This window comes from Chiloscyllium punctatum, chromosome 45 (assembly GCF_047496795.1).
Source record: "Chiloscyllium punctatum isolate Juve2018m chromosome 45, sChiPun1.3, whole genome shotgun sequence".
Taxonomy (NCBI): Eukaryota; Metazoa; Chordata; class Chondrichthyes; order Orectolobiformes; family Hemiscylliidae; genus Chiloscyllium; species Chiloscyllium punctatum.
Window position 1 is genome coordinate 7,278,144 of NC_092783.1, and position 72,089 is coordinate 7,350,232.

Sequence of the window (72,089 nt, forward strand, 5' to 3'; positions counted from 1 at the left end):
CCAAAACTATACAATTCACCATTACTTTGGCCACTCAGTCAGTTTTACATAGATGTTGCTGCAGTCCCTTTTACTCCATGAGCTCTACCTTTGCTCACACATCTCTTGTATGACACTTTAACAAATTTATTTTTTTGAAGACCATGTATGTTGCACCAACAACATTACTCTTATGAAATGTCTGTGTTCCCTCATCAGAAAAAGAATCAAGCAGGTGAGTGAATGTGATTTGCCCTTAACAATTCTATGCCTTCAAACGTTTCTCAATATAGAGTCATAGAGTCAATAGACAATAGACAATAGGTGCAGGAGTAGGCCATTCTGCCCTTTGAGCCAGCACCAACATTCATTATGATCATGGCTGATCATCCTCAATCCTGTTCCTGCCTTATGCCCATAACCCTTGATTCCACTATCCTTAAGAGGTCTATCCAACTCTTTCTTGAAAGTATCCAGAGACTTGGCCTCCACAGCCTTCTGGGGCAGAGCATTCCATACACCCACCACTCTCTGGGTGAAGAAGTTTCTCCCCAACTCTGTTCTAAGTGGCCTACCCCTTATGTTTAAACAGTGTCCTCTGGTTCGGGACTCACCCATCAGCGGAAACATGCTTCCTGCCTCCAGAGTGTCCAATCCTTTAATAATCTTATGTGTCTCAATCAGACCCCCTCTCAACCTTCTAAACTCAAGCATATACAAGCCCAGTCACTCCAATCTTTCAGCGTAAGATAGTCCCGCCATTCTGGGAATTGACCTACGCTGCACTCCCTCAATAGCCAGAATATCTTTCCTCAAATTTGGAGACCAGAACTGCACACAATATTCCAGGTGCAGTCTCACCAGGGCCCTGTACAGCTGCAGAAGAACCTCTTTACTTCTATACTCAATTCCTCTTGTTATGAAGGCCAGCATACTATTAGCTTTCTTTACTGCCTGCTGTACCTGCATGCTGGCTTTCATTGACTGATGTACAAGAACACCTAGATCTCGTTGTACTGCCCCTCTACCTAACTTGACTCTATTTAGGTAGTAATCTGTCTTCCTGTCCTTGCCACTAAAGTGGATAACCACACATTTATGCACATTAAACTGCATCTGTCCACTCACCTAGCCTGTCCAGGTCACCCTGTAATCTCCTAACATCCTCCTCACATTTCACCCTGCCACCCAGCTTTGTGTCATCAGCAAATTTGCTAATATTACTTTTAATACCTTCATCTATATCATAATGTACATTGTAAAAAGCTGCGGTCCCAGCACTGATCCCTGCGGCACACCACTGGTCACCGCCTGCCATTCCAAAAGGGAGCTGTTTATCACTACTCTTTGTTTCCTGTCAGCCAACCAATTTTCAATCCGAGTCAGTATTTTACCCCTAATATCATGTGCCCTAATTTTGCTCACTAATCTTCTATGTGGGACTTTATCAAAGGCTTTCTGAAAGTCCAGGTACACTACATCCACTGGATCTCCCTTGTCCAGCTTCAGAGTTACATCCTCAAAACATTCCAGAAGATTAGTCAAGCATGATTTCCCCTTCATAAATCCATGCTGATTTTGACCTATCCTGTTACTGCTATCCAGATGTGTCGTAATTTTGTCCTTTATAATTGACTCCAGCACTTTTCCCACCACTGAGGTCAGACTAACTGGTCTATAATTCTCTGTTTTCTCTCTCCCTCCTTTCTTAAAAAGTAGGACAACATTAGCCATCCTCCAATCAACAGGAACTGATCCTGAATCTATAGGACATTGGAAGATGATCACCAACGCATCCATGATTTTTAGAGCCACCTCCTTCAGTACCCTGGGATGTAGACCATCAGTCCCGGGGACTTATCAGCCTTCAGACCTAACAGTCTCTCCAACACCATTTCCTGCCGAATATAAATTCCCTTCAGTTCATGTCCTTCAGCCACTATTACATCTGGGAGTTTGCTCGTGTCTTCCCCAGTGAAGACAGATCTAAAGTACCAATTCAACTCTTCTGCCATTTCTTTGTTCCCGTAATAAATTCACCCATTTCTGTCTTCAAGGGCCCAATTTTAGTCTTAACCTTTTTTTTATTTTCACATACCTGAAAAAACCTTTACTATCCTCCTTTATATTTTTGGCCAGTTTACCTTCGTACCTTACTTTTTCTTTGTGTTTTTCCTTTTTAGTTATCCTCTGTTGATCTTTAAAAGCTTCCCAGTCCTCCGATTTCCCACTCATCTTTGCTATGTTATACTTTTGTCTTTATATGGTCCTTAACTTCCCTCGTCAGCCACGGCCACCCCTTAGGATCTTTCTTCCTTTTTGAAATGAACTGATCCTGCATCTTCTGCATTATACCCAGAAATACCTGCCATTGTTGTTTCACTGCCCTCCCTGCTAGGGTATTGCACCATTGAACTTTGGCCAGCTCCTCCCTCATAGCTCCATAGTTCCTCTTATTCAACTGAAATACTGTCACTTCCGATTCTACCCTCTCCCTTTCAAACTGCAGATTAAAGCTTATTGTATTGTGGTCACTACCTCCTAATGGCTCCTCTACTTCGAGGTCCCTGATCAAATCCGGTTCGTTGCACAACACCAGATCCAGAATTGTTTTCTCCCTAGTAGGCTCCAGCACAAGCTGTTCTAAGAATTTATCTCGGAGGCACTCCACAAACTCCCTTTCTTGGGGTCCAGTACCATTCTGATTCTCCCAGTCTACCTGCATGTTGAAATCCCCCATAACAACTGTAGTAATATCCTTGCGACAGGCCAATTTCAGCTCCTTATTCAACTTACACACTACATCCAGGCTACTGTTTGGGGGCCTGTAGATAACTCCCATTAGGGTCTTTCTACCCTTAGGATTTCTCAGCTCGATCCATACTGACTCTACATCCCCTGATTCTAGGTCCTCCTGTGCAAGGCACTGAATATTATCTCCCTTACCAACATGGCCACCCCACCCCTTTGCCAGTCAGTCTGTCCTTACGATAGCACGTATAGCCTTGAATATTCATTTCCCGGGCCCTGTCCACTTGAAGCCACGTCTCAGTTATCCCCACAACATCGTAACTGCCAATTTCCAAATGAGCCTCAAGCTCATCCACCTTATTTCTGATGCTTCGTGCATTCATATATAATACTTTTAATTTGTTAATCCCTTCACCCTTCCTATCAATCCCTATTTCACTTGACCTTACGGCATGATCCTTTTTTGAGTTTTCTGCTCCATTGATTCCATTGTCTTTCTTGACTTCTCTTGTTCTAACTTTCCCTTTAACTTCTTTCTTAAACTTCCAATTTGTCCCCTCCCCACCGCTATTTAGTTTAAACGCAGCTGTGTTGCAGTAGCAAACCTGCCTGCCAGAATGCTGGTCCCCCACCTATTAAGGTGCAACCCATCCCTCTTGTATAATTTATCCTTACCACAAAACATACCCCAGTGATCCAAGAATTTAAATCCTTGTTTCCTGCACCAGTTCCCCAGCCACACATTCAAGCCCGAGGAACTGGAAGCAAACCAGAGATAACCACCCTATATGTCCTGCTTTTCAGCCTTCTTCCGAGTTCTCTGAAGTCCCGCTGTAGAATGCCCCTCCTCTTCTTCCCGATGTCATTTGTGCCAAAATGCACCACCACGTCTGGTTCTTCACCTTTGCCCTTGAGGATTTCCTGCACTCTGCGATGTCCTTAATCCTGGCACTAGGAAGGCAACACACCATCCTCAAATCCTGCCTGTTGCCGCAGAAACCCCTTTCAGTCCCTCTCACTATGGAGTCCCCTATTACCACGGCTCGCCTCCACGCCAACTTCTGATCGGCAGACCTGACCGCCTCTCAGACTGGCAGTGACGTTAGTCTCTACGGTTTCCAAGAGACTCAACCTGTTCCTGACAGGTACTTCCCCGGGGTCTCTTGCACTTGTCTCATCTCTGCCTTCCTCATCGTCTTCTCCCTTCTACTCTCTTCTGGTATGCTCAGTGTAATAACCTCACTGAAGGTCCTGTCCAGAAAGATCTCATTCTCTCGGATGAGCCTGAGGTCATCTAGTTCTTTCATCAGTGCTGCAATATGCTCTGTCAGAAGTTGAACGTGTACACACTTTCCATAGTTATACGAGCCAGCTACACCAGAGTCCCTGACCTCCCACATCATGCACGCAGTACACTGAATCAGCTTGGCAGTCATGTCTTCACCCTCTTCAACTGTGGCGTAATCGCTTCTCTCAACTTCTTTGTCAAAGAATCCCGAGCCAAAGACTCGCTCTTTTCACAACAGAAACTTCCCTCGACCCCCGTGTTTTGTTGCACTTCCTCAGGCTGGAGAGGACAGGAACAGGGAGATAATGGACTTAAATGTGTGGCTGGGGAACTGGTGCAGAAAGCAAGGATTTAAATTCTTGGATCACTGGGGTATGTTTAGCGGTAAGGATAAATTATACAAGAGGGATGGGTTGCACTTTAGTAGGTGGGGGACCAGCAGTTCTGGCAGGTAGGTTTGCCAATGCAACACAGCTGCGTTTAAACTAAATAGTGGGGGGGGGCGGGGGAGGGGACTTTTAATTTAGGTTAGAGGAGGCCTTACTGTGTAGGACCTGGGGCCTAGAACACACCTACTTAAATAACACTCTGAGACATCCTTGATCCTGGCACCAGGGAAGCAACCCACCATTCTGTTTTATCGCTACTAGTCACAGGAACATCTGTCTGTACCTCGGACTAGAGAGTCCCTAACACAATCGATCTTTTGGAACCCGACATACCCCTCATTGCATTAGAGCCAATTTTAATACCAGAAATGTGGCTATTTGTGTTACATTCCCTTGTTTTTCCCTCTTGCTGGTTCCCTTATCACCTACCACAAATTTGGTGAAGTAATTATGTCTTTTGGAACCTGACCAGTTCGATCAGTAGTGCTGCTGCCGAGCCACTCTTGGTGGTGGATATTGAAAGACCCCCCCCCCCCCCCCGCCCCAGAGTATATTTTGTGACCATGCCATCCTCAATACTTCCTCCAACTGTTGTTCAACACGGAGGAGTATTGATTCATCAGCCAAGGAAGGATGGTACGTGGTAATCAGCAGGAGGAATTCCCTACTCATGTTTAACCTGTTGCTATGAGACTTCATGGGGTCCAGAGTCCATGTTGAGGACTCCCAGGCCATTTAGCCCCTGTCTGTATACTACTGTGCTACCACCTCTGCTGGGTCTGTCTTGCTGGTGGGACAGGACATATCCAGGAATGGTGATGGTGGTGTCAGGAACATTGTAATGTAAGATTCCATAAGTATGACTGTGTCTGTTGCTTGACGAGTCTGTTTGAAAGCTCTCCCAATGTTGGCACTAGCCCCCAGATGTTAGTGAGGAGGACTTTGCAAGGTCGACAGGGGTGTTTCTGCCATTGTCTTTTCTGGTGCCATGTTGACACTAGGTGATTATCTGATTTCATTTCTTTGTTGAGACTTTGTAGTGATTGATACAACTGTGTGGCTTGCACCGCCTTTCAAAGGGCAATTGAGAATCAATCACATTGCTGTGCCTTTAGACTCACATGTACGTCAGGTGAACATGGCAGATTTCCTTCCCTGATGAACATTAGTGAACCAGATAGATTTTTCCTGACAATCGATAATGGTTTCATTATCAACAGTAGATTCTTAATTCCATATTTTTCATTTATTGAATTCAAATTCCACCATCTGCCATGGTGGGATTTGAATCCGGGTCCCCAGAATATTTGTTAAATTTCTGCATTAATCGTCTAACGAAAGAAACCATTAGAAACCTTAAAAATAGAATGTTTCATTAATTTGTATGTCAGTTTCGTGGCATCTTACTAGTCTGGCATTGCAACGTCAGTGAGAGACTGCAGTACTGATGAGGAAATGGAAATTCTTCTCATCACTCAGGTGCCTGACCAAACCTCCAGAACCAATGGGTATCACTATGCAGCAGACACCCTCAACCCCATTCGTGAAGCAGAGGAGGGATTGTGAAAAAGAGGAAGAGAAAATTCCTCTTGTGGGCAATGGATGGAAATCTCATGTAAATAGTCTGTTCACTTTAAGATGTGGCGCAAGTAGTTTGTTTGGTTTCTAATGTCATGTTGGAAGCATAGTTTTCAATCAATGTTATATCAATACTCCTTACATTTCATAAAACCGTGTGCTTCCCATTTATGTGGTTGATTCCCTGCAGTGACAGTGATAGGGAAGTGTAATTGAGACAGTCATGCTGCAGGATAGTGACCCAACATGTTATCAAGTTATCATGTTTTTCAGGACAATAGTGTTTCCTTGTGAATTCCCAGCCACTGGTTGCAGTGTAGCTCCCTCCCTCATAATTGTGAATCCTTTCACAGCCAGTCTCAATATTACATCTGACTGTAGCCAAAGCCCAGAACTGGTGTAGGACTCTGCTTTTGAGCAACTGTGCTAGACCCTACTGACTGAGAGGAACACCCATGGACTTTACTGTTCACCACTGCTCTAAGCCTTTCAGACATGCTGTACTGCTGTTTCAGATGCCATTGGTGTTCAGCGTGCATGTAACCTCCATCTGCTACTAATGTTGGACTGAAATGACACACTGATATGAGTCAAGATGCACCTGCCTTTGACATGGGACTGTCCTCTGGTTGTCTGACTGCACCAATTGCCAATGCAAGGTATGGCAGGGCAAGGCATGCACTCTGTGGGCATGCCAATAGGAACGAGGTCATTGTGTCTGAGAGAACATGGGAGAAGCCTGGTAGACATCCTGACCCATGCTGAGGAACGAGTTCCTGTCCCTGCACAGTACCTGTACTACAGCCATACTCTGCTGGTGGTCTTGGTGCCCTAGACCAGTCTGCCCTGCAGGAGGCAGTGTATTGGCAGACGCTAGGGTACTAACAATGTCTCTCTGAAAATAAAATGCCAATGCCCATCATGGATGACTAAGCATGGTGGGGCTGGTCAATTATGATAACACTTCGACCAATCAGAATCTACCAGCCTGGCCTGAGAATTAAACCGGATGGATATCTGATCTTGCTCCTGCCAATGGTGGCTCAACTAATCAGTATCCTCATTTCATTCAGTATTTCATGTCTATTTCTTGTATCCTAGTTCTGATGATTGCAAACTGAAAAGCTTCAACTTCTAATCTCCTTTTAGCAATAATTAAAATCATCTCAGACCCAGGAAATCAGTGCAGGAGTTCCTGAGGACACTGTCCAGAGCCCAAAGATCTTCAGGTGCTTCATCAGTGAACTTCCTCCTATTATGAGGTGAGAAGTGGGGCTATTCATTAGTTTTTACACAATGCTCTCAGCACCATTCCATACTTCAGATACTGAAGCAACTCGTGTTCATGTGAAGCAAGGCTCAGGCAACACCAGGCTTGGACTGACAAGTGGCAAATAACATCTGCAACCAACAACTCTTGAAAATAACCATCTCTAACAAAAAAGAATATAGCCATCTTTGGTTAACATTCAGTGGCTTTAACTTCACTGATATTCACATTTTCAACATTCTGAAGTCTACTATTGTTAAGAACCTGAACTGAACCACCCATATAAATACCATCTCAGAAGCTAGCTTTTGTAGCACAGCTTCTCCCTAAAGTTAGTCCACAATCTACAAGGTAGATGTCAATAACGTGCTGGAATTCTCTGCACCTGCCAAGGTAGGTAAAAGCACTCAAGAAGCTTAACACCATCCATGACAAAGCAACCTAGTTTTTGCTCCCACCTTCAACACTCACCTTCATCATCAATGTGCAGTGAAAGCAGTGTGCACCATTTACAAGATGCACTGCAGGAACTCACCAAGTCTCCTTCAATGTCACCTTCCAAACCCACAATCTCTCCCACTGAGAAGGCAAGGGGTGTGGGAGTCCAGAATTAGAGAGCATAGGTTTAGGGTGAGAAGGGAAAGATACAAAAGAGATCTGAGGGGCAACATTTTCACACAGAGGGTGGCATGTGTATAGAATGACCTGCCAGAGGAAGTGGTGGAGGCTAGTACAATTGCAACATTTAAAAGGTGTCTGGATGGGTATATGAATAGGAAGGGTTTCGAGGGATATTGGCTGGGTGCTGGCAGATGGGACTAGATTGGGTTGAGATATCTGGTTGGCATGGACAAGTTGGACCGAAGGGTCTGTTTCCGTGCTGTACATCTCTATGACTCTATGACACCAAGGACAGCAGATACATGAGAAAACCATCATTTGCAAGTTCCCCTCCAATCCTGCCTAGAACTCTTCTGCCGATGCCTCCATGTCACTTGGGCAAAATCCCGGAACTCCCTTCTTGATAATATCACAAGGGGTGCAAATGTACCATGGGGGGGAATGCACATTTAAGAAGGCATCTCACCCACTACCTTCTCCGGAGCAATGAGGGATGGGCAATAAATGCTGCCCCCTCACTAGTGACCTTCACATCCCATAAAAGAAGAGAAAAAAAGATTGTGTAAGGCACGAGTTAAAATAGAGCATACAGAACACTGCATACAGTTCTGGAAACTGTAATACAGTTGCAATATTTGCAATGCTATGACCATATTAAAGGGAGTCAAGAGAAGATTATGAGCACGTTGCCAGGATTGGAGAACTTTACCGATAAAGAAAATTGGACAGGCTGAGGCTGAGCTTGTTTTGTTTGAAGGGGAAGAGGTTGAGGGAGATTTATAAAATGACAAAGGGTCCCTATCAAATTGTAGGAGGAACCTTTCTTCTATGAACTGAGAAATCAATAACCACAAGCATACATTTGAAGAAAATGGTACAAAGGCAGACAGGAATTGAAGAGTTATTTTAACCACAGATGATGATGTGGGTCTGGAATACACTCCCTGATAGTGTGACAGAAACAAAAACCTTCAAAACATTTAATATTCATTTGGACATGCTCATAAAGTGCCATAACTTCTTGAATTAAAAGCTGGAACATTAATTAGACTGAATAACTCTTTTTTAAGAGGTGACAAAAGAATGGGGCACAGGACCTTTTTTTTGTCATATATGTTTCTATGGAGAACAGCCACAAGCATGATTCCAGCAGGAAAAGTTCAGATTTACTATGTTGCTTTCCACAACAACAAATCACTTTTGCCATCTGTTCATTTTAAAAAAAAATTCATTCACGAGATGTGTGTATCGCTGGCTGGGCCAGCATTTATTGCCTTTGAGAAGGTGATGGTGACTTTTAGCTGTTGCTAAACAATTTGCTGTAATGCTGTCTGCTCACAGTAACATTGAAACTCTCCCCATTATCATACGTGAATTCTTACCAGAGCATTTTTTGAAGGTTCAGGCTGAGCTTGTGTCCCCTCTGTTCAGCACTTCTGCTGCTCTTCATTAAATGTTGCTACACACACCACCAAACGTTGTCAAACTTATTTTCCCTTTCATGAAATACCAGTAGACTAAACAAGTTTTAATGACAGATTCAAAGTAAATGCCTGGGATTTACATCGTCCTCCGGGGTTTCATTTCATTTTATTTTATCTCAATTTACATCAAATGCAGAAAACCGGAGCACTCTATTAGTTAGCTCATTTCCTTATTTTGTCTGCCTTAAAATAATACTCCTCAATCTTCTTTCTGTGCAAAGCATATTTTCTTCAAGCAATTCTGGACATCCTCAAATGCAGAGAAATGCACATCAATAAGGCAGTGAAAGGTAGCAATTTCTTGAATTCCTTGAAGCGAACTCACCTGGAAGTTATGTATAATTAAGATGTGTGAGAACAAGGAAAACTTACTGCATAATTTCTAGAGAATATTATTGTCACAACGTTCAATGTTTAGGAATAGATTTTGTGTCGGCCCACTTTTGATTTCAGTTTTGAAGTTATGGAGGCAGCCCTCACCCTAACCTAGAGAACTCAGGATCATTAAATATTGGTTTTTGGACCTCCACTGTCAGCTCACTCTGCTGGGAGAATAATCTTTTTGCTGCCTTCATATGCTGGAGCTGCAATAGTGGGGGACATGATGTGAGTCTGATTATCAGGACTGTGGAGGCACTGGTGAGGGGGTGGGGATGCAGAGGATGGCAGGTGGGTGGAAGGGGTGGTGGAGGTCCAGCAGTGCAGTCATAGGACCTTCTGTCTCCATAGAAAGTTCAAATGCAAGATATTACCTGTGATTGGACCACCTGAAGGGTCAAGCCGATAATTCCCCACCCCCCCATCTGTAACTCATTTTAAGGACCCATCATCATGAGGCTGAATGCCTATAAAATGGAGACTTACAAATACAGCAGTACTTGACATATGACAACAGATTTTACAGTTTTACTGATATTTCATTTTGACATGAAAAGGGAGCAAAGGGAAAAGTAAAACATGTAACATAAAAAATCTTGCAATTTTAGTTGAAATGGTGCACAGCAGGGAATCATAAAATTTCTCTCACAGTTATTTCCAGCTACAATTTGCATATTTATTTTGAATTGCTGCAAATAACCATCCATACAGTGCCTGGATAATGAACAAGGGCATTGTTGCACTGCTGCAATATTTTGACAGGAATTTCGAATGAAATGAAAATTATGTGGAAGAACTAACTTTCTGGGAAAATGTCTGGTTTTAGTATTCATAGTCCTGTCAACGAATAATATATATTGCTGAAGGATAAAGCAAAGCTCTTCTCATACTTACTGGCCAGAACCAGTTTTAGCAGCATCAAACATTTTCTTTCTGCCTTCCATTCCAGACATTGCCTCCACATTTTTACGCCAGTCACTAACTCCAACAGGGCGTTCCTAAGAGTTAGAGACAATACAAGACAATACAGTGCTTTATCAATCTGTGCAACCTGAAGAAATATCATTCATAAAGTCAAGCTACAGCAGAGTTCAATTTTTGTTTTTTATAGCCCCATTTTAAAAAGACAGCTCAGAGAAGGTACTTCTGTGCTACTTCTATGGAGTATCAGGCTTAAAGGTTGGTGAAATCATTGGCTACCTTTAAAAAGGAATGACTTGCATTTATACAGCTCCTTTTAGAATCTCCGGTTGTGCTAAAATGCTTTACAGTCAATTAAGTACTTCTAAAGTGCAACCATTGTTGTAGTGTAGGGAAGGGGGTAGCCAATTTGCAGATAGCAAATTCTCACACAAAAAAAACCAAATCTTTTTTGGAATGATGTTGATTGAGAATAAGTATTGAAGATATTTCAGAAGACTGAAGCTTTTCTGAATCTTCATTTTTGACTGTCTTTAAGCTCTGGAGGCTGTATGTTTGTATTTTTATTTGTAATATATATTATGATCTTGGCCATTTGATGCTGATCAATGCATTGTTGAGTACAGAAAGGACAGCTAACCGATTCAAACATTAAATTTAAACCACCTGACATTATAACATGCTGTATTTTTGTAAGTAACACTCAGGAACATTTTTCTGTATGTCTCTTATATAATCATTACTTATTTCAAAATTCATCATCAATGGCTGCCTGTGTACTAAGATTCAATTCTCTCCAGAATTAAGACTCTGGATTTAAAACCAAAGAGCTTTGAGTTTAACTCCCAAAATTGGCCAAGATTCATACTCTAGGTTTCTCCTTTCTTTGCCCACAAAGCATCTCGTTTACAGAAGAAAATATGTCATTGAGGTATTCTATCAGCAACATTCAACCCTGGCCAGTAGTAAAAGGGTAAGAAAATGGACATATGTTAAACTGATGGGCTGCTTTGAAGCTGAGACCTACTATGTCCTTGCGTAGCAAGAGAATGGAATTTTCTATGGCTGCTGTACACTTTCATACCTTTTCTGAATCTTCTTTTTTGACTGACTTCAGGTTAGCTCTCAAATCCATGGATACTTTGTGTTTAGATCCCAGCAAGGCCCTTAGCATAGCATCAGCAGACACACGAACCCGACGAAGGGTTGGGCGCTTGAACTTCCCTCTGAGATCAAAAACTTTCAGATTCAAGTCCTTAATCTTAAAGATCAGAGATAAAAAAGATCAGTAAAATCCATTGAAAATGCAAGACATATTAACCAATAGTAGTCATACAATAATGGCCGTGTTTTTTGTTTTAAGACCAGCATTAGTCACAATGTTGTGGCCAAGCATGATTTAACTTTGATAATAAGTGGCACTCAAAATTTGGAAACTGGAAGGTCCTGGTCAGATAGAATGGCCAACCCACCTTCCCATAAAATTGGGAATTGTACCCATGCACACATATGTAATGAGCTAAGAAGAGGACATGAGAAACACAATGCAACTGCGTAGAAATACCTCCTGCTTTAGACCTAATGCCATACTTAGTCTCAACAAAACAAAACTCTACCTATCAAATAAGGTTAAATATCTCTCCAAAGGTTTTCTTTAGTTTTAACAAATTTTTATTCATAGAACAGATTTTGACAAAGATTCACACACAGTCACAGCTCTAGTCTTTCTCAGGAATGCAGATTGGCGATTCAAGATGGTTATGCCGTAGAAATGGATGCCACTGTCTGTCAGTCATCTCTAGACAGGAAGCCTAGCTGCATTGACACTGTCCATTGGAGAGAAGGAGAAGCTAACAGGCCACTGATTACATACCTCTCTTGTATTGTGTATCACCTTGGCTTCAATATCATATCGCTCCTCATCCACTACATGTACCTTCTCATGGAGTTCCTGGCAGAGATCCTTTAGTTTTGAAGGTAACAAATTTGTTTTTGTTATAGAATGTAATAAATAAATGTATTAAAAGTTTAAAACTATTTAACAAATCAATATTTCAAATTTGCTATACATAAATAATATCTCTTTCCAGATTCACTACTCACGCCAGAATAGTCAATGTCATTAAATAACTTTTAACCTTCAACAATTGGACACCCTAAATAGATTGATTTCCTTTACATTCAGGAAAAGATGTCCTTCAGAGTAATAGCCACATTACCAGACAATAAAGGAACTAAATGTAGCAGTTGGACAGAGTTTTTCCTCACAAAGATCAGTTGGGACTTTGGCCTTATGGGCAGATTGGTTTCAGAGAGATACCACCCTTTTCTACCACTTCAGAGCTTAATTGCTGCTGAGAATGCCCATAGTTGACCATCTCAACCGACAGCCAACTAAGGCCCTTAGGTTGTTAATTGAAAGTTGCCATATACCCATACGCCAATTGCAGTGATTGTAATGGGGCCAGCCATCTGGACTTCATAGAATATGAGTTCTCTGAATGGCACTATACATCTGGCTCAATCAGGGAGCCCTGGTTGACATACAGAAAGGGGAGTTTCAGAGATGCTGATACTCTGATACCTGAATCTGAATGAAGCAGCACTAAAGCCAAGGACCATTCATGTCAAAATAAAGGGTAACTTGGTGACTTTGTGGAGGTATCTCACCAATCTTATTAGGGAGAGACAACTTGTTTAACCAAACAGTCACCATACCTCAGGTGAGTTGTAAGGATGAGAATGCAGGATGTACATGTGACAGCAGGAATTGAACCTTTGTTGTTAGTGATACTCTGCATCGCAAACCAGCCATTCAACCAACTAATCATATTAACAACCTTTGATGGGCCTCGTCTCACATGAGCTGCAATTACTTCAACACCAGGCAGGATGAGAAAGAGCCAGCTTCCCTAATTGATAAACCAGAACAAGCAAGTTGGTGAAGGTTGATAGGGATGAGGATCCTTTGATTTGCACAAGATTAAGGGAACCGGCTGAGGGAAGAGGTTGTAACATCAGGGTTGCAGGGGCAGGGGGCTTTACTAACAGCCCGGCGCTCCTCTCTATCTGAGGGTCAGGTGGTGGTATCTTATTAGCAACCACAACCTCCATCTCACTGCCAAATTCTGGAGGTGCTAGCCTCCAGTTGGCTGGCATCTCCAGGTCTGATCTGGCTTTGGAAATCCAGCAGAAAGGCCATGAACAACTCCTTGGATCCCTGACATTTGATTTGGCAGGCCTTCTGACCAAGGTAGGTCACAAGTTCCCCCTCATGAAGCCTCCTGCTGTTGTGGATATCACTTTTATATTTAACATCCTCTTTTAAATACCAATGTCAAGATAACTAGGAAGACTGTGGACTCTCAAATAGCTGCCATTTCTAATAACACACAAATGCAGAACGAACAATAATGGATTATCCCCTGCCACACTGAGCATTATATTTGATTTGACTTTCACTCAAAAATGGAGTTGAATGTTCATCCTGACATTCAAGCAGTATTAAATTATTTTATTCCTGATCTCTATGGAACTATTTAGTCAGGAATCTCATACATATTAATGAAATAAAGCTCCATCTTATTTGTTTGTTTGATTTCTTCAAAATGACTAGCTCTTCTCCTCTCAATAACATAAGGCAGTGAGAATTATCCCTGATGATTATAATTAGTTTATATGAAGTCACTCCCTTAATAATGAATAACAAATGATGTCTTGCTTTAATGAACAATGAAACTTAGCTCAATGTAAAACCCAATCTACAATCATTGCGACAGCAAAATTGAATTTAAATAAATATTGTTCCAACCCACACCAATTCCAATTTGATGGCACCAACTAATCACATATGCTAATCATCTTCTAGTCCAGGATTAAATGTCTTGCGATGTTTGTTGCAGAAACTGTTCTGAATTTTAGGTTTAATCATATTGCCTTAAGGAAGATAGCTTCTATTTGTATAATGTATATAACAGCCTTGTGCCACACAGATAATGAAAAACTGCAGAAGCACAGTCACTACTATAATGGAGAAAAATGCAACAACTATCTTACAGATAGTAAAGTCCCATAGTTACAATGTTTAAAAGCCATTTCAATAAGTACGTGAAAAAGAAATGTTTAGAGAGATATAGTCAAGCGCAGGCAGGTGGAACTAGCTTAGTATGGGATTATGGTCAGTGTGGATTGTTTAGATAGAAGCGCCTGTTTCCATGCTATATAACTGTATGATGGCGTAGATCTAGAAACTCACTTAATTGTCTAGAGATGAAAACATTTTGAAAGTCAGCCACAGAGGATGGCAGTATGGCTGTTTGCTATCACACCCAAAAGACTGCTTAGCATACCCTCACTACTGCACTGAAATGTCAGCTGAGACTATGATCACACTGACTAGCTTTGAGACATCAGTCAAGGCTTTCTATTCAAGGAACTGAAAAGTGTCTCTTGCATATTTAGATTAAAGATAAAACATTCTGTTGAAAAGGTGCTATACTTTCAGAGGGTTGTTCTCGCAACAGAAGGAAAAAAGAGCGAGAGAGAAAGAGAGAGTTGTCTGTGGGTCACCACACCTCAGAAAGGGGCAAGGATGAGAAGACAGGATCTTCATGGGAATTAAACCCAGATTGTAGACATCATTCCACATCACAAACAACTATCCAGATAACTGAGATATCCCCTGTTCCCAAGTATTGCAGATCACATAAAGGCTTTGCTGCTGTGGTTGCTCACAGAAAAGGGAGAACATCAAATTAGCACTGACAATCCGATAGAAAGAAACATTCACTTTAGTCTGCACCCATTATTTGCTAAGCTAATAATTTCTATTGGAGCTGCTCCGATGATGCAACCTTCCATACCAATGCTTTGGTCGTATCTTTCATTTACTTTTGTTGAGGACTCAAACAAACTCTGTTTGATAGGGCCCTCAGTTCGATCTACCCCAGTTCACAGACTTCTGACTCAGTACCTTTGTCCCTGCTTGATCTGTGAGAGTGTTGCCCTTGTCCTCAGCTTCCATTCCATCAGCGTCTATAGTCAATGGAGCACCTGCCAAGCATTTCTGCCCCCTCCAACATACCACTACTATTTCCTGAAGGAAGCATTGCTTCAATGATAGCATTGTCCATTCCATAATCACCCCCAACAGTCCATCCCCTTCTGATGACACTTGCTCATAGATAGGAGCATAGCAGATGCAACATTTGTGCTTTTAACTCCTGCCCTCTCTCTGTTGAAGGCCTTAAAGAGTCCTTCCAGATGAAACAGTGATTCATGGTCACAACCTGGTTCCTTCCACATTGTAGAGACCAAACACAGACTGGAGGATTGCAGAACCATAAGATCATAAATGTAGGAGTAGTATTAGGCCATTTGGCCCATCGACTCTGCCCTGTGATGTAATCATGGTTGATACATTTCTCAAGGAGAAACTGAGGACTGCAGATGCTGGAGATCAGAGCTGAAAATGTGTTGCTGGAAAAGCGCAGCAGGTCAGGCAGCATCCAAGGAGCAGGAGAATCGACGTTTCGGGCATAAGCCCTTCTTCAGGAATGAGGAAAGTGTGTCCAGCAGGCTAAGATAAAAGGTAGGGAGGAGGGACTTGGGGGAGGGGCATTGGAAATACGATAGGTGGAAGGAGGTTAAGGTGAGGGTGATAGGCTGAGTGGGGGTGGGGGCGGAGAGGTCAGGAAGAAGATTACAGGTTAGGAAGGCAGTGATGAGTTCGAGGGATTTGACTGAGACAAGGTGGGGGGAGGGGAAATGAGGAAACTGGAGCAATCTGAGTTCATCCCTTTTGGTTGGAAGGTTCAGAGGCGGAAGATGAGGCGCTCTTCCTCCAGCCGTCATGTTGCTATGGTCTGGTGATGGAGGAGTCCAAGGACCTGCGTGTCCTTGGTGGAGTGGGAAGGGGAGTTGAAGTGTTGAGCCACGGGGTGGTTGGGTTGGTTGGTCCAAGTGTCCCAGAGATGTTCTCTGAAACGTTCCGCAAGTAGGTGGCCTGTCTCCCCAATATAGAGGAGGCCACATTGGGTACAGCGGATGCAATAAATAATGTGTGTGGAGGTGCAGGTGAATTTGTGGTGGATATGGAAGGATCCTTTGGGGCCTTGGAGGGAAGTAAGAGGGGAGGTGTGGGCGCATGTTTTGCATTTCTTGCGGTTGCAGGGGAAGGTGCCAGGAGTGGAGGTTGGGTTGGTGGGGGGTGTGGACCTGAGAGGGAGTGGTCTTTTCGGAATGCTGATAGGGGAGGGGAGGGAAATATATCCCTGGTGGTGGGGTCCGTTTGGAGGTGGCGGAAATGATGGCGGATGATAGGATGTATCTGGAGGTTGGTGGGGTGGTAGGTGAGGACCAGTGGGGTTCTGTCCTGGTGGCGATTGGAGGGGCGGGGCTCAAGGGTGGAGGAGCGGGAAGTGAAGGAGACGCAGTGGAGGGCATCGTCGATCACGTCTGGGGGGAAGTTGTGGTCTTTGAAGAAGGAGGACATCTGGGTTTTATGGTATTGGACATGATCCTCCTGGGAGCAGATGCGAATTGCGGTCTTTGAAGAAGGAGGCCATCTGGGTTGTACAGTATTGAATTGCGGTCTTTGAATTGCATCTGCTCCCAGGAGGACCAGTTCCAATACCGTACAACCCAGATGGCCTCCTTCTTCAAAGACTGCAATTTCCCCCCAGACGTGATCGACGATGCCCTCCACCGCATCTCCTCCACTTCCCGCTCCTCCGCCCTTGAGCCCCGCCCCTCCAATTGCCACCAGGACAGAACCCCACTGGTCCTCACCTACCACCCCACCAAACTCCATATACATCGTATCATCCGTCGTCATTTCCGCCACCTCCAAACGGACCCCACCACCAGGGATATATTTCCCTCCCCTCCCCTATTAGCGTTCTGAAAAGACCACTCCCTCCGTGACTCCCTCGTCAGGTCCACACCCCCCCACCAACCCAACCTCCACTCCCGGCACCTTCCCCTGCAACTGCAAGAAATGCAATCCTTGCGCCCACACCTCCCCCCTTACTTCCCTCCAAGGCCCCAAGGGATACTTCCATATCCACCACAAATTCACCTGCACCTCCACACACATCATCTATTGCATCCGCTGCACCCGATGTGGCCTCCTCTATATTGGGGAGACAGGCCGCCTACTTGCGGAAAGTTTCAGAGAACATCTCTGGGACACCTGGACCAACCAACCCAACCACCCCGTGGCTCAACACTTCAACTCTCCATCACCAGACCATAGCAACACAATGGCTGGAGGAAGAGCACCTCAACTTCCGCCTGGGAACCCTCCAACCACAAGGGATGAACTCAGATTTCTCCAGTTTCTTCATTTCCCCTCCCCCCACCTTGTCTCAGTCAAATCCCTCGAACTCATCACTGCCTTCCTAACCTGTAATCTTCTTCCTGACCTCTCCGCCCCCACCCCCACTCAGCCTATCACCCTCACCTTAACCTCCTTCCACCTATCACATTTCCAACGCTTCTCCCCCAAGTCCCTCCTCCCTACCTTTTATCTTAGCCTGCTGGACACACTTTCCTCATTCCTGAAGAAGGGCTGATGCCCGAAACGTCGATTCCCCTGCTCTTTGGATGCTGCCTGACCTGCTGCGCTTTTCCAGCAACACATTTTCAGCTCTGATACATTTCTCAACCCCATTCTCCCTTCTTCTCCTCATTGCCCTTGATCCCCTTACCAATCAAGGACCCATCTATCGCCAACACACTTAATGACTTGGCCTCTGCAGCTTTCTGGGGCAATGAGTTCCACAGATTCATCATTCTCTAGCTGAAGAAATTCCTCCTCATCTCAGTTTTAAAGGGTTCAGTCTGAGGTTATGCACTGAAGGACTCGAAGGAGTCTCGAAGGACTTAATGGTCTAATTCTGCACCTATATTGATGGTCTTATGCTTCCACAGTCCTCCAGTCTGTATTTGGAATCTGTAATGTAGAACCAACTAGGCAGTGAGCTTAAATCACTGTTTCATCTGGAAGGACACCTTAAGGTCTCAATAGAGGGAGGGCAGAAAATAAAGGTACAGATGTTACATTTTCTGTGCTTGTATGAGCCAGTGTCATCAGAAGGATGGTTGGGGAAGTGGGGCTGGGCGGAGGGTGCTCAGACAGGGGCAGGTCGATGAGGACGGTGCTGGAAGACTTGCAGCAGTCTGTGTATCTTGAATGTGAAATGAGGTACAGCACTCCCACCATGTTCATATGACGTAGGAACAGGAGGAGGCCTCTCGGTCCCCTGCACTATTTCAGCCATGGTTAAACCGATCACTCCAAACACCCCCTCCTGATTCCTGATGAAGGGCTTATGCCCGAAACGTCGATTCTCCTGCTCCTCAGACACTGCCTGACCTGCTGTGCCTTTCCAGCGCTACACTCTCAACTCCCCCCTCCTCCGGACAACCTTTCACCTTGTGCTTATAAAGAATTTATCTACCTCTGAATTGAAAATATTCAAAGACTGTGATTCCTCTGCCTTTTGAGGAAGGGAGTTCCAAATACCCATGCACATCTGTGAGAGACAAAAACAATTCAGCTCCTCCTGATCAGAATCCTGATTTTTCTTACAAAATACAATCAATCATACTTTAAAACCTGCAGTTGCAATCTAATATGTAGACCGTTTAGGCCTTGTGACCAGCTACCTCAGTGCAAATCAATCTTAGAATGGAGTGAGGGTCATATTCCAACCATGGGCTCTGCGCACCAATTATTTTATTTCTCTAAAGCAATATGGCAGGAGCAAAATTTTTGGGGTTTTTAAAGAATGTGCCCTTCTGCTATACTGGAGTCAGGAGGTCTGAAAGCCCCTGAGAAGGTGAACGTTTCATGCTGGAGATTCTAGGGAAATGTGCCAAAGCATAGAATGAAGCCAAACTATGGGGACATCTCTGGGGACATAGTGGAGGAATACACTTTTAGCTCGTGAGAATAGGAAGTTTGTAAAGTTCAAAGTTTAAGTTATTTTCATGCAGAAAAATAATCATCTGTAGTAATTGGTGTGACATCCCTCATTGAATTCAGTTTCAAATTGAACTAATGACCTTTGGTCAGGCTGCTCTAGTTACAATTAGAAGACAAACAGGATTGTAGAATCATAGATCCCCTACAGTGTGTAACCAGGCCATTCGGCCCAACAGGTCCATACTGACCTGCCAAAGAGTAACCCACCCACACCCATTCCCCTACCCTATTACTTTACATTTCCCCTGACTCATGCACCTACCTTCAAATCCTGGAAGCACTATGGGCAATTTGGCATGGCCAATTTACCTAACTTGCACATCTTTGCTATCAGGATATGTTCTTGCAATGTGCAATGTGGGTATTAGAGCTATATTCACCTTTATAATTTCTGGAGTTAGACATAGGCTGTCATTTGTTCTTTTCTAGTGATGGCAACACTTCCTTGCACTGTGTAACGAGCAACAACCTTTGGCATTTGCATTTTCTTAATTAAACATGAAAAGCTAGAGAGAGCTGGTTGTGATTTTCCACTCTACAGGAAGAATATCAGTTAGAAATCAATGAATAGAAATGAATTTTCTCTGCCTAAACCATTTTCTAGTTTGAAAATATTACACCTTATTGAGAAGTCTATAATTTTTCTCTGTTCTCATTTACATTTTTCTCTGTAAACAGAGAGCACCTTTAAACTTTTTTGAAGCAGTGGGTTCCTTGACTGCTGCTGGAATATCACCTCCTGACTGGCTGCTTCCTGCAAGAACCTGGAGGCTGGCAAAAAAAAATTCCAGTTGACAACCCTTAATTGGCCTTGAGTGGTTCTTAATAAAACTGCTACCAGCCTGCTACTTACTACATCCCCAGTATACCTCCATGAAAATGGTGCTAGGGAGTCAGCACACATTGTCAGTGTCCGTTAATTCTAGTGGCATCGGGGGTGAGTCAATTCCTCAGACACAGGCTCAGACAGCTATGCTTCCAGGAGTGTCTGAAAGGGGGAGAGGAAGCTGGAGGGAATAAAGGAATGAATGCTGACTTTATAGCCAAGGCTGCAGAAGGTATAAATATCAATGTTGTGATGATGGAATCTGGAGATGCAGGAGAGGTTAGAATAGGAGGAAGACAGAGCTTTCTCTCAAACAAAGACTATTCTCTAAACTCATGACAACTCAGCAGCGCCTTTACCCAACCAGAAGGTGTACTGTTTCTGTACCTGAGCACAAGGCCCTACAATTTTCAATTTTGTGCATTTAAATGAAAACCATGATACAAGATTAAAATTATGATTTACAATAAAAAGAAGAAATTGGATGCCTTCTTTTGTAAAGGTTTACCTGCAGCTGAGTAGAAGACAGGCCAACTAATCTTATCGGTGGGACTCGTTCGCCAAGAAATCTTTCTTTTTCTTCATTTTTTTCTGCTGTTTCTTGAGCTAATTCTTCTGTTGCTTTAGCCAGCAGCAAGCTCTAGAGAGCATATAGTAGATTTGTTAAACTTTTGCCACACCTTAAATGTTTCTTATTTCGATAATTGATCATATTGACATAGCTTTTACATAGAGATTGCCCAACAGGAAGGCTGTTATCTAGAAGTATGTGCACTCAAAGAGTTGGCTTGTTTAATGGTGCAAAGGATCGTAGTTCCAATGTAACAGAATGGAATTTATGATGTATCCTCTGGGATATATGAGAATGTCTCTTACTCTAAAATACATGCTGAATTCCAATAGATTGGCTGCTGGTTGAATAGGCACCCAGTGGTAAAGTGGGGCAGATATGCAGGTGTTAAGGACAGTGAGGGTCAAAGCTCATTTCATGGTGAATCCATGTTTTGCAACTGTGACTATGGGAAAAGGAGATCAAATGAGATCCAAACAAAAAGAACTGACCCTGGAATGGGGCGGCACGGTGGCCCAGTGGTTAGCACTGCTGCCTCACAGCACCAGGGACCTAGGTTCAATTCCAGCCTCAGGCGACTGTCTGTTTGGAGTTTGCACATTCTCCCTGTGTCTGCGTGGGTTCCCTCCCACAGTCCAAAGATGTGCAGGTCAGGGTGAATTGGCCATGCTAAATTGCCCATAGTGTTAGGTGCATTAGTCAGAGGGAAATGGTTCTGGGTGGGTTACTCTTTGGAGGGTCGGTGTGGACTTGTTGGGCCGAAGGGTCTGTTTCCACACTGTAGGGAATTCAATCATGCTCCATTGATATAATTGACTTTCCCATCAAATCCCCATTAGTTTCCACACTGAGGCCAGCTTCCCTTCACTACTGGGGTAAAGTCATTAATAGTTGTTTGCATAACAAAGGAGTGCTCGGATTCAAGGGAGTGACATTCGCTGCCACAAAAACTCTCTACACTAGCTCAGTGCCACATTCCAGGTGTTGTGTGTGTACAGCCCCCAACCTCCCTTCAGATCTGTATCTCCAAAGTGATGACTTACAGATCTTGAGATTTGCTGCTCAATCCTTTAAAGTGGTTGCCATCTTCATCACCAAAGCCATTTTCCTTCAGTGCTGCCATTGCCTTTAACTCGGACCAGGTTTTACAATCTGTCACTTCTCTACCTTTCTTCTAGGTGCTTTCCAGATCCTCTAGTGCTCCTCCCATCCCCAGAACCACCCTGAACCTTGACATTCCAGTCTGCTGCCTCTCCCACATTGTCTCTGCCCACTTTCATTGAATTCTTCCTTCTGCAGCTTAACCATCTCTGCATTATTTTGTGCTCTCTCCTCTCAAATTATTGGAGGTATTTAAGGCTGTATGGTAGATTGGTCACCCCAGCAGGGGTCAATAGCAATACCTGAAGACAAGCACATGCCCTACTGTACCTTTAGCTCAAAGGCGTAATGGTGCTGCCAGGGTTTAAGGCTCAGGTTTGGGAGCAACCTGAAATTCAAATCCTTTATAATGCTCCTGACCTACATCAGTTCTCAGGATGAACACTAGATGGAGCATTTGAGTTATTAAAGCATTTCCCAGGGTGATGTGGGAAGCTTTCAGTGAGAGATCTGCAACACATCTCCTTCTCATTCCACCAGCCTTGGCCTATCAAAGGCATGGAAAGAAATGTCACTGTGGAAAATTTCATTTTCTGCATGGTAACAATAGTCGTACTGCTGGAACTTAACTGGAAGCAAGCAGCCATTGAAAATTGCTGAAGTACAGTAGAAGTTGATTAAAATTGATAAATTATAAATTCCAAAAGTTTACCTTAAGCAGGAGCTTACGAGATGCTGTGATCTTTGACTTTCTCTAAAAGAAACATAAATAAGTAGGTTAATTTATTGCTGTACATCATGTTCTTTGCCAGCTACTTCCACATTCTGATGCCTGATACTCTGTCATAATGTTGTCTTGAAATTTGTATGTGTCAAAATAAATCTGCAATATTTGTTTCAAGCTTGTTCGCCATGATGTGGAGATGCCAGTGTTGGGCTGAGATGGACAAGGTCAGAAGTCACACAACATCAGGTTATAGTTCAATAGGCTTATTTAAAAATCACAATCTTTGGAAGCGCTGCTGCTTCATCAGACAAAGGATCAGCACTTCCAAAGCTTGCGATTTTAAATAAACCTCTTGGACTATAACCTAATGTTGTGTGACATCTGACTTTCTTTTTGCATTCTTTTTGAAAATTATTTAGTCTTACAGTTCTGTTTTGTTTCTCACTCATTCTCTTCTCTTTCATCCAGTGTTCCTCCCTCTAACTTTCCTTCTGGCTGTGTGGCCTTCCAAGGAACACGTGTGACAGTGACTTCCAGACCTATCGAACAATGTTGCACTGTTTGGGCAGTACGCAGAACCCTGGAGCAACCGTACAGTTCAGAGGAAATGGTACTTACAATAGTTTCTCTTCATTTCGATTAGTTTGGTATATTTTTCACTTGTTTGATGAGCTCTTGGTGAACCTCTTCAAATTGGTGAAGAGACACTGCTTGCAGAATGGCACATTGCAGGAGTGGTGACACATCAAACATTTCATACACAAAGTGCAATAAAGTGCAAAAGGGTGATGGCCAGTATTGACCCACACCTCTAGATGGCGATGTTTCAGAAGTTTGAAGCTGCTCTTCACTATTTTATTCAACCTGTCTGGACAATGTTGTGAAGGTCAGAGGTTACATGACACCAGGTTCTCGTCCTATAGGTTTGTTTAAAATCACAAAGCTTTTGGAGCGCCACTCCTTCATCAGGTGGAGTGAAGAGAAACACACAGGCACAAAACTTATAGGCAGAGAGATCAAATGATAACACAAATGGTGTGAGTGGAGTGTCGAGAGGCTAAATAAGAAGTCTCTGCAGGTGGTCAGTCGTGTCAGACCAAGTGAGTAAAGTGTCAACAGCTGAATAGCAAGTGAAGGGATGACCTATAATCCAATTTATTGAGGCAGAGAGATAATTACAAAAAAAAATTAAAAATAAGATGGGGCTGGAGACAAATCAAATAAGCTGGAATAACATGATAGATATAAGGGTTGCATGCCAAGGATCTAACCAAAGTAACAAGTAATCAAAAACTGTACAAACTAATTAAGGTAGAGAGATCAAAACAAGTTATCAAGGTGATGGTGTCCAACAGGATAGTAAGGAAACTTTTACAGAATAGTATGTTGGGGTTACATGTATCACACATGAACCCAAGGTCACGGTTGAGATCATCTTCATGGGTACAGATTGTGTATATCAATTTATGCTGGATGATTCTGCATTGTTGTGTATCTCAAACACCATCTTGGAGGATGCTTATCCATAGATCGGAGGCTGAATGTCCTTGACCGCTGAAGTGTTCCCCAAATGGGAGGGAACATTCCCATTTGGCGATTATTGTGCTGTGTCCATTCCTCCATTGTCGTAGCATCTGCATGGACTCCCCATGCCTCAGGGCATCCTTGCCTTCAATGTATGAGGTAGACAACATTGGCCAAGTCACATGAGTGTCTGCCATGTACGTAGTGGGTGGTGTTCCCACATGTGATGGTAGTATCCATGTCGATGATCTGACATGTCTTGCAAGTGATTGCGGTGGCAGGGTTATGTGGTGTTGTGCTGAAGGCTGAGAAGTTTGTTGCGACCAATGGTCTGTTTAAGGTTTGATGATTGTTTGAAGGCAAAAAGTGGAGGGGCGAGATGTTCGTTGTCGATGACATGTTGAAGGCTGCGAAGAACATGTTGTAGTTTCACTACTCCAGGGAGTACTTGATGATGAAGAGGGCTCGGTTGTGTCTTGTGTCTGTCTTCTGAGGAGGTTTTGTGGCTTTTCGCTGTCACATGTCGGAACTGGTGATCAATGAATTGAGCATCATGTCCTATTCTTCTGAGGGCACCTTTCAGCATTTTTAGATGTCTGTCACATTTCTCTTCCTCTCAGCAGATCCTGTGTATATGCAGTGATTGTCTGTAGGGGGTGGCTTCTTTCACATGCTTATGGTGGAAGCTGGGTGAAGCAGCTCTCGGGCAGATTGGACTTAGGTCCTTTGGCCCAGAGGTAGCTCTACAGGATCCTTCTAGAAGGCAAATTTGTGATTCAGACCTGCATTTATAGACATTTTTAATAAATCTATTCAGATTTATGATGACACCCATCTGGAGTAGGTGGGATTTAAACTCAGACCACATCACTCAGAGTCAGGGACACTACCACTGCATTACAAGAGCCCTTTGTAGCTCCTTTTTATTCTGGTGCTGTCTTTGTTCCAATTGTGGAAGACTGGCACAAATGAGTAAGCTCTCAGCCATTACATCATTAAATTCATTTATCATAATCCAGCAAAATTATATCTCATGGGTCTGCTTCTGGGATAGAAATTGGATTTAGAAGCAGAATCCTCCAGAATCTATGCTAAAACAGAATCAATATAAAACTGGCTTCAGTTTAAAGGGACGTACACTTAAATTTATCTTCCTAGTACACAGTAAGCCAGAAATTCTTGACTATCTTTTATATTGCTGTCTATATCCTTAGGATCAGTGCACTTCAATGAGACCTCTTTGGGGAACATATGCCCTTAAATTGGAAAAAAGTGCCAGATGAGAATTACAGACTTGCATGATCTCATGAAATACACTACTTCTGAACATTTTCTCTTTAATATTTTGATTCTCAAGTATTCACAAAAAAAAATTCTTTGTTTGAATAACAAAGAAAATTGAAATCATTGGGAATAACCTTTATTCTTTGTACCAAATCACAACTCTCTTCAGACAAAAGAAATTCAAATTAGCTCTGTCAGTGTAATTTAGCTTTGCAACTGCAATTATTATTTAGGTTAGTCCTGATACAAAAGGGATGAACAGGAGTACACTTCAGGCCAACTCAAAATATATTGGATGTGACATTGATTTTGACTGAAGTACTAACATTTGTGAATTTTATTTACAAACAAACCATTGGTTGGAGGGTGTAGATCCCACAATTGAAAACATTAATTCCTTTCTAATTACGTTTTGTAGATAGAAAGGGGAACTCTCCTATTGGAGTAATGTAAGTTATTAAACATTCAATCACTGCATAATAAAAAGCAGTGTATTAGTCAGCGGGGCCTCACCTAACTAATTAGTAATGTAGATATCAGAGCAATAACTACTGGCCAATACATCAGATGAGTATGCCATTTCAATAAATTTCATTATAAGCAACTGCGATATAAAATATTTTCTCACATAAACACAATTTGCATCACAACAAGCATTGTAGCAGCTGAAAATCAAGGAATTGTTAGGGTTTGTCTTACTTCATGAAAACTTGGTTGACTTTAAAAAAAAATGCATTGTGTCACAATTAAAATGTCAGTCATTTTCTGTTTAACATTGTTTGCTTTTCTTCTCTCTCCTTAGTAAATAGAAATTCCACAGAGTTAATTCAGCAAATCATGACGGGTACATCGAAAGACAGCATTATTAGCAGCTGCTTCATGTTATTTGTTTTATGAATGTTGATTAGACGGACCTTACTATTTACTTGACATCATGATACTTTTTGAACTACAACCAGCAGATTAGTAGTAAATTGTGAGTTAACTGCAAACTGGGATAAAGGTAATGTTTAAATGCATGCAGAACATTCCAATGAGATTAGCTTTCCTACCTCTCTCCTGCAGGAATAATAATACATAAAACAGCACATGAGTTTTACTATATGAATATAATTATTATTACAATAATAAATTTTAGAAATATTCAATGTTGGAAAATTCATTGAACTTACGCAGGTTCGGGCATTTTGAATGTAGTGCTTTAAACTGTAGGAAAGAACAAAATATTTTAAGATCAAGCCATCTTGTTGCTTCACTGTTAATTGTATGATATATATCTTAAAATAAACCACTGATAAAGGGCATTGAGCTGAAGTGTGAGATTACTCTATACGATTTGGAACCTTCGATTTTAAATAAGGAGTAAATGTCAATGGTGTGTTTGCATCACCGTAACAGGAACAGACTGAAAGGCACAGGTCTCCTTATCAAGTATCTGAGGCTTTTTATGGAACTGGTGCCATCACCATTACAGTAAGTTGAAGCTAAAGTTAAACTTTGAGTTCTGTTCAATCAATGAGATGGGACTCACAGGAAGGGAATCTCACATCTCAACTGCTAAGTCCCTAAGAATAGAATAGCTTAAATGTCAGCAGATAACATTATTCACTTATCCAACCAATTTTATTTTTTGCTAATCAGCAAGCTTTAATTTCATTTTATTTCATGCTTTTGAATTCAGTTCAAGGATCATTTTATTAACTGAACCAGACCAATAAAAGCCAAGTGAATACTGCTGCATATCCATCTACATTCTGATGCATCCTTCACATCCTCCCCTTATCTATTAAATTTCTTAGTCAAGACAGTGGTGCTGGAAAAGCACAGCAGGTCAGGCAGCATCTGAGGAGCAGGAGAATCAACGTTTTGGGCAAAAGCCCTTCATCAGGAATCAATTACTTCAATAATAAATTTAAGAAATATTCTATTTTGGAAAATTCATTGTACTTACACAGGTTCTGACATTTCGAATGCCAAAAACTCCAAACCCGCCTACAAATTCAAAACCTCTCGGAACGGTCTCCTTCTGGATCCTCTGCTCCACACTCACAGCCATGCGCTGGTACCTTATCTCTCTCCAGTCAGCCCTGCCTCAGCTGAGGGACACACTTTCTCAGAACTGCAAAGGACCTCTGCTTCCTGAAGCAGACTTGCTACCACAGCCAGATATCCTTTATTAAATTTCCCAGCCTATTCTACCATATTCCCTCATGCCAACCTTGCCTGCAAAGGCTATGCACAGTATCTCATCCCCAGCTATCCATCCACCATGTTGTTCAGCCTAAACTTTATACAATCTGATGCCTTTCTCTGATACTCACTACCACCAATTTGGTTCGTCCACAACACAGTCATTGGTCTGGTCTTGTGCTTATTGTGTAAGTGGAGTGCCAAACACCAGAGACAGAAATCATGGATGATCCTCCATAGATTATAAGCTAACAACTATGAAGAAGAAGCATGGGTAAATTGTAAAACCTCAAATTGTCCACCCGAGAGTTTGAAATTTCTAAGTTACTCATGAACAACATTTACTATCAGTGACACACATGGGAAAGAACATTCAGTCATTCATCAATTTAACTTGGAACAAATCACTGTTCCTTGTGTTGCTGGGTCAAAATCCTGGAATTCCTTCCCTTGGGGCTGTATCTTCACCAAATAGGCTGCACAGACCAATGACTGTGTTGTGGACTGCAATGGTTCAACAAAGAAAGCTCACCACGACCTTCTCAGTAAGAGATAGGCCATAAGGACTCATCTCACCCACATCGCATGAATTAGTTTATTAAAAATCACTTTGACCTGATTTCAGTGGCGAATAGTATATGATTGAAATGACCCCACAGAGGCTGGTATCCCATCAGCCAGTCACCCTTTATTTACGCATGCATAGTACTTGGTAACGGTCTGGCTTTCTCCGGCTTTCAAAATGAACATGACCCCTGACACTCCTTATCTGTTAACCAGGGGTCACTGATCAGATCAGGTTGATAGCCCCAATCAGGGAACTCATATTCTGAGATCCTCTTGGCTGACCTGATAATAATCATGACAATGATCATCTTAGTAATCCTAAATGACAACATTCTTATCCTGCCATTTTTATTCTTTCATCTCAGCCTTCCATTGTACATCTGTTGAGAGTGTAATTCCTGGTTAATGATCCTTAGGGGAACAGATCATTCCTGAGAGTGCACCAGATAAATACCGATGCAGATATTTGCTCTTCACTGAGCCTTACTTGGGTTTTAAATTAGTGAATCACACTTCATAAATGAACATAGCCAGTGTGCCCTCTCCAAAGTCTTTCCTAGCTGAGTACAGAATGATTTGCCAGGATGATTTATCAGCAAGTCCTGGAATGGGAGTTAAAGTCAGGACCTTCTGGTTTAGAGGCAAGAGCATTATCAACTGAGCTGTGCAGACTCAAAAAGTGTGGTGCTGGAAAAGCACAGCCGTTCCGGCAGCATCAGAGGAGCAGGACAACCAACATTTTGAGCATAAGCTCTTCATCAGGAATGGGTGTTGCCCAAGGGAGCGGAGAGATAAATGGGAATGGGGTGGGGCTGGGGGGAAGATAGCTGGGAATGTGATAGGTAGATGAAGGTAGCAGGTGATGGTGATAGGTCAGAGAGGAGGATGGAGCAGATAGGTAGAAAGGGAGATAGACAGGTAGGACAGTTCAAGAGGGCAGTCCCGAGTTAGCGGGTTGGATCTGGGATAAGCTAGGGGCAGGGGATGTAAGGAAACTGGTGAAATCATCATTGATGCCGTGTGGTTGGAGGGTCCCAAGGTGGAAGATGAGGTGTGGGGTGGCTGAAGTTTGGCGGTGGAGGAAGCCTCTACACTGGGGAGACAGGACACCAACTTGCAGAACGTTCAGAGAACATCTTTGGGACACACACACCAATCAGCATCCCATCCTGTGGCTGAACACTTCAACTCCCCCTCCCACTCTGCCAAGGACATGCAAGTCTTTGGTCTCCTTCACTGCTAAATCCTAACTACCTGATGCCTGGAGGAAGAACACCTCATCTTCCACCTTGGGACCCTCCAACCAGACTGCATCAATGTTGGTTTCAACTGTTTCCTTATTTCCTCTGCCCCCATCTTATCCCAGATCCAACCCTTTAACTCAGCACCTTCTTCAGGAACTGTCCTACTTCTTCTTCTCCCTTCCCACCTATCCACTCCAACCTCGTTTCTGACTATCACCTTCAGCCCTCACCTTCATCTACCTATCATATTCCCAGTTACCTTGCCCCCAGCCCAACCTTCCTCCCATTTAGCTCTCAGCCTTCTTGGGCACCCAGCCCACCCCCCAATTCCTGATGAAGAGCTTATGCTCAAAACGTCGGCTCTCCTGCTCCTCAGATAATGCCTGATCGGCTGTGCTTTTCCAGCATCACTCTTTTTGACTCTGATCTCCAGCATCTGTAGTCCTCACTTTCTCCTGAGTTGTGCAGACTCCCAGCTGGGCACAAATGCTATATCTGGAAGTCATTGTGGTAAAGAACAATCGTTTAGAGGCAGCACAGTAACAGATCTTTCATACACACACTCTATCTTTGATTTCAGAGAGAATGGAGGAGCCAAAATCAAATATGTGTTCAAATGGTACAAAGAATGGCCAATGTGAGGAACATCAATCCTGAGAATCAAATGAAAGCATGTAGATGGCTATGTCAGTCCAGATTTCATTAACATCTTAGCTGGTGCATTAACTAGTGCATTAAAACACAAGACTGAATTGTCCTTAAGCAGATTATTACAAGAGAGGTGAAATTGGCCCTTTAAGAGGGATGAGGCATGGAAGTAAGACCTCCTCCTTTGAGTGTGAATCCATGGAAAGCAACTGCAGATGGAACCCACAGTAGTGCACTCAGATCCTGTGAGGACCAGCTGCTGGGAGTATTCACAGTAATCCTGAACCTTACTAAGATCTGAAGTTCCCACTTGCTTCAAGAAGACCACCTTCATCCCAGTGCCAAAGAAAAGTCATGCAGCATGCCTCACTGACTACCACATGGTTCCTCTGACCTCCATAATTATGAAGAGCTTCAAGAAATTAATCAAGGCTCACACCAACTCTAGCCTACCAGGTTGTCTTGATCCTTTACAATTCACCTACCGATGCAACATCTCTCTGGCCCTATACTCACTCCTGGAACATCTGGATAACAAGGATATCTATGTCAGGCTCCTATTTATTGACTGCAGTTCTGCCTTCAACACCATAGTTCCAAACAAACTGATCTCTAGACTCCAAGATCTAGGTCTCCTCTCCCCAACTGTAACTGGATCCTGACTTCCTGACCAACAGCAGTCAGTAAGATTGGACAACAACACCTCCTTCAGATTCATCCTTAACACCAGATGCCTCACAAGGCTGCATACTCAGTCTCTTGATATACGCTTTATAGAACCACACTGTGTGGCCAAATTCTACCCTAACTCCCCATTTATAAGTTTTCTGACAACACCACTGTCGTAGAGCAGATCTTAAACAATGATGATATGGAATACAGGAAAGAAATTGAGTGCTTAGAGGCATGGTGTAAAGATAATAATCTCTCCATCAACATCGCCAAAATGAAGGAGCTGGTCATTGACTTTTGGAAGCAGAGCAGAGGGCACATCACTATCTGTATCAATGGTGCTGAGGTGGAGATGGTTGACAGCATCAAGTTCCTGGGAGTGATGATCACCATCAATCTGTCCTGCTCCACCCATGTCAATGCGACAGACAAGTTTGCACAACAATGTCTCTTCTTCCCCAGGAGGCTAAGGAAATTCAGCACGTAAGCAAAGATGCTTACAATTTTTTATAGATGCACCATAGAAAGCATCCTATCTGGATATTTCACAGTATAGTATGGTAACTGTTCTTCCCAAAGAATGCAAGGAACTACAGAGAGTCATGAACACAGCCCAGTCCATCACACAAACCAGCCTTCCATCACTGATACCATCTATACTTCCCAATGCCTCGGGAAAGCAATCAACATAATCAAAGACCCTTCCTACCTCAGTTATATGCTCTTCCACCCTCTATCATTGGGCAAAACGTATAAAAGTTTGATTCAAAGTGCAAATAGTTTCAAGAACAGCTTCTTCCCTGCTGTTATCAGACTTTTGAACGGACCTCTCAAATGTTAATTCTGATCTCTCTCTCTCTCTTTCTTTATCTATGCACCTTAATGTGACTGTAAATCTGCACTGTGTTCAAGTTTACTGTTGATGAGTATCTCAGCCATCAGCCTGAATGCTGAAGTACAGAGGTATTGCCCACTAAAGGTTGGGATTATCAATATCTTCTGCTTTCTCATTGAAATATACCTGGGGAGTGAGAGAAAACAGGAGACAGAAGGAACAGAAACAGAAGTTGCTGGAAAAGCTCAGCAAGTCTGGCAGGAGATGTGAAGAGAAATTAGAGTTAACGTTTCAAGTCAGTGAACCTTCCTCAGAGAGAAGGAAAATGGAAAGAGGGTCGATAGAGAAAAGAACCACTATATAAAAAAAGGAATGTCAGCCTTTATAACTAAAAGACTAAAATATAAAGGAGAGGAACTGCTGTTTCCTCCATCATAAGGTCACCAGTGGGAATGTTTGCTCATGATTGCACAATGTTCAGCACCAGGACTCCTCAGTTACTGAAGCAGTCCATGTTCAAATGCAACAAATTCTAGCCAATATCCAGGCTTAGGCTGACAAGTACCATATGACATTTGCGCCACACAAATGCCAGGCTATGACCATCTCCAATAACAAACAATTTATTGTTACCATCACTGAATCCCCTACTATCAACATCCTGGGGGTTACCATTGACCAGAAACTTAACTGGACTCACCACATAAACACAGGGGTGACAACAGCAGGTCAGATGCAAGAAATACAGTAGCAAGTAACTCACCTCAGACTCCCCAAAGCTTGTTCACCATCTACAAGGCAGAAGTCAGGATAGTGATTGAATATTCTCCACTTGCCTGCTTGGGTGCAGCTCCAACACACTCAAGAAGCTTGACAATATCCAGGACACAGCAACCCACCTGACTGGCACCATATCCAGAAGTCTCCACCACTGATGCTCATTGCCAGCAGTATGTACTATCTATAAGATACACTGTAGAATATTCACCAAAGATCCTTGGATAGCACCTTCCAAAGCCATGACCACTTCCATTTAAGGACAAATACAGCAGATGCACAAGAATATCACCACCACAAGAATATTTCCAAGCTACTCATCATTCTGACTTGGAGATATGTCACTGTTCCTTCACTGTTGCTGCATTAAAATCCTGGAACTCCCTTCCTAAGGGCATCGTGGATCAAACTACAGCATATAGATTACACTGGCTCAAGAAGGCAGCTCACCACCACCTTCTCAAGGGCAACTAGTGACAGACAATAAATGCTGTCCAGCCCACATCCAATGAATGAATGAAAAAAGCTTGAAAAGTCCTGGCGAGATCATATCTCAGGTGTCATGTATAGGTTTGGGAATGGTGCCTCGCGAGTGGATATATTGGACTTGTGAGGACAGCAGCACAGATTCGCCAGAATGTTGCTAGGATCCCAAGGTTAAATTGATAGTTGGGATTATATAAATTAAAACTGGATTTTCCAAAATATGGAAGATTTAGGGACAATTTCAATGAGCTACTTTAGATTTTTGAAATGTATTGATAAAGTACATAGAGAAAACATTTTTCTCTTGTTAAATGTCAACAAGACAAGGGTATTATCTTAAAATCATTGCCAGGCTGATTAAGAAAAGATATTAGGCATGTAAAATGTTGGAGCTGTGTGGAAATCTCCCATAAAACTCAGTAGATGCAAGCACAATAAAACATTTTAAATTTGAATTTCATAGATTTTTTCCAAGGATATAATACAATATAGAGCTGATGTAAGAGAGGAATTTAGTTCCAGATTAACTATGACCTCATTTAATGATCAAGCAGGCTTGAGGAGATGATTGATCTGCTGTCAATTCCAAGGGAAGAGAAAATTAACAAAACAAAGATACAAGAGAAAGCAAAATGGTTGAAAGTCAGATGAGAGCAAAACTAATAAATGTAATGTTTTAGAGCAAAAAAGGAGAAACTAGAGAATATGAGCAAACAAAGAGTTACAGAGGAACCTTGATTATCCAAATGAGATGGGCAGGCACTATTTCATTCAGATAATTGATTATTCGATTAATTGATTTCCCCTGGGGCTCAGAGTTTTCTGTGAAGTTTGCTTCCCATTCAGGAGACTAGCCAGCAGCATGCCTTGCGCGAGTCCCCACCTGCCTCCAAACTCGTCTGCACCCACTCTGCTCCTGCCCCCGCCCGCCCCCAACCCCATCTGCCCCTGCTCTCACCCCAACCCCATCCGCTTCCACCCCACCCCCGCCCGCCATCCAACCCCGTCCACCCTGTCCCCCCCAAACCTGTCCAACACCGAAACCCGTCCACCTCCACCCTGCCTCCTACCCACCCCCATCCCAACCCAATGTCCGACCCTCGTCCATGCTCTCCCGCTCCCCCCCCCCCTCCCCGGCTGACCCGCTCCCACCCCCAACTGTCCACCACCCCCCGTCCCCCCACCCTGGGCAGTAAGACCGCTGCTGCAATAGGACACACACACACTTTTTTACTGCAACGTTTTGAGAGGTTTTACCTCTGCCCGTACAGGACATTGTTGGAGAGATTGTCTGGGGAAGAGGGGGTTTAGGGTTCACCCCTGTGTAGAACTCCAGGGAAAGTGTTTGAGGAGAGAGAGAGGGCGGGCAGTCAGTCATTTGGAGACAGTGCTTGGACTGTCCAGGACTGTTCTAGGCAGCACTTCAGCGAGCCAAGTTCATTTTTAATCATTGTACCTGTAAACAAAAGATGTGATCAGGGTTGAAACAGCTCTTTGATGTAATGTTTTTATCGGGTAGTGAGATCTCCTTCGGATAATCCAAAATTCAGATAATTGATATTCGGATAATTGAGGTTCCTCTGTATAGACAAGATAAATCTAAGCTTATTTTCTGCATAAGTGATATCAAAGGTAATCCACTCATTGATAAGTGTTATTTTAGTTAAAGTGTAACAAGTTTCTAAAAATAATTACGAATGTCAAATCAAAATTTTGGAACAGTGGCCTAATGCAAAGCTCAATTAAAATAATCTATAATCCATATATGAATTACTAATAATGCTATTAAAATGACCTTCAAGCAAGTAAATCATTGATGCGTCAACCTGAAATTCCACATATTGTATGCATGCAGAATGGGACTCCATAATTAGACTCACAAAAATATCCTAGCTTAACATCATAATGTAACTTAATACACAACTTAAGCTGGTTTAGAGATATTCATAACACAACTGTGTGGGAACATTAGTGGTGATATTCTACAGAACTGTGTTTCTATTTTGAAGTGCCAGTATTCAGATCAATTTGGTTCTCAAGTTCAATTGCGTGGCAGTCTCATTGTGCAAGTATTGGCAATGTTGCAATGATGGAGAGATGACTATTACTGCCAACTGTGTATTACTCTTTGACCAGTTAAAGTTTGATCTCCCCTCACAGACATCCAAATGCTAAATTTTGGTCAAGCATCTGTAAAGTGGCAATGAATATTTAGTTTATTTTCGAATGCAAGAAATTTAAACATTTTTCAATTATAGAGTATTAGAACATTTAGAGAAATCAGACACAAGACTGCCAGAGAAAATACTTTCCTGAGAAAGTTCAGCTTGTCAAACAACTCAACAAAGCTTCTTGACAACCCATCCCAAATCTCAAGCACCTAGAAAGACAAGAGTAGCAGCCAGACTGGAACACCGTGGCCTCCACTATTACTCTCATGTTAAATTGCTTTCTAACTGCAACATCTATCATCCTTTATTCATTTGTTCAAGTTCAAAATCTTTAAACTCCCTGTCTAATAACAATATGGGAATATTTTCACCATATCGTCCATTGCAGTTCAAGGAAGTGGCTTGCCATCACTCTCTGAAGGACAAATACCCTGGGAATAGGATTCAAATCCCATTGCAGCAGGTGGTGAAATATAAATGTGATTAGTAAGTTTAGAATCATACAGCTAACCTCAATAATGGTGACAGTAAATCTATCAGCAACTGTTGTAAAAACTAATCTATGTCACTAATGTCCTTTGTAGGAAAGGAAATCTGTCATTCTTACCTGGTCTGGCCTACATGTGGCTCCTGACCCACAGCAATGTGCTTGGCGCTTAACTACCTCTAGCATGGCAAAGCAAGCCCTTCAGCAAAACGGCAATTCGAAATGAGCAACAAATATTAATTTTGTCAGTGCTGTCCATATAGCGCAGAAGAACATTCTTAAAAAAAAAGGATGAGAAGCAAGTCCCAGCCAGCAATGTTCACATCCTGTGAATGAATAGCTCAAGTTAAGAATTCATAGAATGTTCATAGAATCCCTACAGTATGGAAGCAGGCCATTCAGCCCATCGAGTCCATACTGACTCTCCGTAGAGCATCCTACCCAAACTCATTCTATCCCTATAACCCTGCATTTCCCATGAATTCTTCAACTTGAAATCTCATTTTGAACCACAATTGTTTGCCAGATATAAAAGTAAATGATGCAATTATAAATCTTGTTCAAACTGGGTGGAGACCAATAAATTATACCATTCTGCAGATGTTGTCATCTTTGTTAAAGGAGCAGTCATGTCTGAACTGGACTCAAATTCCAGTTGTTCACAACAAAATAAAATTAGTCAAACTGATATTAGACAGTGTTAAACAGTAACACAAGGGAGGGGACACAATAAAAGAGATAAGGTAAATCCCATTGCAGAGCCATCTCCAGCTATCACAGGCAATTGCAAGTATGATGGGGCATGGAAACATTTACGATTGAAAAGCTCTTAGTGAGTGTTTACATTTTTATTAATATACTCTTCATTTGAATTCTCCACTTGAAGGCAGATTATTCACCAAACCGTTGTGAAATAATGTGATATTTTTCTAAAAGTAGAGTGAGGATACAGATCCTAAATCTGTCAGGGATTAATTGTGTGCTGTTGGTGTTAATTTGATTCACACAGTAGCCACATAGACAACACAGGAGAAAGTGAGGACTGCAGATGCTGGAGATCAGAGCTGAAAATGTGTTGCTGGAAAAGCGAAGCAGGTCAGGCAGCATCCAAGGAACAGGAGAATCGACGTTTCGGGCATGAGTCCTTCTTCAGGAATCCTGAAGAAGGACTCATGCCTGAAACGTCGATTCTCCTGCTCCTTGGATGCTGCCTGACCTGCTGCGCTTTTCCAGCAACACATTTTCAGATGTAGACAACACAGTCAAGTGGCTCCATTTATTAATACAACTAACTTCTCACACTAATATTTAAATATAATTGGATGATACTTAAATATCTGGAAAACAATATCAGGCAGGATACCACTCCTGTGGTATTTTAACCAAAAAATGTTTTGTAATTCCCTGCATATTCAAATAAAAGTCGAGACTTTAGGTTGCATTTTCAATAGTTCTGCAGTTTGTCTTGTTCCAGTCAGAGAATTTTAGTAGAAAGGCTTTTATCCAATGTTACTGCTTTAAATAGAAAAGGAGGAAATTAGAAAAAATACTTGGTGGTTTGAATTGCTATTTCCAAAATATCCAATACAATATTTTTCTGGATTTTTCAATAACTTAATATCATTATACTCATAAGGTTCAGTATAAAGCACCTTTTAGAAAAGATTAACTTCCTCGTTTCATTCCTTGATTCTCCTGAACATTTTCATTTGTTCATAGAATCTGAGTGTATTCTGAGATTTTGGCCCATCATATTTGGGTTCTTGGGATGAATCCATACAATTGTTAAATAATCATAGTTTACACTGATGATTAAGATTTCAAAAGTGGATGCTGTAATCAAGGTTGGAAGTGCCATTTGTCAACTACTTGCCAAATGGGAAGAAAAGTTTCAGAATGGTGTTAAAGGAGTATTTGAGAAGAGGAGGATGTAAGTATGAACTGTAAGGAAGGGACAACAAAAAAATCTAAGGACAAAGTGTTATGTTCATGTCATCTGTTTTTGAGCATATGGAGATGGTAGACAGTTTTCACTGTAAACTAAAGCAACAGCGTGGGATATGGACAACTTGTGTTGAACGAAGATTCATATCAAGGGTGAGGTGACCTTTTTGTGATTTTGTACAAAGGATTATCATATGTCTGGGCATGCTTTGTGAAATTCCTCAAAAATGTAAATTACCATTGGTGAGGTGTTATCCCTTGAATAGACACACCAATATGAAAACCATCTGTGGGATTCATTCCTTCTACTATTTATGCGCTTACCCAAAACTCAAAATACGTGGATCGTAGACTTACCATCTCTCAGCTCAAATCTTAACACTAAGCCCTATTAGGAAACAAATCAAGTTGTCCGCAGATGTGATAGATCACATCATACACCTCCATTGCTCAGCACTGGCCTCTAACGTTAAGTCATTCTGAATGAACAACAGAAGTATTAATCATGTGACTGAAACTGACCACAGGTCAATCTATAAACCAAGAATAAGAAAGAAATGCATCAAGAGAACAAGTGTAAATGCTCCTCCTGCAAGAAGAATTTTCACCTGTCCACATCAAGTTAACCCCAGCCATGCAATGGAGACAAACTCACTTTCGCCTGTCAAGATTTGCCTCTGTAGAAACCTGACCACAAAGTCATCTGGAAGTCTAGAGTCTTCCAATTTCCATTTTTTTTAAACAAAGAACTATGAGAAAGAAAATATCTGTGGCATATGGCTTAATTCTTGCATTCTTTTAATAATCTATTTGTGTGCATTGTTCCTTTACTTGTGTTTATCAGGAAATGAGAGAGGTTCACTTACAGTGTGGAAACAGGCCCTTAGGCCCAACAAGTCCACACCACCCCGCCAAAGCGCAACCCACCCATACATTTACCCCTTACCTAACACTGCGGGAAATTTAGCATAGCCAATTCACCTGACCTGCACATTTTTAGACTGTGGGAGGAAACCGGAGCACCCAGAGGAAACCCACACAGACACAGGGAGAACATGCAAACTCCACACAGTCAGTCGCCTGAGGCGGGAATTGAACCCAGGTCTCTGGCGCTGTGAGGCAGCAGTGCTAACCACTGTGCCACCGTGCCGCCCATATTATATTCCTGGGTGTTGTGTGAGTAAACACCATTTTTCCTCTGATTTAACTTTGCCAAAAATCCTGCCTCACAGTTATTACCAAAAATCACAACATTCAAAAATCCCCTTTATGCACCTTTTGTAGCAACTGCCAACTGAGAAGCAAAAGACAAAGTAATCCACTGTGTCTCTTACTATCCATAACAGAGGCAAAATTACATCCTCAGTACCATTTGTTTTACCCGAAAGTGAGGATTAACTGCTCAGATTGGGAAAGGAGGGGAAAAACAGAATGAGTATGAACTGGAGGGTTAAAGAAACGGGACTGATTCTCAACTGAGGAGGAAAAGGAAGTGCCACAATGGATTAGAAAAAAACTGACAAAAGAACACAGACTTTCAATTTTTACACTTTGATCAGATCTTTTTTATCCTGCTGGAAAGTAAATGTTCCTGGCTACTGTCACCTCAAATTAATAGCTGTCTGGGGAAAACAATCATGTCCAGAATTCCTATGTGCCTTGGAAGCTGTAACTTGGAGAAGCATGCAGTTAAATCTTAATCCCTGTCTGCTAGTTTTATATCAGACTTGACACATAGCTGCAACCAATATAACTCGGTCTTTTGATATATTGTAAACATTTTTTTGAAACATAACCATCTTAGGTTAGTATGTATACATGACCATACAAAGGCAATAAGCTGCTTAAACAAATATCCTTGAGCTTAAAAACAGTTTATCACTTGATATCTCAATTAAATGTTTATTATTCTCAATCTTTGTCATTTCGGAGTGCTATTAGAGAAACCTTACCTCCTTGCAGATTGGAAATGAAGTGTACTGCTGGGTGACAAGGGAAGAAGCAGAAGAATAGGAGGAGGCAGGAGTATTTGATCCTTTTAAGCTTTCAAAGCTGCATTCAACTGGTCAATAAAAATAGCCCTATCCACGTTTTCATTTATCCTTTCTGCCAAACGACATGAAAACTGTGGAATTTCTTATTCATTTGACCGGACAGGCACGTCTGTTGAGAAACATCAATCATGTTATTTTGGAGGCAGATCTGACAAACATTTGCTGTCTGGGTTTTGTGTTGTCAAGCACACTATCCCTGCTTACATAGAAATCTGATCACTGGTGACACCATTCTTTATATTTAAATGAACATTGAAGCCAGTTTCAGCATAACAAAAGAGGTACCACACCATACCAGATAAGTCAAGCAGTCAAAAAGCTGACAGTTCAGCCAATATCCAGTTACAGGCAATTCTAATAATTTATCAGCCAAAGTTTTCATGAGTTAATTGTAACTTTGTCCTTAGATTGGTGCTGTGACACTTGCACTGCATATATAATGCATAATAAAGTGTGTGGTGCTGGAAAAGCACAGCAGGTCAGGCAGCATCCGAGGAGCAGGAAAATCAATGTTTCGGGCAAAAGCCCTTCATCAGTAATTCATCAGTACTCACTTTTACCTACTGCATAATTAAGTCTAATGCAACGTTGCAATATCAATGTAAGGCATTCATATGGCTCATAGCAGTCTAAGAAGAGGTTAGCGAGCTCAGTTAGCTTGATTGATAGAATGTGTTTTAAAATCATAACCACAGCATGGGTTCAATTCTCAGTCTGGTTGAGGTGGACTTCAGTAAGGTGTTCGACAAGGTACCTCATGGTAGACTGATAGACTTCTTCGCCATAGCCCTCAAAGTGGCAGGTAAGACGGATAAAGCTGTCAGGAAAATGGCATGTGGTGTGTTTTTGTCATCAATAAGGTGTTTTATCTGATGTAGCTATGCTTATGTATCTTCTGAAACATTTAAAAAATTTGTTGGTTTTTATTGCATTGAGAATATAATAGACATTTGTTAGAACTAACTATTATGTTCAGACATTATATTCCTCAGACGTACAAGTATCTGAACTAATAATAACTTAATAGGTTACAACAGAGGATTACGTTTCCAACAAAATGCCATGTGTCAATTGGTCAGAAGTAAGAAGGGCTATAAAACTTCATACCCTCAGGCCAAATGCTATAATAGTTATGATATATGAGCATGTCTCTTACACACACATTAATACGCTGACCATGGAACATAACACAGCATCCTTTGTTTTTTCAAAGATTATTGTGAAGGAGGATATGGAAGATCGATAATGTGGGGAAATAAGTAACAGCACCTTGAAAGATGTTCATATTACAGAGGAGGCTGTGCTTTCTTAAAGCGCATCAAAATGGATCAATCCCCAGAACCTGATTAGATGTACTCTAGAACTCTGTGGGAAGCAAGGGAAGTGATTGCTGGGCTCCTTGCTGAGATATTTATACCAGCAATAGCCACAAGTGAGGTGTCAGAAAACTGGAGGTTGGCTAATGTGGTGCCATATTTAAGAAAGGTGGTAAGGAAAAGCCAGGGAACTATAGAAAGTGAGCCTGATATCAGTGGTGGGCAAGTTGTTGGAGGGAATCCTGAGGGACAGGATTTACATGTATTTGGAAAGCCAAAGACTGGTTATGGATAGTCAACATGGCTTTGTGCGTGGGAAATCATGTCTTATTAACTTGATTGAGTTTTTTGAAGAAGTAATAAAGAGGATTGATGAGGGCATAAAGGTGGACGTGATCTATATGGACTTCAGTAAGGTGTTCAACAAGGTTCCTCATGGTAGACTGGTTAGCAAGGTTAGATCACATGGAATACAGGGAGAACTAGCCATTTGGATACAGAACTGGCTCAGTGGTAAAGACAGAGGGTGGTGGTGGAATGTTGCTCTTCAGACTGGAGGCCTGTGACCAGTGGTACACTGCAAGGTCAAGTGCTGGGTCCACTTCTTTTTGTCATTTATATAAATGATTTGAATATGAACATAAGAGCTACAGTTAGTAAGTTTGCAGATGACACCAAAATTGGAGATCTAGTTGACAGTGGAGCAGGTTACCTCAGAGTACAATGGGATCTTGATCAGATGGGCCAAGGGGCCGCGGAGTGGCAGATGGAGTTTAATTTAGATAAATGTGAGGTGCTGCATATTGGAAAGGCAAAACAGGACTGGACTTATACACATAATGGTAAGGTCTTGGGGAGTGTTGCTGAACAAAGAGACCTTGGAGTGCAGGTTCATAGTATCTTGAAAGTGAAATCTGAGGTGGACAGGATAGTGCAGAAGGTGTTTGGTATGCTTGCCTTTATTAGTCAGTGCATTGAATATAGGAGTTGAGAAGTCAGGTTGTGTCTGGGTAAGATATTGGTTAGAGCTGAAAATGTGTTGTTGGAAAAGCGCAACAGGAATCCTGAAGAAGGGCTTATGCCCGAAACATCGATTCTCCTGTTCCTTGGATGCTGCCTGGCCTGCTGCGCTTTTCCAGCAACACATTTTCAGCTCTGATCTCCAGCATCTGCAGTCCTCACTTTCTCCCCTAGGATATTGGTTAGGCCACATTTGGAATACTGCATTCAATTGTGCCCTCCCTGCTTTGGAAGGATGATGTTAAACTTGAAAGAGTTCAGAAAAAAATTACAAGGATGTTGCCAGTTTTGGAGGGTTTGAGCTCTGGGGACAGACTGAATAGGCTAGGGCTGTTTTCTTTGGAGCATCAGAAGTTGAGGGATGACCTTATAGAAGTTTATAAAATCATAGGGTGAATAGACAAGGTCTTTTTCCTGCGGTGGGGGAGTCCAATTCTAGAGGACATAAATTTAAGGTGAGAGGGGAAAGATTTAAAAAGGGGCCTAAGGCAAAAATGTTTCATGCAGAGGGTGGTGTGTGTATGGAATGAGCTGCCAGACGAAGTGGTGGAGGCTGGTACAATTACAACATTTAAAAGGCATCAGGATGGGTATATGAATAGGAAGGGTTTAGAGGGATGTGGGCCAAATGCTGGCAAATGGGACTAGATTTATTTAGGATATCTGGTCGGCATGGACGAGTTGGACCGAAGGATTTGTTTCAATGCTGTATAAATCTATGACTCTATAAACATTGATCCCAAATAGATATACATATGTTGTCAATTTAATAATTTTACAAACAGGCAAAGCACATTTTGCAAAAATTACCTTTTAATATTTCAATATAATGCTTGGAGATTTGACAACTCATCCTGATTTGGTATTATATGCCTATTTGCAGAGATATGCATTATTTTTTGTTGCAAGTGTTTGACATCTTTGTCCTGGGTCTGAGTTGCTCTCCTTCTGTGTCTGTCTTGGTGCATGGGTGTTACCCCTGAACCGTTGTTCATATCATTGGGATTTGGAAAGCAGGAAATTACAACAGTAGGAGAGGAAGCAGTTCCATGTCATTGGACAAACAAGATGCCCAGGCTAATGTGAGGATGTGATTGGCATTAAGAAAATAGACTGAGGACAACGTGAATTATTGTAAAAACCCAGCTGGTTCACTGATGCCCCTTAGGGAAGGAAATCTGCCATCCTTATCCAAACTGGCTTAAATGTGACTCCAGACCCAGAGCAGTGAAGTTGACTCTAAGCTACCATCTGAGATAAACAGTTCTGACACTTGGTTATAAGAAGTCACCATGAAGATGAAGCAAGGGAAAGAAACTGAACGGAGCACATAGCATCAGCTGACACATTGAGAATGATCATTCCACACGTATAGCCAATCTAGTCTAGGTAGGCCTGCTCTCTATCATCTCAATCTGCACAGGGAATGGGCGAACAACAAGAGGGGGATACCACATCGACTTCATATTCAGGAATGACCATTGCACAATGTTTGTTCCAGAGAAAATCACCCTCTGCATAGTATCCATCAAACACTTCCAGGACATGGACAGCACAGGATTAGTAATGCTTCCTCCGTAATGTCCCCATTGAACACTGTTGGACCAGGTTCAGCACAGGCTAAGGTAGAGAGCCAAATATAGCACTGTCAGAGGTCAGTACTGAGGGAGTGCTGCACTGTCGAAAGGTTTGTATCGAGGGAGTGCTTCATCGTAAAAGGGTCAGCACTGAAAGATTATTGCACTGGGATTGTCATTCAATAACACCACACAATCATCATCACTGGAGCCTTCTTCTTCACTCTGTTTATGTACTATTGATGTGTGTACATTGGTCTGAGCTAGCCTCACTCCGTTTGCAATGCAACACATTGTCAGTGAATACTTTGTGTGATCTAGGTTAGTTGTAAAATCTAGAATCCTTTGATGGGATCTAAATATTTATTTGTCAAATTGTAATGCACACTGTGCAGTTTTGGTGGTTTTCTAACAGCTCATTCATTGCCTATCTCTCTCCTTCGCCACTGTCTTTTGAAAAATAATATGCTGTGTCTTAGAATGGTTAGATAATTGGTTGCTGGGCAAGATGATTTGCAGTTGCCTTTCAAATGTAAAATGTGAATAGGATGGAATCACTTCTCCTTTGATGTTGCATGACAATGCAGAAATGTAATGAGGAATTCTTGCCTTGTTGCTCAACACTTAATGATCATTGATTTGCTAACACATACCATACACTTTGCTACAGTATTTGAGCTTGAAGAATGAGGTAATTATTTGGAATGGATCACTCCTTTAATTAGTTCATATCTTTAAGTAGTTTGCAAGTATAATGCAATCTGTTGCGTGATGCTCCCAGCTGATTATACCACTGGACAAGTCAGATCCCAGAATTAAACCATATGTCATATGTTTCGTTTTTTTGTTGTTAATAATGTGGTGGTGAGTCACTGAAACATATTCATATGAGGCTTCATATTTTCTCCAATGTAATGAAAAGATCATTATACAAAAGAAGAAATTAAAACACAAGCTATATATATGTACATTATATATATATATGTAATATGGATATATATTTATAAAGAAGACAGTTATAATAATCATAAAAGACACAGTGAAATCAAGTCTCAACCTATTTCCTGACACAGTAATGTGTAAGCATTATGAAGACTGAAGTCCAAAGAAATTGAATCATTTCAACGTTTAGCTTTCTTCCTGGGCTGAAGCTTTTCAGTTCCCTTGCTGTGGAATATGGAGATAATTTGTTGAGTTCTTTCTAAGTCAGTCACCATGGCTCTATTTATTTACCCATTAATCAAGACCCAACGGTAGAAAAATCTTTCTGTTAACACCACAGGGATTTTCAGCCACCTTCTTTCTGTCAAAATGCTCGATTTACTCAATGTTCTAGAAGTAATATCTGACCTTTTATTTGACAGAAAACCCTTCGCAGAAGTGACCAGTACCCATCTGTCTCTATGTTGCAATTAAGATTCCAAGTATAATGTTCCATCGCAAAATGCACTGTGAAAATTCACCAAAGCTTCTTGGACAGCACCTTCCAGCTCATGACCCACACCATTTAGAAGGACAATAGTGACACACATCAGGGACACCATCACTTGCAAGTTCTTCATAAAGCCATTCAACAGATAGACTTGGAAAGATGTCGCTATTCCTTCACGATTGCTGGGTTAAAATCCTGGAACTCTGTCCCCAGTGGCATTCTGGTTCTACCTACATCATATGGACAGCAGTGATTCAAGAAGGCAGCTCACCACTATTTTCTCAAGGGTAACTAGTGACTGGCAATAAATGCTGACATGGCCAACAAGGTCTGCATCCCATGAATGAATGAAAATGATATAAATTAGAGACCTCTCATCACAGTTGTCAGATGCCGTCTAATCCAGGACACTGAATAAACTGAAAATAGCAATCATTGTGTCAACAACAATGGTGTTACTAAATCATAGAGATGTACAGCAAGGAAACAGACCCTTCGGTCCAACCTGTCCATGCTGACCAGATATCCTAACTGTCATTGAACTATGGGAAGTGATTGAAAATTAATCTGTTACAGGGATGAGATCTTACCCACACGCTGTGAATAAGCCTGTTGCTACCTGTATCCAAGGAGTGGATAGAAAATTGTATGATACAAAGGCTCCCTCTACTGTTGGAGTTGATATGTTTGCCATACCTCACAGGCATTCACAAATCATTGAAAACCCTGATTCATCCCTGACCAGTAACTGGGCTAATCATTTTGAACATGCACACCTATGTGCTTCTGGTGTGAAATAGACATGATAACTTGGCATAATGCTTTCGGTATTAGCACTTGCTTGATCTTGGAAGATGTCTTGTTGTGATTTTGCAAATTTGGTTCTGTTTGGCCAAAATGAATAATGCTTCTTGGTATTTTTAAAAATATTCTCAACACATCCTTGGATAATGGTCTTTAGCACCTCATGTAGTTAATAATCTTTGATAACTTTAAACAGAAACTGTTCAGACAGCCTCAGGCCTAAGTGTAACAGATCAACATTGAGAATGCCTTAAACTTTAGAATGTTACTTGTGGGAGAAGCATGTAGGCTACCAACAGTAATGACACAGTCAGATGGGGTAGAAGGAAAGAAATAATGAAAACTGTCAGACATCACAATGATAATCATGGAAGATTTTAATCTATATATCCACTAGAAAGTCAGATGGACAAAGCCAGCATAAACAAAGAGTTCATAGAATGTTTTAAAATAATTTCTTAGAACAGCATCTGTGCTGAAACTTATCAGACAGCAAACTATATTCGATATGGTATTGTGAAATGAGATAAGACAAATTAATGATCTAATTGTGAATGTATCACTATATCTTCTAAGGTATAACCTTGGTACCAGTGATATATGATTGAATTCAATTTGAGAGAAAGATGAGTGGGTCCAAGACTATTTCAAAAATGAGAGCATAAAAGCAGAACTAGCTAAATTTAAAGAATAGCTCAGTGTGGAGCTGGGGGTAGTGGCCCATTTGGTGGAGTGTCAGACATTTAAGGGAATATTTCAGAATGTAATGAATAGGTACATTAAGGCTGTTAAGAAAAATTCCAAGAAATAGACCCATCATCTGTGGTTAACTAGAAATGTTCATGATAGGATCAAAGTTTTTAAAAAATATATATATTTTTATATATATAAAGCAACATTTCTTAACGACAAGCAACATGAATTCGACTGGGACAACACTACCATTATAGGGCAAGCCAAACAGAGAACAGCCAGGGAATTCCTAGAGGCATGGCACTCATCCACAGACTCTATCAACAAACACATCGACCTGGACCCAATATACAGGCCACTACAGCAGACAGCTCGAACTGACAACCGGAAGCGGCAGAGACAGGCCACTATAAATGCAGGAGGAAACAGCACAGAAGCGCTTCACAGGAGGCTCCCAAGCACTGAGGATGTCACCTAGACAGGGAACGAAACGTTTGCAAGATAAATTCCCAGCTCGGCGAACAGAACCACAACAACGAGCACCCGAGCTACAAATCTTCTCCCAAACTTTGAATATTTGTGAAAGTCGCAGGTCAGAAGATTGTACAAAATATTCAAAAAAGAGTGATCAAAATATTAATACAGAGGAGAAAAAATACACTGAAATCTATTCAAAAATATTTTTTAAAAGTAAGGATTTTTATATATATTTAAAGAAGCAAAGAATTAAACAAAGTGAAGATTGATTGTTTAGAAAATAAGACTTGGTAATTAATAGCAGAAAATAAGAGAATTTCAGAAGAACTGGATAGGTATTTTGAACCTGTCTTCACTATTCCCTGAAGAAGCAATAAACCAGGAAATGGAAGAAAGGGATGAGCACAAGAAATCAAAATCACCACTAAAATGGTCTAGAGTAAATTGTTGGAGCTGCAGCCTGACAAGTCCCTGTGTCCTGATGAACCTTATATTATAGTCTTCAAAGAAGTGACTATTGAGACAGTTAATGCATCCTTTGATTCAGGAACAGTCACTTTAGATTGGAAAATAATTAATGGGTTTTGTGTAACTGCAACATAACGTCTGCAACATTACACTCCAGTCCTTTAGATAGGAAGGCCAGCATTCCATTTACATAGGTTTTCTGCACCTATTCATGGCATTTTAAAGTGCTATGCACTTAAGACCCAAATCTCATTGGATATCCACTATATTTAACTTTGTGCCTTCTAAAATAACCTGATCTATCCTTTTTCTAGCTAAAATAGATAACCTCAGACTTGCTCATGTTAAAATCCATCTGGCACAGCTTTGCCCATTCATCTAAGCTATCAACATTCTGTTGTAACTTTACACTGTCATCAACATTGTCTACAATGCTGCCTAATTTTCAATCATCAGAAAATATGGACATTAACCTTTTATGCCATTATCCAAGTCATTAATAATATTGTGAATTATTAAGATCCCAATACAAATCCTTGCAGGATATCACTAGTCACATCCTGCCAATTTGAGTACTTAACCATTTTTCCAATTCTCTGTTTCCTGCCACTCAACCAATTTTATATGCATGTCAGTAATTTGCCCTCAGTTCTGTGGGTTTCCACCTTAGATAACATTATCTTGTATGGGGCTTTATCAAAAGATTTCTGGAAGTCCAAATAAACAACATCCATCATCTTACATCTGTCAACTATCTTTGTCACCTCTTCATTAAAACTCTATTAGGTTTGTCATGCATAACCTATCCTTCATAAATCCATGGTGACTTTCCCTGAATAACTGAAATTCTGAGTGATGATCAGTTACCTTATCCTTGATTATAGACTCCAATAATTTCCCCACCATACATGTCAGGCGAACTGATCTGTAATTCCCTGGTTTCTCTCTGTCACCTTTCTTAATGAACAAAGTGTCATGAGCAACTTTCTAATTCACAGCTCCAACTCCTGAATCTAAAGCACTTTGAAAACCCTGGTTAGACCACACTTGGAATATTGTGTTCAGTTCTGGTTGCCTCATTATAGGAAGGATGTGGAAGCTTTAGAGAGGGTGCAGAGGACATTTACCAAGATACTGCTTGAATTGGAGGGTATGTATTATGAATAAAGATTGAGGGAGCTTGGGCTTTTTTCAATCGAACGACGAAGGATGAGAGGCAACTTGATAGAGGTGTACAAGATGATGAGAGGCATAGAAAGAGATAACACATAGAGACGTGTCAGGGCAGAAATGGCTATCACAATGGGGCATTATTTTAAGGTGGTTGGAGGAAGGTTTAGAGGAAATGTCGGAGTCAGATACATAAGGGAAATTCAAGAGACTCTTGGATAGCCACAAGGAGGATAGTACAATGATGGGTACGTAGGTTAGTCTGATCTTAGATTGGGATAAAAGGCTGGCACAATGTTGAGGGCTGAAGGGCCTGTACTGTGCTATACTGTTCTATGTTTCTATGTTCTAAAGGTTTCAAGGGGTCTAAAGTGAGAATAGGAGCATAGTGGTGAGATAAAAGATCAGCCATGATTACATTGAATACTGAAGTAACTGATGGGTTAAATGAACTACTTCTATTTAGCATATTTCAACATTTCTGCAGAAGCTGCATACAAAGATAAGTGTGTCTGACACCTTGAACAGACAGTCTAACTAAGGAAGTCCGCTTGATCTATGTATTGATGCTTTTGGCTATAAAGTTGAAGATGTACTAAAGGTGATCTATTACACTTGGTCAGTACCAGTGTCAACTGTTGCAATTTTAAACTGCCAAAGCTGAGCAACTACAAGAAACACAAAATATCATTTTCCGGGGATGACCTGACATTAATGAAGAAGTACCTAAGAACATTAGTTCAGTTTAGCTGCACTAAGGTGAACTAGGAATATAACAACACGTCATGTTTAGTAGTAAACCAGCTGAAACAGCAAAAGTATTACATGAAGATATCCTGACCATGTTACAGCAGACACAGATGGATACTGAATGCACAGATAGCTAATGCATAAATCTGGAGATGAATCAGGATATTCAATGATTCACATATTGATGTGAGCTATGCCGAACATAACTGCCCAAAAAGTGAAGGGAACGTGTAAATGCACACAATCTTCCATCCACACTTTGAGTAGTACTCACAGAGCGTAGGCAGATAATATCACTGTGTGATTACTTCTCTAAACTTCCTATTGTTTAATGACTGAACAATACAGGTGCAACTGCTGCTGACATGACAAACTCAATTTTCAGTTTATTTGGATCATGTGTGACAGCAGACTGCAGTACACCAGCAAATCATTTCACGATATTCCTGATTCACCACGTGGCGAGTGACCCATCGTATATTGTCAATGCACTATTTATGCTCAACTGGTCTAGCAGAACTTATGGTACATACTATCAAATCAATGGACAATGTAGAGCAACAAAGCAAGGTTTTTACATTGCTGTGCTGCATTTTGTGCAACTCTGATGGAGAAAGAATTACCAGGTTACAAACCCCAGCTCAATTTCTGTCCAGAAGGCAAATGGAAACAATCTTGCCCAGCAACCATTTGTCTAACTATTCTAAAGCAAAGAACATTTTTCTTCATAGACAGCAAAAAGTTAAAGAGATACACGGCACACCAATCATGCACAAAGGGAGTGAGGAGGAAGTCTCTGATGATGGTGATTTATGGCCATGTTAAATAACATCAAAATCAACAAACAGCAAGGCAAACAAGTAATTAATCAAATGCAGCAGAAAACAATACATATCTGTCCAGGCAGGTATGTGATCACCCAATCAGGATGAGTGGTCAAAAGCTTCATTGGAATTTGAAATGTTAATCTTGAAAACTCTGATTTACATGATTGTAAAGTTATTAAATTGACTGAATGTTAGATTAGATTCCCTATTGTGTGGGAACAGGCCCTTCGGCCCAAACAGTCCACCAACCCTCTGAAGAGTAACCCACCCAGACCCATTTCCCACTGACTAATGCACCTAACACAATGGGCAATTTAGCATGGCCAATTCACCTGGCCTGCACATTTTTGGACTGTGGGAGGAAACCGGAGCACCCAGAGGAAACTCATGCAGACACTGGGAGAATGTGCAAACTCCACACAGCCCGAGTCTGGAATCGAACCTAGTGCTGTGAGGCAGCAGTGCTAACCACTGAGCCACCATGCTGCGTGTCTATGTGAAACCACATCCATCTGTTTGGGGACAGTCTTCACCTTTGGAAAAAGACAGATGTTGTGTTCTGACCTATAGTCAGTGTGTCAATGTTCCTTTAAGGTACACGCTTATGACATCATCTCTATATCATAGCATGTGACCAAAGAGTGTGAAGGTCAAATACTCTACCTTAGCTGGGGTTATTTGTTGTATAACTTGCTGGTGAAAACCATTGCTCAATGATGCTCTGTATAAATTAATAGGTTATTGTTCGCCATAGTCTTTAAACATTCATTTTCAATTTATGTAGGTGACTAAAACATCTATGAGATCCAGAGGAATGCTCGATCTATTTTGTAACATTTTTAGCTTAGTTTGACAGCACACTAACTCCACACTTGAATAATATTTCAGGGTTGTCAAATTCAATCAATATAAGACATTGTACTGCAGAATCTCATGTTTTGGTCTCCAGAGAAACTAATTTGCAGGAAGACATAAGTTGGTATACAAACAGTATTCTTAAATGTATCTACCCATTCAACTCAATGCCAGCAACTAAATGTCATCACTACTTCCATTGCAACCTAAAATAATCCACCATGTATTAGTAGAAACATTGCATTATACTATTGTAGCCTAAAATTGGGGCTGCAGTCCTTTGAAGTAGCTATTTAATAATTACAGATGCCGTATTTGTCTCTCAGATAGTAAAGATTTTCTTGCGACCATTCTCCCTAGGAATTAAGTATGTATGCACTTAAAGTGCAGAACATAAATGGTACAGTGGGAATGTATAAACATTCAAGTCATCATGTTTGATTGTAAGTGAGCAGGCAGGATCTTTCAGCACAGTATGTTAATTTGAACATGTCTAAAATGACAGCTTTAAATTGCTTCACAAAATTGCTACTGACTTTACAGTAACTTAGAGTACAATGTCAGTCCAACATTGTGATTGTGCAAATTATTTATATTTTTGATTGTAATGTAACATTTTCTTAAATTATAGTTTATTTCATCATATTGAATTGGTTTGAAATAACAGCAGTCATAGGTGATTTTATAGAAAGGATGACTGAATGGTTTCAGCCCAAAATGTATAAGATTACACAGGATATTCATGACAGAAACTGGCCATTCAGCCCAACTTATCAATGCTACTTTGTGCTTCCTCCCATATTTTCAAGCTTAAATCGACTATCATGAGCATATCGATACATATTTACATCTCCATCACATGCCTGTCTGGTTCCCCTTCCAATGCATTTATACTATCCCTTCAAAAGCCTCAAGATGTGAGTGGGAGGCTCGCAACAGTGCTAAATCTGTGATGAGATGAGGTATATGTTAATTAGCCATGAGTTCTGATTGAGATTGTTGGTACTTCCTTCTTCCAATTCAGCAGTGAATGCAATTGCCTTTGCAATTGGTTGAATATGGCATTGGAAGATTGAACATTGAACCCCACACAATTTTGCACCTAGGCATCTGCGGCTTGAGTTTTAACATCGAATTCTGCATTTGTCTCCTCCCAATGCTTTTGACAGTGTGTCTGGAAAGCCTGCTGCATCCTCTATGGATAAAGGGCATTTCTGGTATCCTTTTCACCTTCCCTACTCAGATCTCCAAGCAATGTCAGAAACTATTGGAGTCCATTGTGTTGTATACTGTGTCATCTCTGACTGTTTTCTACACCAGTTTCTCTTCAACCACAACTTCCAGCATCTGCTACAAGCACGGTGAGATACAGGCTAGCTTTAATGGTGCTAGAAAGTTATGATTTTAAGTCCCTGCTAATAAGTACAACCAATAGACAAAAACAGTTAAAGCTGTCTGGACACAGTGAATGTGAAAACAAGCTGGCAGCATGAGGTTGGCATGCTGCCTGTATTGTAGTAACAGCAGGTAGATTCAGGATTCATCACAATCCCTGTACCCATTGTTATATGTTATTATACTTAAATCAACCTTGTTTCCTGAGTTTTGCTTCATGTTAAATCATCAAGAGGCTTTAATTCTTAACTTTCAAGCTGTTTATATGTTCATCATGTAACTGAGTAATTACAACTGTAGACAAATGGTTGAACAATATAAACTATTTAAAAGCTGAACACAATTCATCCAGGATGTACAGTCAGGAAAATAATTAACTAATTTATGTATGGCAATAAAGTTTGCGTGCTGATGAAAGATTTGGACCTGGTGAAATGACTTCTATGCCAACCATCCTAAGTTATGTCTTCTAAATTTAGAGCAATACCTGACATTTTCGGTAGCAGAAAGTGTTGCCAAACACTTGACAAATTACAGTTATGTCATTATCTGAAAAAGAAAGGCTTTCTCGGACTAAAACAAAATGACTTAGACATTTTGGTAGGGAATAATGTTGCTAGCATAAATAATTCAAAGTGTAATTGCAAGTTAACAATCCAACACAATTTGGTCCTCATATTGAAATTAGATTTGCAATAAGTAAGATGATGGAATGTGCCAACTGGTAATTAAGAAACACCAATTTGATTAACCTAAATTGACAACTGCAAAAATGCAGATTAATTAGCCAGTAGTAGTGCAGATTCAAGAAGTGATCACATTTTGATAAACCTTTGTTACAGTTAAACAAAATGTGGAAAGTGGCTAAAGAATATAATTAAAACATAGCAGACTGGATGCTGATAGAAAGGGTTAATGTGGTGCAGGAATTGTATCCCTACCTCTAAACCAGGAAGCCTGGATTCAAGTCCCACCTGTTCCACAGATGTAACATGCCTGCTTAGGGGAAAAAAATAAAACCCAGTGGATCTATAAGTAGGGTTTTAATTGCAGATTGGATGTGCCAACAGGTTAAGTGTTTCTGTTGGTATAAGAGAAGTCAAAACGTATTTGGAAGGCTCCTATACTAACTGATGTTGTAAATGTACATCACAAAAATCCTAAGTTAGTTGCTGGTCTGTGTTGAATTAGTTTATGTTGCGAAGCTACATCCTGAGTTGGCTGGATTGCAATGCCAAGTAATGCCAACAGCTGAGTAACCACCTTCTTAACCTCACTCTGCCTGAGTTGTGGTGACCCTCAGGTTAAACCACCAGCAGTTGTGTCTCTCCAATGAGAGAGCAGCTTGATGGTCCTCTAAGACTAAGGCAACTTTACTTTTATCTTGCTTCCTTTAACTATGGTGGCCTGAGCCATTCAGGGTTATTTTCCAGGGTTATTGAGCACTTTCTGCTCCAATGCAAAGGGGCTACCTTAAACAGCCTATTGAGCAGAAATGCGGTGGGTGAGCAGTTAAAAGCTGTGAAGATGATTTTACTGCTTCATTCCTGCTGTATTCCCTTCAACACTCTTTTGAACATTAATTTTTCAGAGTCAGCTGCTTTGCCTGCCAGAGGGTGGTGTCATCATCAGTGCACATCGGAATCAATAGTATACTGTACTTAGCATCATAAAGTCATAGATTCATAGAGATGTACAGCACAGAAACAGACCCTTCAGTCCAACTCATCCATAGATATCCGAAATTAATCTCGTCACATTTGCCAGCACTTGGCCCATATCCCTGAAAACTCTTCCTATTCATGTACATATCCAGATGCCTTTTAAATGTTGGAATTGTACCAACCTCCACCACTTCCTCTGACAGCTCATTGCATACATGCACCAGCCTCTGAATGAAAAAGTTGCCCTTAAGGTCCCTTTTAAATCTTTGCCATCTCACCCTAAACCTACGTCCTCTAACTCTGGACTCCCTCATCCAGGGAAAATATCTTGTCTATTTAGTCTACCCATGCCCCTTATCATTTTAAAAACCTCTATCAGGTCACCCCTCAGCCTCCAATTCTCCAGGGAAAACAGCCCCAGCCTATTCAGTCTCTCCCTGTTGCTCAAACCCTCCAACCCTGGCAACATTGTTGTAAATCTTTTCTGAACCCTTCCATATTTTGCAACATATTTCCTATAGGAGGCTGACCAGAATTGCACACAATATTCCATTTTAACTCAAAGCTGTAAAAGCATCCCTTAATCCCTTCCAGTAAAACCAAGTAGGATCTGACTTTTAGACCCATCATATGTAATTCAGCTCCTCAATCCGAGTGACTGTCTAAGAAGCAGATTTAGTTGAGGTCTCAGCTGCAGTTTATGGGATCATAGAATTATGCTCCTGAATTATTTGGATAATTTCATCTTTGAGATGACCTTTTTGTGATATATATCCATTATTTACTCTCTGCTTATCATGGATTCTATCACAGCGCATTTCATTTCTCTTGGTTTAATTTTATTTCCTCTTATGTTTTCATGGGATGTGGGCAACCCTGGCAAAACCAGTATGAGTTGCCCTTTACCTGAGTGGCTTGCTATGCCACTTCAAAGTGCAGTTAAATGTCTACATTGCTGTGAGTCTGGAGTCATCTATAGGCCTAACCTACTAATAATGGCAGGGTCCCCTCCTTTAAGGTCAATAGTGAATCAGGTTTTTTTTAAGAAACAATCAACCAATTACAATTTATAAGGTCACCATTATTGAGACTGATTTTGAATTCAAGAACTGTAAATAGAATTTAACTTCTACCAGTTACCACAGTGGGATTTAAACATGCGTACCAGAGCATTCCTAACTAGTGCCATTACCATTGTGTCACTATCTCCCACAAGGACAGCTAAAACAAACGCAGTCTCAGCAACCAGCACAAACATGACCTAGACCAATTAAAAGACATGTGAGAGGGAACTGCTTAATGGATATCTTATCTGAGATTTCAAGTCAAAATTTAGTTTCCTAAATCTATCCAAAAAGTATTGCATCTGAAAGCTGCATTACTCCAGGCAGGCCCTGTATAGTGAAACTAACTGGTTACTAGACCGAAGAGCAATGGTTTGCCAATGGTAATTAAATTAACCACGACCCTTCCTTCTTGGTTACGATCTTCTTCCAGCAAGCAATCGAGGACATCTCTGCAACACATGCCTGCATTAAGTAGGTCAATGATAATTTGTTTGCTAGGGTTTACCACTGTTTTTCTTCATTGACCTGAATAAACAGCAGAGGGGGAAAAGAGGGGTTTCCAGCAGTGATTGCCTTCCCCCTCACTGAATGTGCCATCGCTGCCCAGAGATTGACCTCAGAATTCCAGACCATTATCCAGTAGCACCCAAGATGTAATGTCTAGCCATTACTTCCAACTAAAGGAAATGATCATGTAAGCTTGGGTCAGGTACATAGGTATTTGTCAGGGTCCAAATATCCTCCATATTTAAATCAGCCCTTCCCTCTCAGCCTCACCTCCAATTTATAACCTTTCCACCAATGGTATGTTGGTGCTGGAGAACAAAGGAAACACTCAAGACATATGGCTTCAGATATCTCACTGAAACTTCACCATACAACACAGGTGTAACCAATGTACACAAAAGATGAGTATAAAGAATAGATCTGAGAGTGTGGTGCTGCAAAAGCACAAGCAGCATCCGAGGAGCAGGAGAATCGCTGTTTCGGGCATAAGCCCTTCATCAGAATTTTTACCCTACACAAAGTGTCTCCCAAATCACTGTAGTTTGCTGCATCGTACAGGAATATCAGAGAACATCACGCAATACCAATAATCGCTTGTGCCTCCTAATTACAAATGAAAGGAAGAAACACGTTCACAAATCTTCTGCTATTTACTAAATAAACTGTACACAAGAATAATGGTGACACTTGAACTACTCTCAACGTAATTTGTTTTCAGTTCTACGTTGCTTCACGTTAAGTAAAATGAGATTCATGTAAATTAATTTCACACAAAATAAAGAGTCAACCAAGAAATAAATTTGGTGCCTACGGGAGTTGAGATATTAGCTTGAGGTTGTACAGGATATTGGTGAAGCTTGTTCTGGAATACTGTGTCCAGTTCTGGTCAACCAGTTTTCGGAAGGATATTATTAAGTTGGAGAGGATTCAGAAGAGATTTAGCAGGATGTTGCCTGGTATGGAAGGTTTGAGTTATAAAGAAAGGCTGGATAGGCTTGGACATTTTTCTCTGTGGCAAAGAAGATTGAGAGCTAACCTGACAGAAGTTTATAAAATAATAAAAAGATAGAGTTGATGGTAGTTGTCTTTTCCCTTAGGTGGGGAATTTCAAGACTGGAGGTACATTTTTAATGAGAAGAGAGAGATTTTAAAAAGACATTAGAAGCAATCTTTTTACACAGAGGATAATTCGAGTGTGGAATGGACTTCCTGAGGAAGTGGTGAATGCGGGTACAATTATAAGGTTTAAAAGGCATTTGGATGGATACCTGAATAGGAAAGGTTTGGAGGAATATGGGCCAGGAGCAGACAGGTGGGATTAGTTTAGTTTGGGTTATGTTTGGCGTGGACTGGTTGGACCGAAGGGTCTGTTTCCGTGCAGCATGACTGTATGGCTCTATGACTTTATGACTCTATGTTACACCCATATATAAAAAAAGCAACAGCAGTTCTTTACAGGAGGAAGATCAGGAATCACCAGGGGAAGGATAGCTATCTCAAAGCTTTGCAACAATAGATGTGATGTCATTGCACAATGATTCTGGTGACCTTATCATTCCCCTGCTATACGAGCTGACACAAAACCCCTCTGTATTAATAGCCCTTGTAAAATCTTTCAACAGTCTCATCATCTTGCATAATGAACACATTCAACCAACTTTGCTATGAATAGCACACATAATGCTGACAAAGAAATGGATATAATACACTGCACACTGTATCAAAGACAAACTCAAATGAAAGTGATGAATTTAATTGGCAGTGTATTAGTTGATGTCTGATATCTTGGTTTTGATCTTCCTGGTAATGTGTGTTGTCTTGCCCAATGGTCAGGGAATGGCTTTTAAAAATGGGAATGGAAATGCATAGAGTTTGTACATAATGAGTATGTTCTGGGCTACAGTAATGATGGGAATGAGTATTTAGAGATAATAAATTTAAGACCCAAATCTGTGAAATCAGAAATGTGGTCAGTAATCTGAGGGAAATTCTAGTTGTGAAAGTGCTGGGAATTGAGAAGATGTCACTGTTGCTAAATGATGTAAAGAAAACAAACTGAGCAGGTGATGTGCCTGGAAAGTGAAGCAGATAAGTTGCCTGTATCTGTTTGATTGTACAATGAAAGATGTGACTTGGAGAAGTGAACTGTTAAGCATCATTGCTGAGTGGTTTAGCAGAATATTGGAAAAAGTTATTGAAAGAAATTGAGAGACGAAGAGCTATTCTCATTCTTTCAGGTCTGCTGAGATCATTGAAGCATTTTCTACATTAAATTCAGATGTTGTTTGTAATTCTGATAGCATTGACCTTCCTAGCCATCAGGCCTGTTGGATAGTCACCCTGAGTAATCTCCTATGAACACTGATAGGAGTTCTTGTCCAAATCTCTTCTGCAAAGCCCTGCAGGGAATCATCAGGAAGCATAAAGTTGCCCCATGATTTAGAGTTCTAATACCTTTCCAGTTGTATAAAAAAAGGCCAGGATTAAGAATTGAAACTCTACTGGAAGAACATATGTTTTTCCTAATCAACTTGTTCAGAGATGTTATGACACACTTCTGCAGCTGGTGGGATCTGAACTCAAGACTCCTGGCCCAGAGGTAAGGACACTACCACTGCACCTCAAGAGCCCTTTACTGACGAAGTAGATTATCCCTTCAAATAAGACTCATGTGGACCGTTAGAAATGGCATCAATCTTGTCAATTATATCAAAATTAAGCCTGGGAATGATCGTCCTCTAAGCCTCAGATTGTTTACAATTTAGAGTGGGAGCATCAACAAGTTTGGGAAACAAAATTCCTGGAAACAGGTACAAAGATTGCAATGTGCACCAAACCCTCAGTCAGTAACCATGCCAACATGTTTTCATCCCATGGAAGGGATGATACTGGAATACCTTTGGTGCAATTATAACTTAGCTCATGTCCAGGACTGAGTCTGAGACTAACAAGGATATTCCTAACTAATCTCACGTCTCGTGTCTCACTTCGGTCCCACAATCTCTTCTCATACAACATCTCACCGTACAATTCTTCCTTTCTGCCCACTTCTCACATGAAAGCATTTTTGTTTTGCCTTTATGCTTCTAAGGAATAGTGGATTAGACTAAGAACAGATTGATGAAAAAGATTGATGAAAACAGTGTCATTTGATTTCATGCTTGCACCAGCATTGCACAAAATTAAAGACTTGTTTAAGACAAGACCTGTGCATGAAAGCACCAACACAAAATGGCTGCAGCCAAGGCAGGTAAAAGCCAAGATGGTGCAAGCTCCCTTCAGGGTATGTTTATGTACAAGTTCTGTTGCAAAGCATTCAGATGGGGGCTTTGATGATGCAGCTTGTGAATACTGACTAATGAACATATACACTAAAATGCACGATGCCTACCAGAAATCCTGATGTCAGTGTCAAGGAGTATGAAGGAATCCTAAATTGCTGTAAATTGACACAGCGTTTCAGGCAGAGCTGAGACTATCTTTCCAGAATGTAAATGGCAGCCATTCCATGAGAAAACTTCAAGACCCAGCCATAGTGCAGCGTCTGAGGGCTGATATCTCAGTTGCCATGTCAGCACAGGTAGAATTCAGCCAATATCTCAATGTTGCAATGGAAGCTCAGGCTGAGGATATGAATCCTGTGTTCAAAGGGAAATGTGGCCTCTCACAGCTGTCCTGCCATCTGTGCTTCAGATTACAAGAATTTCTGACACCACCTTGGGGAAATGGCATTGGCTTCAGACAGCACTAACCTGGTGACATAGTTTTTTTGGCTCAAACATCACTGCCAGTACACTATGGCCCGCCGCCCTACACATTAATTGAAGTAATATATATCAAAAAGATTGGGGTTTTGTTGATATAAATGTCTTGAAGCTTATAAACAATTCTAATTAGTTACATTGCTTAATGTAGCATACTGAGTTTCTTATACTGGATTAGTGGTGCTGGAAGAGCACAGCAGTTCAGGCAGCATCCAACGAGCAGCGAAATCAACGTTTCGGGCAAAAGCCCTTCATCAGGAATAAAGGCAGTGAGCCTGAAGCATGGAGAGATAAGCTAGAGGAGGGTGGGGGTGGGGAGAGAGTAGCATAGAGTACAATGGGTGAGTGGGGGAGGAGATGAAGGTGATAGGTCAAGGAGGAGAGGGTGGAGTGGATAGGTGGAAAAGAAGATAGGCAGGTCGGACAAGTCAAGGAGACAGTAAGTGAGCTGGAAGTTTGAAACTAGGATGAGGTGGGGGAAGGGGAAATGAGGAAGCTGTTGAAGTCCACATTGATGCCCTGGGGTTGAAGTGTTCCGAGGCGGAAGATGAGGCGTTCTTCCTCCAGGCGTCTGGTGGTGAGGGAGCGGCGGTGAAGGAGGCCCAGGACCTCCATGTCCTCGGCAGAGTGGGAGGGGGAGTTGAAATGTTGGGCCACGGGGCGGTTTGGTTGATTGGTGCGGGTGTCTCGGAGATGTTCCCTAAAGCGCTCTGCTAGGAGGCGCCCAGTCTCCCCAATGTAGAGGAGACCACATCGGGAGCAACGGATACAATAAATGATATTGGTGGATGTGCAGGTGAAACTTTGATGGATGTGGAATGCTCCTTTAGGGCCTTGGATAGAGGTGAGGGAGGAGGTGTGGGCACAGGTTTTACAGTTCCTGCGGTGGCAGGGGAAAGTGCCAGAATGGGAGGGTGGGTCGTAGGGGGGTGTGGACCTGACCAGGTAGTCACGGAGGGAACGGTCTTTGCAGAAGGCGGAAAGGGGTGGGGAGGGAAATATATCCCTGGTGGTGGGGTCTTTTTGGAGGTGGCGGAAATGTCGGTGGATGATTTGGTTGATGCGAAGGTTTGTAGGGTGGAAGGTGAGCACCAGGGGCGTTCTGTCCTTGTTACGGTTGGAGGGGTGGGGTCTGAGGGCGGAGGTGCGGGATGTGGGTGAGATGCGTTGGAGGGCATCTTTAACCACGTGGGAAGGGAAATTGTGGTCTCTAAAGAAGGAGGCCATCTGGTGTGTTCTATGGTGGAACTGGTCCTCTTGGGAGCAGATACAGCGGAGGCGGAGAAATTGGGAATACGGGATGGCATTTTTGCAAGAGATAGGGTGGGAAGAGGTGTAATCCAGGTAGCTATGGGAGTCAGTGGGTTTGTAAAAAATGTCAGTGTCAAGTCGGTCGTCACTAATGGAGATGGAGAGGTCCAGGAAGGGGAGCGAGGTGTCAGAGATAGTCCAGGTAAATTTAAGGTCAGGGTGGAATGTGTTGGTGAAGTTGATGAATTGCTCAACCTCCTCGTGGGAGCACGAGGTGGCGCCAATGCAGTCATCAATGTAGCGGAGGAAGAGGTGGGGAGTGGTGCCGGTGTAATTACGGAAGATCAACTGTTCTAACCTCGCTCCCCTTCCTGGACCTCTCCAACTCCATTAGTGACGACCGACTTGACACTGACATTTTTTACAAACCCACCGACTCCCATAGCTACCTGGATTACACCTCTTCCCACCCTATCTCTTGGAAAAATGCCATCCCGTATTCCCAATTTCTCCGCCTCCGCCGTATCTGCTCCCAAGAGGACCAGTTCCACCATAGAACACACCAGATGGCCTCCTTCTTTAGAGACCACAATTTCCCTTCCCACGTGGTTAAAGATGCCCTCCAACGCATCTCGTCCACATCCCGCACCTCCGCCCTCAGACCCCACCCCTCCAACCGTAACAAGGACAGAACGCCCCTGGTGCTCACCTTCCACCCTACAAACCTTCGCATCAACCAAATCATCCACCGACATTTCCGCCACCTCCAAAAAGACCCCACCACCAGGGATATATTTCCCTCCCCACCCCTTTCCGCCTTCCGCAAAGACCGTTCCCTCCGTGACTACCTGGTCAGGTCCACACCCCCCTACGACCCACCCTCCCATTCTGGCACTTTCCCCTGCCACCGCAGGAACTGTAAAACCTGTGCCCACACCTCCTCCCTCACCTCTATCCAAGGCCCTGAAGGAGCCTTCCACATCCATCAAAGTTTCACCTGCACATCCACCAATATCATTTATTGTATCCGTTGCTCCCGATATGGTCTCCTCTACATTGGGGAGACTGGGCGCCTCCTAGCAGAGCGCTTTAGGGAACATCTCCGAGACACCCGCACCAATCAACCAAACCGCCCCGTGGCCCAACATTTCAACTCCCCCTCCCACTCTGCCGAGGACATGGAGGTCCTGGGCCTCCTTCACCGCCGCTCCCTCACCACCAGACGCCTGGAGGAAGAACGCCTCATCTTCCGCCTTGGAACACTTCAACCCCAGGGCATCAATGTGGACTTCAACAGCTTCCTCATTTCCCCTTCCCCCACCTCATCCTAGTTTCAAACTTCCAGCTCACTTACTGTCTCCTTGACTTATCCGACCTGCCTATCTTCTTTTCCACCTATCCACTCCACCCTCTTCTCTTTGACCTATCACCTTCATCTCCTCCCCCACTCACCCATTGTACTCTATGCTACTCTCTCCCCACCCCCACCCTCCTCTAGCTTATCTCTCCACGCTTCAGGCTCACTGCCTTTTTTCCTGATGAAGGGCTTTTGCCCGAAACGTTGATTTCGCTGCTCGTTGGATGCTGCCTGAACTGCTGTGCTCTTCCAGCACCACTAATCTAGTAATTGATTTTCAGCATCTGCAGTCATTGTTTTTACCATACTGAGTTTCTTATCTATTGTACTGTATAGTCTATACACATAACTGACTAAACGCAATATACTAACTCCATTGCACTGAGTGTGACAGAGGTTGAGGCATGTACCTTTATACTAGAATGTCTTATTTCATGTAACTGTCTTAAAGGAGCACTGACTTCTGTAAAACTATATGCAAAATCACAATACTTCCTTCCGTCTCCCACAGTGGCAACATTCTTTCCCCACCACTGTCATTCTGCGCGTGCTCTTGCTTGTCAACCAGACAGTCCAGACTACTACCCCCTTGTTCAGTCCAAAGTTTGCCTATTCAGGGCAGAGCTGCTCAGTGGGTCCTGCTAGGCTGCTTTCAATCTCCTCCATTCAAAGTCAGCAGTCTTCACCAAACATATTACAGCCACCAGGGTAAAACTGTACTGTTAGTGGAGGCTGGTACAATTACAGCATTTAAAAGGCTTCAGGATGGGCATATGAACAGGAAGGGTTTAGAGGGATATGGGCCAAGTGCAGGCAAGTGGGACTAGATTAGGTTAGGATATCTGGTCAGCATAGACAAGTTGGACCAAAGGGTCTGTTTCCATGCTGTATATCCCCATGACTCTAAAAGACAGCACACACGACAATGAAGTGCACATAGGTAAGTTGTTGAGTTTTGTGCGGAATATTGGAAGTTTGTTTGGATAAAGTTGAAATCTCTTTCTCATTCTGCAAGTATGGTCTGCCAGTATGGTATCTATGCCTGAGACCAGACAGTGTGCCCAGAATTATTGCAGTCATAACTAATACCTTCCTTATTTGCAGCATCAGTGTGTAATGATCCTTTAAACAGTGGTGACAGCTACTTTCTGCAATCAAATTCATATTTCTTCATTTGTGTTTTAGACAGTACTGATTAGACTGGCAGGCTCCAAATGCAAGGAAGGCCTCAAAGCAGTCTAGACTCTGACTGACATCACAACTTTCATATGTCCTGGATGCATATAACAACATACACTTACCATTCTTATCAAGGTAGCATTCAGCATAGCCCACATCAAAACTGAGTGAGAGCAGTGTAGCCAAATTTTGCAGCCAGAATCAAAAACCTTTAAAATACATCAATGTCTAATACTGGTATCAGAAATAAACAACTGGTTAGCAGCAAATTGGAACTCAGTGAGTGCAAACCATTTTAAAAATTGAGAATGCATTGCCCTTGGCTTGAGACCCACCTGGGGCGGGGTATGAGAAATTGGATAGCTATTGTGATTATTTCAGTTCAATAGGCAAGACCACACATCAGTGACATATCTGAAACAAATGACACGGAACACCAGCTTCTATTAATGCCACTGTATTAATGCCCCTTCACAGTCTGACATGAGAAATTTCCACTTAAAAGTTATTTTGGTCCATGTAACATAAATTTGATCCATCTGTTTGTTCCTTGTTTAGTTAATAGGGATACTATTTTCCTTCTCAAGTTTTCCATTTTAAGGGCATCATTGAAAATAATTCAACCCTGCACAGTGTTGGTTCTGTTGAAAAGATAATTTCATTGAAATATATATTGTAAGGGGGATAATCAAATGCAATGGCTGTGACTGCTGGTGGAAATTATCATCTGAGACAAAAGGCAGGATTTAATGTTGGTGACCAAGGATCTCCACTGGCTGGTGAAGCTGCAGATTTGAGCCCTGCATTGACACAGTTATGAAAGCTTACTAGAATTAATTGTCCATCAGGCATTTAACTGGCCATTGTTGGGCTTTTCCTGGAATTTAGGATCCTGGGGATGGAAATTCTGCCTCCAGTCAATCAGAGGCTGATAACTTCCCATTGTCTACTTGCACCACAGGGAATAGCGGTTGCTGATGGTAATTCACCCATCAGCCTTAGAAAAATGAAGGAGCTAGGCTTTAGACAAGTGAGATTGGAATAGTGTGTGTGGGAGGAGAGTGTTGGCTATTAGGGAATGGGTTCAGAAGAAATGGTGGAGTCTCAGCAGGTTCTGCTTTTCCTGATGCTTAGTCTTTTGATCAGGCACTGGCTGCCTTTGAACAATGGACCCACCCTTCAGGAACCCCATGACCAAAACAGATAAAGTTTGCTTTTTCAGATTCTCGCATGACAGCTGTCATGGTCACTGCTGTGTGAATAGCAGTGGTAGTGAGATGAGATCTTTAAGTCAGGATAAAAGTCTCAAATCCCAGCTGGATGTGAAAGCTGTCCATGAGCCTTCTTGAGCCAAATGTAATTGGGCAGAGGCAAGAGTGTAGTGAGATTCCCACGCTACGCTTTCCCACCTCATTAAAACTCTCCCCTTGCCTGCAAACTCACCATGGATTGGTGGGTGGGCATTAAATTCTATTGCTCTATATCTTTGAAATTAGTTTCTTGTGGGATTACCACATTTGATCAAATGTAGTCTTGAAAGTTTCACTGTTGATTTTGGTGAACAAATTTGAAGAATTGGCAAAGCTAGTTTCTTGCATTACCTAAATCCTTGAACTGCAGTCTTTCTCAAAGTTACAACAACAAATACCTGTGAGATCAACTACAAGAGCTAGTTCTGTAATAATTACAAGTACACTACTAACCTATATCCACGCAAGCTTCATCCATCACTGCCAATTAATGAAATTGAATTAATGCAAAAAAAATGAATCCACTTTTCTGAAATGCAGGCTCAGAAATACTTGATCCATGCTCCACTACCTCATGCCCCTGCAACTGGCACAATACTGTCTCCATCTGAAATCGTCTATCAAATATTTTAAGTGTGATGAGTCAAACAAAATTGCACATTGTGACAATTGGCTATTCATTGTAGAAAGCCTGGAAAATTCTTGGAGATGCTATATTTTAAGTTGCAGCAGTGAAGTCATTGGTGCTCAATACTAACTGGAGTCCTTCGCAGTGATTCTTTTGTTATACAATTTTCATGTCGAATTCAACATTGCATGATCAGATTCACCCTCCCTTTATTTATCTCAGATTTTTTTAATTTCCTTGGTAATTAAAATTGATAAAACCTAGTTGCTGAAAGAAACTTGTGCTTCTCACTTAACCTGTCAAAACAAAAGATGAAAATAATGTCACTGTCAGGAGTACTGTTACATTATTGAAAGACTATTTGACAATCTCTTTGCCTAATGCCAGTCTGTCTACTCCACATACTTCTCTGCAGGTCTTAGTAACCATCACAAGGCTGGAACTAAATGCACAATGAAACCAAGTCTGCACCTCACAATGTTGGTCATCACCATTCTCTTTAGGTGAAGGGATCTACAGGGCCTGCTTGGCCGAGCATGGCAGAGGAAAACCACTTGCTGGTCTAACTAGAAGAAGCACATGTATTGAGCAAGAGTAGCTTATTGTATGTTAGCAACTAATTGCATGTTGTGCTATAGAAGCCACTGTGAGGAAGGCCTGGAAGTTAGGTGTCACTCCTTCAAGACCATAAGCTATTCAATTCTCAAGTCCGCACAACACCATCATCAGATAGTGAGTGGCTTGAAGGGGGACTTGCAGGTGGTGATATTCCCAGATGTCTGCTGCCCTTGTCCTTCTAGGTGGAAGTGGTTGAGGGTTTGGAAGGTGGTATCTAAGGACCTTTGGTAAATTTCTGCAGTGCATCTTGTAGATGGTATACACTGCTGCTAATGAGCATTAGTGGTGGAGGGAATGGATTTTTGTAGATATGATGCCAATCAAGTGGGTTGCTTTATCCTGGATGGTGTCAAGTTTCTTGAGTATTGTCAGAACTGCACACATCCAGGCAAATGGGGAGTATTCCATCACACCCCTACTTTGTGTCTTTAGATGTTGGACAGGCTTTAGGGAGTCAGGGGATGACTTGCTCACCTCTGTATTCCTAGGCTCTGAGCTGTTCTTGCAGCCACCATGTTAGTATAGTAAGTCCACTTGAGTTTCTGGTCATTGGTAACCCACAGGATGTTGATAGTGGGGGATTCAATTATGGTAACACCATTGAATGTTAAGGAGCAGTGGTTAGACTGTCTCTTATCGGAGATGGTCATTGTTGGTATTTGTGTGGTAGGAATGTTACTTGCCACTTGCCAGCCCAAGCCTGGATAGTGCCCAGGCCTTTTTGCATTCATGAAAATTGTCATTTTGCCGTTTCTATTTTTATGAAGGGATAGAGTTCTACATTTCTAACAGGAAATTCTGATCAGGGCTTCTTCAGAAATGCAGAGCCTTTCTTCCATTCTGACCATTCTCTTGGAATGCAGAACTGTTGGGAAGATGAATCATATCTCAGCTGTTGTATTCTGATGTGTAAAGGTTGAGAATCACTAACAGTCATTTTGGCAGTTCCTGTCAAGCAGTAAGTGCAAAAAGATACATGAGGTTAAGGTGTCATATGAACAGCTGCAAAATGGGTAAGGTGCCAGTGTGCCTAGGGTGACATGGTTCTAAGTAAATTGGGTGACTGCCCTGCAAGTGTTAGGGTGTCAAAAGGGTGCTAGTTGGGTACGATGTCAAGCAAGTCTGAGCAGTTTGCCAGGTAGAAATGTGCCCAGTGTATAGAGTTCCAGGGAAATGATGCATTGTTTAGGGTAGTTTAGATTGGGTGAATTCATATATGACAGGGTTGTGGAACTGTGGTGTTGGGTTGGGGTGGGGGGAACCAGATTTAGCTGTTGGGGAGGTTGGGGAGAGGGATGGGCAGGATGAGAGGAAGGCTGATTGCAGCTGGAACATGGTAAGGGACCTTGCTGCTAGCATGTTATTCCAGCCATTTAGTGTGTTTCCAGTACCACTTATTTTTATTTTTTTGTAATTAATTCTCTGCCTTATTAATCAAATTATAGGACATCTCTTCGCTTGCTATTCAGCTGTAGACGCTTTCCTCATATCATCTGACACTTTTGATCACCTGCAAAGATTTATTATTCAACCTGTTGACACGCCACTCACACCTTTTGAATGATGTTTGATCTCTTCGCCTATAAATTCTATACTTGTGTGCCTCACTTCACTCCATCTGATGAAGGGGCAGTGTTTCAAAAGCTTGTGATTTCAAATAAATGCACTGGGCTATAACCGGATGTGGTGTGATTTCTGACCTTGTCCACCCCAGTCCAACACCTGCACCACCACACTCTAGAGGGTGGGGGCATGGGAGTTGGAGAATGGAGATTGGATCTGGAGCAGGAGAAGGTGAGATCAAGGAAAGAGGGAATACATCAGATCGGTGAAGAGAGAGTCCCTTCTGCTGTAGGGAAAATGAATACAAAGTGGTGGATGGGGTGGTTGGTTCCTCAGCTGTGAAGGGTATACGGTGTCCAGGTCCAGAGTAGGTGAAGTGGGAGCAGGTCTACTGGAGAGAAGTGATTCCATATAACGGGAAGCAGAGGACCAGGTGTAGAGCAGGGAAGGGGGATGTTGTTCAGAGCAGGGGAAAAGAACAGGCCTGGCACAGAGGAAAAAGCAGAAAGAAGCTGCTCTTGATGGTCGAGGGTGGGAGAATTGGGAGCAAGTACAGAGTGGGGCAATGAGAGAGCTGTTCTGGAACAGGACTATGGTTTCTGCTCCCAAAGGAGAGCCAGCTCAAGATTTGTAGGTTTAAGGGGTCTGGATGCATTGCAGTTGGGAGTGTGTGAGATGTCAGTATGATGTCAATTGTATAGTTACTCAGGAATTAGCCTATTTATTTAATAAACTTTTAAAACTTTTCCTGAGTAATTATTATTTAATTTTCTTGAAACCTTCTAAATTCTCGGATTTAAATGGATCCTTTCAGAGGATGCCAGCTGTATGGAAATTGCTCAATTCAATTTTCCAGGCAATTCCTTCGGAATCTGCTACATTAGGAAATTGAAGTGTCCCCATTTACAAATCCCAACTATGATGGAATAACAACTGCTTAGTCATTGAAAATCTAGCCCTTTTTATTTTTCAGGTATTGATTGAAGGTTATATTTTGATCAGAACACAAGAAAACAAAACCCTTGCTTTTCTTTGAAATTATCTCCATGGATCTTTGCAACTGGCTGGCTAAAGCAGGTTAGTCGAGTGTTACTTTAAGATCTCATCCAAAAGCCAGCCCACCTCTGAAAGTGCAGGACAGCAGCAGTACTGCACTGAAGTGCCAGCCTTGATATTATTCTGGGAAAAAGTGAGAAAAAATGCTGGAGATCAGAGTCAAAAAGTTTGGCGCTGGGAAAGTACAGCAGGTCAGGCAGCATCCGAGGAGGAGGAGAGTCAAAGTTTTGGGTGTAAGTCCCCAATTCAACCCTCCAACTCGGCCCTCTTGACCTGTCCTACCTGCCCATCTTCCTTCCCAACTATCCGCTCCACCATCCCCTCCAACCTATCACTATCACACCCCATCTGCAAGTACCTATTGCCTTCCGAGCTACCTTCCCCACACCCCAACCCCCACCCTGTTATATATCTCTCACCCACCTCCCACATTCCAGATGAAGGGTTTATGCCCAAAATGTCGACTTTGCTGCTCATTGGATGCTGCCTGACCTGTTGATATTTTTCTGCTCAAATCCTGGCGTGGGACTTGAACCCAGTCAATCTGGTTTAAATGTTGCAATAAAATGTGAAATATTTTGTTGCTTTTTGTCAAGATTTTTCTGTACTTTTAAACAAAAATATGAAATGTTTGCAAGCTGTCAATGCAGTGCACTTTAAATGATGCCTCATTGATAATTTAATTTAAAACTTTGGAAGTTTTCTTAATATTGATGATCCTTTTAAATGAGTGCAAACTTCACCTCATTAGAACTTATTCATCCAACTTGATCTGTGCCTTTTATGAATTTAACCAACTGAGGACAGTTAGCATAGCCCACTTTGAAACGTAAACAATGCCACCCGCTATCTTTTGATAATGTCAAGGACTTATTTTTTTCCGAACCCCGCAGATGCCAAAATTCTCACTTCCTGCTGTGCTATGTTGTTAAATACACCACCCACAGATCCTATTTCACACTCTGACATTTTTCTTTTTGTTCTGCGATGGGACGGCACATGCAATTCATGGCTGAATAAATCAGGGAGTGTTATTGCAGTCCTCTGCTGGTTCTGTCTCCAGAACATGCTGAAAGGAAAGTAAATACCAGGTTTACACTTCAACAAGAAGGAAGCATTTCTTATAAATAATCAATTAGTTGCTAATGTAGATGTGCTCACTGCAATAGTAGAACCTGGTAGAAGATCAAGAAAAGGCTCTTTGGCTGTGTTTTTTTTTAATTTGGAACAGAAACTACCTTTTAAATTCTAGCTATGTGTGACAGCAGGTGGTGGAAATAAAGAACTCAAAATGCTTAGCAAATTTATTTCTGACATGACCTCCTACCACACGGAACAACTGATTTGATGTGCACATACTGCTCTTTCCATGAATCGTTAGATACCTTTCAAACTTAGCCCTATGGTCTCTATTTTGTTCCTTTCCAATTTTTTGCATGTTCTCCTGAATACCAGTGTTTCATACTGGGAAAAACTTCCACAGGTACCAATTATCCTCTGGTAATTTGATGAATTGACTATTATTCAATAGTGAATCTAAATCATGCTAGTGGATGGTCAATTCATTGAGGGTGATCAGCATAGCTGAGCTTGACTCTGTCTTCAATTAACTTCCATATTTGCACAGCAAAAGTGACTAAATAACATTAATTGGGCATCATTTAGCCTTCCATAATCTAGAGTTAATATAGCAACTTAATTGTACACTACTGCTGCCTATGGTTGACTTTATTCACCAAATGCTAAGCTTCAAACCTTTGACTTTCCTAACACTGTAGTATTGCATCACATGAAGGTGACAGATTTACCTACTAAATAGTCCAGGGAGAAGTTGTCATTGATTCGCAAAAAATCATGTGCAATCACAGAAACCCATAGATTTGGAAGTTGTCACATTTGTGGTATATTAGACAGAATTATACCAAAGATTTATATTAAGCTTATTTAAGATGTAGGGAAATCAATTCTCCTTTAATAGTACCTTGCCTATAAAACCTGGTTTGTGCCATAATTTTCAAAACTCAGTTTATTTTCAAACAAATTCTGAGCTTAGGCTGCAGTAGAATTCTTCCCCTTTCCTGCTATATTATTGGATATTTTTCTGACAGGTTTCAAACCTTACCACAGAATACCCCATAACTCAATAAGCTCTATTATTTTGCTGACATCCAGATCAGAACGGTTCATTTCTTGTTTTAGAATGAGTTAGCTCAAATGTATTAAATGCCAGTAAGTATACTGTAATTAGCCTCAGTATCCTTGTCCTAAGAATCTTCATCTTTATACTTTGATCTAACTGGAAGTACACCTATTATTACTGCATTGAATGTCAGGCTGATTCATTGTATTCTAAAGGTTGAATCTTAACATGTATTTGGCTAAGTGTGAGTTGAATCACATTTTCAAAGGAATTTCTGCAAGGCCCTTGTGAGATTTCTTGGTGTATCTTACTAACTACACCACATCAACTGTTTGTCCCACCCTATAATGCCCCTCACATGAGATTCCAGCCCCATTTTACTACATTTCATTCCCAGACAAAATATCTGCCAGTGCACCACACCTGTGGCAGCTGTGCCATCTTTAACATGCTGTTGTGCATCTGAACAAGCATTTACAATCAGAAATTAGCAAAGTAGTGGCACAGCATCTACAAAGTCACGCTGCCCATAGCACATAGCTAGCATGGCTCACACTTCCTCACATATATAACCCGATTCTCTCACCCTAGTCACGGTGTCACCATCAGGCCACACAGTGTACATGTCCTTAACTACACCTCATCCAAACACTCCTCTAGGTCACAACTTCTCTGCTCCCAATTCCTATTCAGATTGTCATTGTCCAGAAAGAGCACATTACAGGCAAGCAACTCGAGAATTCCAAAAATGCGCTGCATCCAGCTCTCATCTGCTGGAATCTAGTGTCAATCAAGTCCTGTTAGGTTGCAGCCCCAACATAGCTCTGTCACACAAGGAGAGCTTTCACCTCCACAGTCTCCTCATCCTCCTCAAAAGACTACTCCCCTACTCCTAGTTCCTCAGGATCCTACACATTGCTTCATATCCTTTTCCAATTGTACAGAACACTGTATTCCAGGATGATGTGATGGTCTTTGTCGAGGAGCAGTGCAGCAGACTGCATTTTCAGCAGCCCACAACTCTGCTTCACTGCAGCCCTAGTCAAACTTGAGTAGCATTGTAACTGCTTTCCATATCAGTCAGAGCATTCTGCGATAGTGTCATGAGTTACGGGATCAAGTAAGTAGCCTTTGTCCCCAGGTAACCAGCCTTGTTAGCAATCTGGACTCTAAAATGCACCAGGTAGATGAGCATGCTCCAGGATGTAGGAATTAGCTGTCATTGTAGCGGGCACACACTTCTAAGAAGTGGAACCGGTAATCACCGATCACCTGAACATTAATTGAATGGGAAGTCATTCCAATTGATGAATCCTGCAGAGTTGTGATAAAGATAATACACCCTCTAAGTGCCACGTACATGCCGTTGATTGTATCTTGCACCTGGGGCATGTTTCCAAATCACACTGCCTAGACTACAGCACTGACAGCAGGAAATGAAAAGAACCACTCAGTGGTTAGCACTGCAGCCTCACAGCATCAGGGACCCGGGTTCAAGTCCAGCC

The 72,089-nt window shown here is 41.8% G+C and overlaps 1 protein-coding gene across 1 annotated transcript; it reads right to left on the reverse strand.

Moving 5' to 3' along the window:
* Positions 1-9,118: 9,118 nt before the first annotated feature.
* Positions 9,119-23,322, reverse strand: LOC140467058 (troponin I, slow skeletal muscle-like). The gene is made up of 7 exons (XM_072563121.1): positions 23,299-23,322; positions 22,859-22,900; positions 20,983-21,114; positions 12,533-12,622; positions 11,744-11,920; positions 10,633-10,736; positions 9,119-9,685 (listed from the first exon to the last, which is right to left on the reverse strand). The coding sequence occupies exons 1-7, from the start codon at positions 23,320-23,322 to the stop codon at positions 9,682-9,684; spliced, it is 573 nt and encodes a 190-aa protein (XP_072419222.1). The 3' UTR covers positions 9,119-9,681.
* Positions 23,323-72,089: the final 48,767 nt, after the last annotated feature.

Coding starts and splice junctions, on each gene's coding strand:
- LOC140467058 (XM_072563121.1), bottom strand. CDS start 23,322: ATGAGTGAGAAACAAAACAGAACT. Junction 22,901..23,298: donor GTGAGAAACAAAACAGAACT/GTAAGACTAAAT, acceptor TGTTTCTTTTAG/AGAAAGTCAAAGATCACAGC. Junction 11,921..12,532: donor TGATACACAATACAAGAGAG/GTATGTAATCAG, acceptor CTGATCTTTAAG/ATTAAGGACTTGAATCTGAA.